We start from the raw sequence: 72,089 nt of genomic DNA on the forward strand, positions 1-72,089 counted from the left end.
ATAATTGTAATGGTTTTTGCATGATGTCTTGTTAAGAACCAAGAAATTAAAACGCCATGAGGTCAAACTACGGATATAGTCATAAAAGCTCTTATGTTTTCACTGTACAGTCGTTTCGATAAATGCTCATGCACACTGCTACTGTCATTGCCATGCGAGTGTGGGAATTATATGCATAATGCATTGTTTTGATTATGGATTTAAATCATATTTATATATAATCATTGCATTATTTAAACGCGTTAACCAATCACTTTAAAAAAATACGTACAATGCATGCTTGAGTGGGAATAATTGAAACATTAAGGACAAAGATCATTTGTGTATAGCCCCTGTTCCAATACTGCGCATTACACATATATTTAAAAGAGATTCAATAATGGTAAACCATTATATGTAATGCATTTGATTTGGTATTTTTGTCATAACCTCCAAAACTATATAAGTTAAATGTATGCATTTGGCATTGCTGGTTTTTATTGATATACGACACCAATGTTAGCTCATGACTGTAGCAAACATTTTTAAATTAGAGAACGATCCAGACAAAGCACAATGATGAAAGCAGCGTTTAGAACATTGCGGAATGGCTTATTGATTTAACTACGGCATTAGTCTTTCTATATGACTGTTCTCTTTATTATACTTGACCACTTAGTGCATGCGCATACATTTGTCAAGGTTATACAATGAATGACACACTTCAATTAATACAAAATTCTGTCCCTATAATCTGGTAACATGTATTGATATCCGGCAATTTATCTAGACGGTTGATTAATTATGGACATTTATCTGGTATACAATATCTTGTCAATATGGTATCGAACGTCTGCGTTTAATTTGATGTATTAATAACAAATGTCATAAACCCTAACAGTCGAACAATATAAGACCACAAAGATAACATAAGTAATTTAGGGGATCGAATGTGCACGAATCCAGATTGAACTCTCCAGTTTGTTATTTCAGTGTACAAGCGAACCCGAAATAACTTACTGCGACACAGTATAACGTAAAAATTCTACCACTACTTCTACTTCTTCTTCTTTTTTTACTACATCTGCTTATTCTGCTGCTGCTAATGCATGCTACTCTTAAGAACGCTTATGATTATATTCAGTGGTTTCTGTTCGCGAACGTTAATCAGTGTCGATAATGGATACTGTGTCAAAACATCAACACCATCGATGAATGTATTAAGAGGTTGAGAACATTAGACGGCGAATTCATCCACGACTCGAGTGCAAATAAATAACTGTGTAGCAGCCATATACTCATACATTCATATATTTGTACTACCATTTATCAAACTTAGCAATACATACATTTATAGATCGTTGCTTTGGTAAAGAGTATGAAGTATATATGCCACTACTCTTCAATAATAGTGTGGTTTCTATTGTTCCAGTTTATCGTTATCTTTATCTAGTTCTAATTTAAAATGGAACGTTTCGCGAACGTTATCTCACTATTCGACATCGTTGACAATTCTTATCTATACCGCATTTTGTTAGTATATCCAGAATAAATTGTTCAATTGAAAAAGTAAAATAATACAAGTAATGCGTCGCTTCTGATGTAAACTGTCTGTTATAAGTAAATAACCACGTTCTCATAAATAATAGAAATTTGGTTTGGTAAGTCTTTCGGTCCTAGGAACCCGGTTTCGCATCAAGAGAAACGTTTGCTGCATATTTTTTTCAAATTACAAAATGTTATAAGTTCAATAAATCAAAACATCCGTAAATGAGTGTTTTAAATACTATAACATTTTATTGATTTAGCCATTGCGTTTGAACAGTTAAATAACTATGGACCCTGTTATCTCGTAAGATATCTACATTCATTTGATGCATTAATCACAAACGTCATTACTCCTTCCATATCAGATCTTCAAGATAATATTTGTAATTAATGAATCGAATAACCAGTATACATTTTGCTGATTGATTGTATGCAATACTTGGGAATTCAGTAAGAAAAACGAAAAAGCAAAGGGGTCATTTAATGAAACACATATTAAATGCAATTTATGAAAGTCGTTTAATTATAAGTATCATATTAATTTAACAAATAGTCGTGGTTTACAAATATATAGCATAATGAAGAATGTGTTTGGTTATATAATACATTATATTATGCTTTGAACTGGAAGACGCAATTTCAATCAGAGTTACAGCCAATATCACGCTTGGGGTTGGAATAAACGTAACAAAATAAATCGAAAGGTATATGATATATATTTCAAATTTCCACCACAACATAGAAAGCATAACATTTTGACTTTGATTATTAAAACCTGCATATTTTTGTGCACACTATGTTATTGTGTATAAAAACATTTATATTTAAATAAGGTTAAAAAACACATTTATATTTAAACAAGGTTAGTAGGTGGAGATTTATTAAATGCCTTATTTACTTAATTGCCAACAGAATATTCTCAAACTAAAACAAGTGGGCCTTATGGATTCTTGAAGGCTCACCCTAGAAAGTGGGGCAAAGGGGTATAATATTTGATACATCTGGTTTAGGGCTACTTGTTAGTACGGGGAAATAAAGTGCACTCTATTAGGTTTCCTATCAATATTTAAAACTCTGCGCCTTGTCATTTAAGAGATTGTTTAAACAGTTATTTTGCTATATAAGCCTTTTTAAAATAATGTCATTCCAGGGGGTTGGTCAGTTTAGATCCCATAGACATGATTTGAACAAACTTTGAAGAGGACCACTTTCAAAGTTTTGAGCATTGTTTCACATAAGATTAAAAACAAATTACAATGTGTTTATATGAAACATGTGACTCCTTCAGCCTCTTCAGGGTTAAACACAAGGGCGTGAATTGAATGAACATTGTAGATGACCTCTAGATGATGCTACACTCCAAACATGAAATACATGGCTTTCCAGTTTCACACAAAAGATTTGTCTTTAAAGATTTCCTCGATAAAAAACTTGCGGCCGCCGGGGTGATCCAACTGTTGACGACAAGGGCATTTTTAAACGAATTCTGTATAGGAACTCTAGATTATGGTACTTATTACATATAAAGGCAAGGTTTATGTGAAATTGGAGAACCCCGGATCGGGGCCAGTTTTGAACCCAATGACATGATTTGAACAAACTTAATAGATCACCTATCATCGAGATGATACTACACGTGGAAGATGAAAGCCTTGGGTTTTACGTTTCCAAAAAGGATGATTGTTTAAGGTATTTCCTACATACGTTTAAGTTTAATCGGTACCCCAATGAACACAGCAGCATGATTTTAACATACTTCGTTGAGGGCCGCTATATGATACCTCATGCCAAATATAAAAGCCACAGGCGTCGTTGTTTCAAACAACGAGCTTTTCAAAGACTATCGTATACAAGTCTATGTAAACCCATAGGTATAATGTGTTCATACATGTAGAAGAAATGAATCTACAACATATTAAAGTATTCGGTGTTTCGTTATTAAACAAGAAGAGTTTTGAACAAACTTTGTAGAATACTGCATACCAAATATTTTACCTTAGGACGTTACGGTTTCGGACGAGAAGAGTTGTGAAGGTTATATTGTTAATACCCATTTTGGTATCTGTGACATTATTAATTATTGTACTAGAACGATTTTAACAATGTTCTAAGATAACCACCAAAGGTACATTTCTGTGAAGTTTTATATAAATGCGCCCATCGAACCGCTGGGAGAAGATGTCGTTTAAAGAAAAAGATGACGGACAGGAACAGAAGCGGGTGGACGACTTAAATCAGGGTGTCTTAATAGCTTAGCATGAGCACGTTAATAAAGTTATAAAAAACTCAAACAGTCATTTATTGAAAAAGTATTGCAAACTAAGAATGAAACAAAAACTACCTGAATAACATATGGTCATGCCAAATTAGGGAAGGCAAGATTACCTAAAACCAATAACACAAATAATTTAAACGATTGAAAAACAGCCAATTTTGTCTGTATGGATATACATAACGATACAGATTGCATAAGTGCATTGCGAGTTATTGGACCCCCACAAAAACATTATGCGCATATGAAACAAAAATAGAGATGGATATGTGTAAAATTTAGCAATGAGCCAAATGCAAATTATGAATTGGAAAACATCAGTTGTATAAAGGGACATTTGGAATCGTGCAGTCTTTTAAATATTATCAAAGTATGAAATACGTTTCCCTTCCCAAAATGACGCTTAATTGCTCAATGCATTAGAAACATGCTATTGTCATAGCGGATGTTTGGTTCGGGAGCAGAAACATAAGCATTATACGTTTTTTCCAATTTGCTTTCGTAAATCGAATGCAAGTATTTAAACTGATGTGCTTATGGTTACGATGATATTTGCTCGTAAAGTATCATCATCAATTCCCCGACGGCTGTACTAATGTTATGGAACTGTCGCAGCGAATAATAATTCCATAATGTTATGCATATTTTTGCAAAATGTTCCGGTGTATTCTAGTTTTCGGATTAAACGTCCATACATACTTATGTTTCGTCCCAAAGCTTCACGTAAGGGTTTTATGCAAATGCTCATACAAAGTAAAATTAACCGAAATACAAATAAATAAATATAAATATTGTTTCTTTAAAATGATGTTGAAATGGCTGTAGAAGGCGATCATTGGAGTCGTACAAATTGGAACTGTTGTTTTACCTTATGAACGAGTTATTGTTCGCATTAAAGCATTGAATAAAGAGCAATAATACGGTAAATCCTCAAGAGAGGGGTACTGTCGAGTTATACTCAGCTCAACTAGCGTGACTAGCTGGAGCACGTAAGGATCGTCAAAGCGATAGCGACACATCTCCCTTCGCGTACATTAAAATAGGTCATTTCGAGTTGCACAACCAAGTCGGTCACGTGATAGGGGTCTGAGTATCTCTTGAGAATACGGTCATGATATAACGAAGGACAGAATTCAACAGGACAGTCACAGTGTCATCACGAAACATGCATGATGGCAAATAAATCTGAAGGAAATCGGAGTTGTTTTATTCTTGCAAGCAGTGTATATAATCTGTAGAGGCATTAACCGATTTTTACAACATTATGTCTTCGAATAATGACAACACTATTAGCAAAAGTAACATTTTACATATTTCATCTTTTACAGCCAATAAACCCTTAAGAAGTATAATCTTCCATTTATAGAATTTACATTTATAGAAACATATGACACAACTTTGAAATTGTATTATATTGTGTTATTTTGTTATGTACTATGGGCCGGTGGCCTTGATTTACTAAATAAACTGTTCTATTCCGTGTTGGGTGAACGTCCTGAGGCATCACAGAAACGACACTGACCATCTCATGTAGTGTACATCTAATACTTGTACTAATATAACATAATAATGTTTAACTATCTAAACAAGTACGTTCATAGTCTGATCATTCAGCATAACAGAAAAGTTATCTTAAAAACATTGGTGCACAATCCAACTTTGTTTCAATTGCGTTCATTGTTTTTAATTTTATTTGTATTTATGATACTAATAACAATAAAAACAACAAAACAAATACAACTATACAAATAATAATAATACAAATAATACTAATACAAATACTAGTTGTACAAATAATAATAATAATACAAATAATAATAATAATAATAATAATAATAATAATAATAATGATAATAATGATAATAATAATAATAATAATAATAATAATAATAATAATAATAATAATAATAATTAAATAATAATAATAATAACAATAATAATAATTATAATAATAATAATAATAATAAAAATAATAATAATGTTGACCCGAATTGTCTTAAAACAACATACACATGACAAATAGTTCATAGTTTTCGAGTTCTTAATGAATATTTTTCTAGTATCGATTGGCAACTTCAGTGGAACTGTAAAGACGACCTGCCTCTGAATAAGATGCATAGTATTTGTTTTTTATTGAAGCTAATTATTAAATCAAAAGTTCAAAGCCATTATCGTGTTGTATACAACACTCTGACCTGTCAAATAAAGCGACCTCTGTATCGATCATTTCTGACATTAACGTTGGGATTGAAATCAAAGATTTTTTTTCAAACTAAAATCAATTTTGTTTTGTATTTTTTAAATAGTATCAAATATAATAGAATAACGTATGATATGTTTCTGCATATTTGAAAAATTACGCCCAATTCCCTTGACAAGTCATATATAAATGTATTGTAGAACAAATGTGAATCAATTAAAAAAAATATCAATTTATGCATGTTTGCCGCTCCATAAAACAGTATACCCAGCAGCACCAGCAGAAGCAGCAGCACCAGCACCACCAGCAGGAGCACCAGCAGCAGCACCAGCAGCAGCAACAGCACCAGCAGCAGCACCAGCACCAGCAGGAGCACCAGTACCACCAGCAGGAGCAGGAGCACCAGCATCAGCAGCAGCACCAGCAGGAGCACCAGCACCAGCAGCAGCACCAGCACCACCAGGAGCATCAGCGCCAGCACAAGCAGGAGCACCAGCAGCAGCACCAGAGGTAGCAGCACCAGCAGCAGCAGGAGCACCAGCAGCAGCAGCACCAGCAGCACCAGCAGCAGCACCACCAACGCCAGCACCAGTAGCAGCACCACCAGGAGCACCAGCAGGAGCAGCAGCAGCAAAGCCACCAGGAGCAGCAGCAGCAGCAGCAGAAGCAGCAGCAGCAGCACCACCACCACCACCATCACACGTCTCCGTTTTTGTAAATAAATACCCTTATATATGTTTGACATTTAAATTGTCGGACAAAAATAGAATTCGAATCTCATACATGAGTTCAGTAGTATAAATATCATAGTAAATTAGTATCTTCTTAATTTCCATTAAGTTTAATGCCCAGGATTGCGAGAGAATTTACATATTTTACTTGCATACATTACGGTTACCCTTAAATTTTATGTAGTGTAATTTTAATATTTAGGATTGCTCATTCGTTGGCGTTTAGTTATTTAACCAAGATTTTAAGTGGTTTTGGAAATTTATCTTTATATCTTGAGGAAATATAGACTTGTTATGCGTTTTCACAAAATTAAATCTTCAAAGCAAGTCGCAATATTTAGTTTACCAGGATCAGATTTGTTTTAATTTTATAAAAACTTATAAAAAATCGATACCTTGTGCTATTTAAAGAAATATTGACTAATTAATTTACAAAATACGAGTTTTTTTTAGAACGTACTATGCAAATACAAGAAATTCAATAAGTAAACACTAAACGTTAGGCTTACTTTGTTTTGAATTTATAAGAAATACATACACTTACCGCAATATAATGTGTAATTGTTAAAGTAATACACACTTATTACTGCTGACGGGCAATACTTTACTTTTTGTTCAATCAACGTTATGATCGGTTTGAGCCCCTTCGCCAGATTCCTAATTGATATTCGTGTATTATTTATCGATTCCAAACAAAATACTCATTTCGTTATATGAAAGCCATTATATTCAGATTATAACGCAACGTGATGAAATTTTATAACTGTGAATTTAGTTATAGATTGGCGGCTGTAGATATTATTATTCCTTATTTAACCCGATTTATCTTAAAAATTGTGAAAATTTACATAATAAAATTGCACCAGTTATTGGTCTATGTTGTACATTTGTTGTACGCTTTTTATTTTAATAGTGGCCTAAAAAACATTTAACAACATTAACAACAACAACAACAACAATAACACGAGATGTAAACCAGTTGAACGTTCTAACGTATAGTGTATGTAGCATTTCTTTTATTAACCCTTAAAGCGCTGGAGCTGAATTTTAAAGGCCTTTGCAAACAGTTTGGATCCAGATGAGACGCCACAGAACGTGGCGTCTCATCAGGATCCAAACTGTTTGCTATTCTGATAGTATTGTTTGAAAAAAATCGAAGAAAATGCTAATTTTAGAAATTCTGCAGACGACATTTTTGCAGACGACAAATTTCCCAGCATGCAATGGGTTAATGTAAGCATTATGCGTATGAAGTGCATGACTTTCTCTGATAGGCGTGGAAATCATTTGAGCACATATCACAAAATTAAAGTGAACATGAGCTTTGCTCGAGCAATATACGTATAATCATGTTTTACTCGAGAAAATTAAGTTCTTTGATTCGAAGAATCAATGGTTATTGTTTCAATATTAGAATTTCAAATTATTCTCTGTCTGACGCTTCTAAAACATCCGGCTAACAACGACAAATCTTTGAGATGATGTTAGGATTTTATTTTAATGAGCTTTGAACTCAACTTGACTGGTAACGGAAAGTTGAGTTAATTGAGAGAAAACGAAATAATTTATGCTTCAATAAACTAGGTTGTAAAATATTTAATTTGTTTTAGATGATAGTCATCACATTAAATTTACATGCTGTTGATGTTTGGTAATGACGCTTTTACATCAATATGTGCTTAATAGTTGTTTTCGTCTTAACGACTCATCTGAAACGTATGGGGAATGGTCGCATCACACGTTTAGTCTGGTGAAATATTTTTTCTATTAATGGTTTAAACCCTTCAAGCATGTAAACGAGCAGTGTATTTTAAGTTTATGATATTGCATACAATACGCAATGAACAGTAAGAGCTTGGGTAAGCCATGCGTCACCTTAAATGTAATGACTTAACATTGACAGACTCTATCTGGTAGTTTTGAGCGACACACATTCTAAAATGGGATAATATTAGCAGCATTTCATTTTGAAATCCTTCATCGCAACGCGAGATTAAGTTCAAGCTCAAGAGTAAGTTTGGAAACCTCCGCCAACCGACCCATAGAAGGAACGAGCGAATGAAAAAATCATTGTTACATATAGACACCGACACCTTTCTGTTATTTGGAGCTAAAGACACGTACCGTCCAACATGTTCTTAAATGACTATGTACCGATTGATTAAAAAAAAAGATTTCATTGATATGATGTTTCACTTGATTTCCTACAACTATGCAATCATGCACATATTTTGACTACATATGTTTGTGTGATAGAGACAGTGAGCATTAAGCTCGAAATCAATACAGACGTTACGCTGACAATGTAGACAAGTGCATTATCAGCAAATTGTCTGCAAGCATATAAGAAGATTGTATTACCTAGCTCGTTGTCCAGTCTAAGGTATGATAGAACAAGAGTTTTTAAACTTCATACTTAAAAACTATTTTTACTCAAAAATTAAAATAAATATTAAAAAGCCAGAAATTGTAGCGATTTAAATTTGATGTTGGGATTTCATTACAGGGTATAAGTTTGTGTTTTGATACAGGATATGGCGTACGGTAAAACTGTCTATGAATTTGAATAACATCCGTTTGTACAGTTGTTTTTAGCTTAAATATATCAAGCGTGTTAACAGTGAGTCAATTAGAATTGTGGTGACTTATGTTGCGGATGTTTTTTTTTCATAAATGTAAACCGAAACCCATCCATGTCTGTACGAGCTGTTTAGCCAGATTTTGAAATTTATTTATCAAAATTATATATTGATAGGAATTTATCTAAAGCTTAAATGCACAATACTTTGAGTAAAATGCAATAAAAGCATTGGGTTTCCGCATTATCATGAATCGCCCATACATATTTTAAATATGCATACGCGCGCGTTCTTTACATACATGTTTGAGTTGTTTGCCATACAATTTGACTGGTGTATATATTATCTATAGTATCGTTAATAAATTTAATTATGATAAGTACATTCGATAAGTTTTTTATTAAATGAACCAAAAAAAGTTGACTATCATGTTAATGGTCTAAGCATATTCATTATTTAGATTGGTATTACAGTTTATTTTAACGATTCACATTAATTTATATTTATTTAATTGAAGTTTTGAAAGAAGTCGTTTTGAAGCGGATGTAATTAGTTTTTCAGTTGTTTATGTACACCTACGGGCATCTATTTTAAGTTTTTATAATATCATGTATTGATGCATTGGTCCAATGACAAAGCTGGTGGCCAATACTTTTAAAGATCGTTTGCATTTGTTATCGAAATCTTTTGCTACGTTGTGAATGGCCAAAATACATGTTTAATCATACCCGGATGTCACGACTCAAGTGTTTTATTTTGTTTTATTTTGTATAAATGTTTGTAAACAAGTAAACAAGTTATAATCATGAAACCGATCAAACGTGTCATTAAAAACGGACCTACGCAACACTTGCGACGAGTATATATTGCCAGTCGTCAATTACACTCGACTACACTCTTTTCAGTAACTAAAATCAAAATGTTGGTAGTTTTGTATTGAATACTTATTAGTGAAAAATATAGTTCATTTGTTTATATTATTCTTTACGTTTACTTATTCGATTTGAAATTTCCGACTTATTAAACTTTTATTCAAGGTTAAAAACCTTTAGTTACAATCTCTGGATGAATAATTATAATTATATGTCGAAAGTCTTTGACGAGTAAATGTAATAAATTTAAAAATAAAACTGTATTGTTATAACAATAATAAAGAGAATGTGCATTAACATAATATTATTAGTTAAGATATTTGAAAATAAAAAGTTAAGATATTTGAAAATAAAACTATACATTTCAATTGACGGATTTTATTTCAGTTTCAAGATGTTTGTTCACGTTATCGTTGCATCCTGCATCGTGACCTGCGTGCTGGCTGGTTGTACTCCGAATCCGTGTCTAAACGAAGGAACTTGTGTCGATGTCCCCTCAAGTGAGGACGTTCGTTGTATATGTGCACCAGGATGGGACGGACCCGTCTGCTCGACTCGTAAGTCATTGACGTTCTTTCATGTAGCGTAATCGTTCGGTAATAATACACTCAGATCAGAGAATTTGATTTGAAAGAAGTTGTGTGACGTACAACTATGCTTTAATAATCGCATATAATGTGATACTTGCATGCACAGGTGATTAGCGTGTGGCTATGATATTAATTAGTGAAAACATCATTTTGAATGATAAATTATCATATTATAACAAAAAATCAACTTTTCTGAAAAAAAAAATCACTATCAAATATATATATAACAAGGTATCCAACCCGAAAACGGGGTGCATCGTTTTGAACAGTCATTACTTCATCAATTTTGCAGCGATTTTTAATATCTTGGTCTTATTCAACGCAGAAATGAATTTCCTTTCTAGAAATGTATATGTCTTGCAATATTTTTACAAATACTGGGTCAACTTTTAAGAAATAACACGATACACAACTCGCGTGTCCCAATTAAAAATCTTTTCAACTACAAGAGGTATTTATGTAGCTCAATTCATTATTAATGTAATGAAGGCTGAATTTGTGGACATGCTTCTCTAAGTTATCTTACTAACAGATTTCCGTTACCTCGGATGCTATATGAATCAGATGCAACGTGTCTTGCCTGTGAGGTACCCCGACTCAACGTCAAACTCGCCGTTGGAGTGTGCGTCTCGATGCAGGTCCTACAGATTTGCAGGCGTTGAGGTATGCAACTACCTAATAGTTTTAACATTTAATTAAAGTGTTGACAAATAGCAGGTCACCGACTTGCAGGTTGTTAAATGTGCATTGACGTATGATTCTTTCAAAGAGTATTTCGGTGACATTTGCCAATAATATCGATCGGTAATTCTATGCTATAGCTGGATCAACCTTTTTTTAGATGTGACAAACATTTGGCATATCAATTTAGACGGCATTTTGCAATCATTTAGGCAGGAAATTAACTGTTAACAATGGGGATAACTAAGTTGACACTGCAATCCTGACCGGATAATTTTTATTTTAAGGACGTTTACTAAAATCGATGACTTTTTCCTATGATATGCATATTTACTGAATTGCGATTTTGTTCTGGCAATTCGCACAGAAGAGAAAATACGATTTATTTAAGATTGGCTAGCACAGTAAAGAATTGTGTGCTGTTAACCTTAATTGTGTTCAACTATACAGCGAAAAGATTAAGTTATCAGTGTTTCGTCGTAGAATCGGCGTCAGTAGCTCAGTTAAAAAGAATCGAGGTTAATGGGGAGCAAAAATACGTTTTATATAATACTTAGAGACAATACACAATGCGTTCAACGTATGCGTTTGGAATAATAATTGTGCATTTGTTATGTAGAACAGCAACGAGTGCTTCTGTGGAAACGTGCAGCCAGTTGTGAGTAAGCCCGAGTCTGAATGTAATGCTGTGTGCCCCGGGGAAAGCACAAAGAAATGCGGAGGAGTCTGGAGGGTCAGTGTCTACAGCAACAGGGGTAATATTTTACATTATTGTTGTATCAAGTCCCGAATACTTATTTATTCAGGTCAACAAGGTTGTATAAAACTATGACCATGAAATGACAGTATTTTATCTTCTTTTCCAAGTGGTCGATGCCAATCGTAACAATTTATACCTTTGTTAATGTCCTTGGTTTAGATTCAAAAAGGGTATTTCTGAAGTGTGCTTGATAAATTCTGCAATGCGAACAGCATTTGAGGTGTAATTGTATCGGTAATGTAATTAAAGTGTCATTATCTGAGGAAGGTCGGCGTTACAAGAAATTGTTCGAAATAAACCTAACTGAAAATTTAATTATCAAGACAGTATGCATGCACCTTTCAAATTGATGTGAATGCTAGGGGTTTCGAAACAAACCCGTTACTTACAGCCTGTCTAACCTGTTTAAACGTTCTGAGCTCTGTCGATGTTATTACATTTATTTCGATCTTTAGAGATGTTAATATTTAAAATATATTTAAGACTCTGACCTTTACACTATGGAATTCGAATGGAAGATATGTTGATTAGATCATCACTACAACCGAACAATATAAACGTCGTTGCAAATCACAAGATTATTATATTATAATTTCTTATTAAATAATTATTACAATTATAAGTATAATTATTAGTGGTAGTATTTGAATTATTAGTGTCAGTATACTATATTATTATTATTGTTATTATTATATAGCTCCCATGTACCGCGGATGCTACGTGGATACGATACCCCGCGTCTTGCCTACTCAAAAGACTCCCAACTCGCCCACAAACACGCCTTTGGAATGTGCCTCTCGCTGCATTGGTTTCGCTTTTAGCGGCGTTGAGGTAATAAAGAATCGGTTCAATGATATGTATCCCTTATGGATGGATCACACTTTTGTAAGCAATAAACGAACGCTGATTCGATCATATGTCATTTCATTTTTGCATAACACATTCATATTATATAATTAAAAAGCTTTAAGCAGACAATCAAGCTGTATACAAGTAAAACTATAGCGTAATGCTTTAACTATAGCGTAATGCTTTAACTATAGCGTAATGCTTTAACAATAGCGTAATGCATTAACTATCGCGAAATGTTTTAACTATAGCGTAATGCTTTAAATATAGCGTAATTATTTAACTATAGCGTAATGCTTTAACTATAGCGTAATGCTTTAGCTATAGCGTAATGCTTTAACTATAGAGTAATGCTTTAAGTATAGCGTAATGCTTTAGCTATAACGTACTTCTTTACCTATAGCGTAATGCTTAAAAGAGGAATTTCTCGTGACAATTGTATACATATTCGTTGCTCTAATCACATCAATTTTGCTAATATACGCTTCATGCGTTTTCCTTGAGTTACGTACATACTGTGTATTCTTAGAATTCTTATTGAATTGTGTTCATAAAAAATACTTTATTTACGTTATTGTTAATTTTGTTTCTTAAAAATGGCTATATATATATATATATGTATATATATATATATATATATATATATATATATAGGCCAGCGGTGAGTGTTTCTGCGGCACAGTACTACCCACAGTGCTAAAGCCTGACTCCGAATGTAACTATGCGTGTCCTGGGAACAGCGCATTGAAATGTGGCGGGTGGTGGAGAATCAGCGTCTATAGCAATTAGGGTAACGAAGTGTTCTGTTTTTTAATATTCCTTTTTCCGGATGTATTCATGTAATTGGTCATCCACTTTATGGCCTTTACCAAAACACATAGTACCATTATGAAATCCATATTTTATCATATTTAAACCTAATGTGTATTTATTGTAAATTACAAGGATATAGTTGTGTAAACTTATTTAAATCTCTCACGATGTCTATCTATTCTGTATGTTAAGTCAGGTAAATGACCTTTTCACAGTTGCTGTAACACAATCGTGTGCAGACTAATACAGGCCTTGCTTATTTCTATTTCGCATAAAAATCAGAAAGAAGAAAAGTGATTGATGCAGTTTATGTATCAGTTCACGGCCTAGTTTGTTTACAAGTCATTATTTCTAATCTGAAACTTTGACTGTTAACGATGGTACTTTCATGATCAACAATACACGGGTTTCAATTATGTTATCAGCGTGTTTAAAGAGTCAATTATGTTGCTATAACCTTTCGTTTTTCTTATAAGTTTACAAAACAAAAGGTACCGATTTAAAAAGTTGATCGCTTCTTACATGGAAAATTCTGTATGTTTACCACAAAATATTAATACAAGTGTAACGTAAAACAGTAATAAAACTACTTATTAAAATACTATAACGCGTTCTCTTAGTGATTTAATTGTCTCATTCATTCTCATCAAGACAACACGAAATAATAAACCATTTTGATTCAAACGTCATTCAAAGTGAGACGCATGGGTATGTTAATGTTTGCATTTTACCGCCAGAGAAAAAAGAAACCCCGTTTTGATGCGATGCAAATTATCATTCATATTTACATTGATATTGACAAATGGATGAATGTTGAGGAACAGAATGCGCTTTTTATCATTTTGTTAAATACTGCATACCGATACAAAATTGTATAATTTCTATTTTACAGTGCCGAACAACGTTGCATGATACAAAGAGCCCGAAAAAAAGTCTGCGCTTTCTGAAAATGGATGCTGGCTTTTGTTTATAAATTAAAGAATATTTCTCATTATCCTTTTCAACTTCCTGATTACAGAGATAATTGTTGCAGTCTATTTTATTAAGACACTTCAACCATGTTGTTTAGAATGATTTAAAGGTTTACTTGGTAATTACATGTTGTCTTTGTCACAGTAACATGTGTTTAAAACCAGTTGTGCAATAAATGAATATTACTAGAAAATGCTAAAAAGACTAATACTTCAGGAAATAAATCTTTGCTTATGTATACTTTCAATAAAAGCATTCTTCTGCACAAAAATCGGTGTTTCATTATTTATCAGAATCAGACATATTTAATATTGTTTCGTTTTGCCGAAACCACGTGAGACCTTTCTGACATCGTTCCTAGGGTGATCAGACACAGCCTAGTCTGAAACGTAGTTGTCCACTCTAATTAGGGATAGATCCCTAAAGTTATTGCAACACATAACTATCAAGAGACTTTTAGATGAAAACGTCAATCCTGTCATGATAATGTCGAGCTACAATCCGGAGCATGTGACTATGTGTTTTTTGTTTCGAGATAAAAAAGCAATAAACATTGACACTCGCTTATTAAATACATTTAATTGGAAACTAAACCAGCAATTTTTTATTCGATATACAATACCCGCTGGAAAATTCGTCAATAATATAATTGGATGCAATGTAGTTTAAACTTGTTCACTGTTTGACATAAAAGTGTGTCTTTTCTGGTAAAAAGAAAGTTTGTTCAAAAATACTACGAAGTGAATTTCACAGTTTATGAGGTCATAGCTGAGGCTGTATTACTTTAATAGTGGGTGGGGTATATTAAAAACCAAAAGAGGGGTTTCGAGAATTTAATGTTTTTAAATTAAAAACGCAATCCCTGTGTAATATGCTTTTAACTTGTTTTTACTTATCATTTTGAACAATATGTATTACACGCACGAAATAATTTACAAAACTTCAAAAATACTATTTTAACAGATAACCATATTGACAATAGGGAACACACAAATACAAAAACACATATCAAAGAATAATGAATCAAACAAACATATTCCAACTTGTTAAACAATATAAGGAACACGTATACTGTCTGTATAAACTCTCCTGTTTCAAAATGTTCATATTTCATATTTCCATTGTTTGCATATTTTATATTGCAACGGCATTTGTTGAAATGCCGCTTTTTGTTCAAGTTTCCAGTAATAACATCGAAATAACAATGAATGGACGACGAGGGCTAAATTCTCTCGTTGAGGGAAAACAGGACTCAATGATCTCACCCTAAACCCCCCATCCACAAAGAGCACACTGTCTGACGTTAAGGCGCCTCGAGCGACCCAGGAGAAAGTACTATTCTGTCTTGGACTTACACTAACCTACTAATGGCAATCCAGAAAATCACCAGGCATTGCATCGTGAATGTTCAACTTGAAAATGGTGTCCATGTGCCTGTACATGATAAATCTGAACTATGCAGAGCTTTTTGAGAACACAAGGAAGGCGTCCACGATTATACTTAGAAATGTAAAGCACGGCCGTCTCATACACAATATTTTCACTTAAAGGTGAGCTTAAACATCCATCCTTCGTCAATCGTCGGTGCTCGTGCTTCAATAATTTATGTAAATTACATCTAATGAAAAACATATCATATATAATTTCTTTTTTTTTTAATTTTCAAAGCATCTTTAACTTCACAAGATTTCAGGAACGCAAGCTGACATACGAAAAGGGCGACAACAATGATGAAGGCAACAATACAAGCCCGTGCGAATGCTCGCACAGTTCCCTAACATCGAGTCAGTCAAGCGAATCGAGTATTCTCACTTGTACTACACAAATAATGGAAATTAATTCAAGGCATTATAGATAAGCATTCCAATTCAATACACTAGAAAAAATATTATATTATAGATATTATTTTCACTCGCCAGTGAACTTTCCACGTATTTTATAACAACTAATTTATTGATTATAGATACGGTTAAATGGTGAAGTTATAGCGACATCCCCGACACATACAACAGTCTTTCATTGCGACACAGTTGATTTAAACCACTAATTGCAGTGTTGAACGTATCAAATTCACATCTTTAAAAAAATAGCTGTCTCATGATCACTTAACGGTTTTCACTAAAGCTTAACGGCGCTCGCTAATCAAACTTGTACTAATATGGATCAGGCAGAACTATTTTGAACTATAACAAGTGGGTGTTAAAACAGATTTCAAGTCCTTTTGGATGCATAAAATTACGATGTTGCTGAGGTATTATTTTAGTTTTGATATATTTCATAAAGGTAGATTAAAAAAAAGATATAATTGGGTTTATAACAACAATGTTCTTGAAATCGTGAAGAATTTTAATTATCTAGGAATGGTCATGTCAAGCGGTGGCGCGTTTATTCAAGCCACAAATACTTCGTCTGCCAAAGCGCTTAGGGCGATGAACTCATTATTTACGATTACAAAATCATTGAATGTACCTGTTAAAATCATGTTTAATCTGTTTGATGCATATGTTGCCTCGACTCTTAATTATGGTAGCGAGGTGTGGGGATTTACTAAAGCTGAAAATATTGAGCGAGTCCAACGCAAATTCTGCTAATGGCTTTTAAATGTGAAAACTTCTACAAATTCAAATGCTTGGTAGATACCCGATGTATATATGTAGATATTTACGAGTAGTTAAATATTTCTTAAAATTGTTCAACGAAAAATCGTCCAACTGTATTTTAAACAATATTATTCGTAGACAATGTAAAGAAGCATGTGATCACCCACACACAAAGTCATGGGCATCAAACGTTCGAAAACTTTTGCAAGAGTCAGGTTTTAATGACGTATGGATATATCCAGAATCTGTTAATGTAATCAGCTTTATTGTACTGTTTCGCAATAGATTACATGATTTGTTTATTTCAAAATGGCGAACTGATGTTAATGACACGTCATCACTATTTCTTTACAAGGAATTGAAACCCATCTTTGTAAGATCCATTTACTTAGAAAAAATTGAAAATTCTAAATTTAGAAACATAATAGCAAAAATAAGACTATCTTCCCATGTTCTATATATAGAAACTGGTAGTCACCAAAACATTCCAATAAATGAAAGAATTTGTAAATTATGTACACTTAATGAAATTGAAGATTACGGATTTTTACATCTATTAAACTTTGTTAAAAATTAATAAAGAACCTTCTCTTACATATTACATTCTAACAAAATTCATATATTAGTAAAATGCATAAACACAATTGTTGTTATTTTGACGAATGAGTATTTATGTGTATTGATTACTATATTGTTATTGTGACGATGAGCTGTATATGCTTAAGTCGTAAATAAACTTTATGTTCTGTTCTGTAATTATTCTTTATATATTTTTAATATTTTATTGACAATGCATTTTTCTAAGAGTGAATTGTGTCTGTAAATAAAAAATGCAGCAAATTGTTTATATTTTTATTTTTTTAATTATATCAATATATATACCTACTAAATATTTTTAATTCGAACGTACATAAAACAACTATTTCAGAATTAAAACTTATGATTTTTTTTACCATGGTACTACTTCATAACATATCTTGTGTTGCATATATTTATTCCTAAAATATAATAATAATAATAATAATAATAATTATTATTATTATTATTATTATTATTATTATTATTATTATTATTATTATTATATAAACAATAATTATTTTTGTAATGTCTGTATTTTCAAGAATACTTCACACCGTCTGTATCAAGCCTACAGAGTTGTTAGCCGCCCTGACAGCAGTAATAGGCAATCGCAATTTGACTGTTTTCTGACCGAGTACGGACAAATAAATTGCGAGATGGAATGTACTACGTTAAAAGAAGATCACAATTTTTCGTACTGGTAATCTGGCTCATGCAAAACCGGAGAATTTAAAATGTGTGTACGTCAATATTAAACTACCGGTATATAACTTAGAATTTCATGGTGGAAAACAAAGGGAATGCAAATAATTACATAGCCTTAACTGGGTTTAACGTGAAAATATGTATCACCATTCAATAGAAGATGCAAATGCCAAACACTGTTGTAATTAAACAAAATTGTATTGAAAGTCAAGTAAAATGAGTCTGAAAACAAAATGTTGCACACAAAAAACAACTACCATTTGAAAATAGGCTGTTCCCATTTACTTGTATAATAAATCATGTAATTTACGTCACCGTGGCGTAGTGGATATGGTGCCCGTCGAGCGATCCGGAGGTAAGGGGCTTTATCCGCACTATGGGAGGGTTCTTTGGAGTCCCCGCATAGACACCAAGTACTGGTTCTAGTCCCAGGAAACGGACTTAAGGGTGTTTCAAAAAGCCTTATGTTGTCGATGCAATTGAGCTAGAATACATAGGTTTAAACTACATTTTGTAATTCATGAAATTTCACAATTTCAAATCACCAACATTCGACGTGTATGATTGTTCTAGTTCTGATAATGTTGATCGCCTTAAATAATTTAAATGAGTTGAAAATTAGGTTTAACATGCACTTATCTGTTTTGGCTGAAATAAAACACGACGGCGCGATAGTATTTTTTTCTAATAATGTTGCCGACAAAAGGCAATAGTTTTTCTGCTGCACATGCACATCCATTGCTTCAAATTGTGATTTTATCTTTTGCAATATTCTGTTCGTGCTAAAAATTGTTTGACAACAACTTCCAAATAAATAAGTAAAACACAACCACGTGCGTACTATATTTTCGGTTGTGTTTCACAAAAAACTGCGACCTGCATATACACTGGTTCCCAATTTCACGGAACTGTTTTTTCAAATATAAATCGCTACAGATCTGACACTTATATATTTTATCAACAATTTTGTTTCAATTTGTATTCGTATCATGTGTAAGATCGTATCTTAGGACATGCGCGTCTCCTCTGTTCTTGCTCAAACATATTGCATTGATACGCATGCGCAAATTTAGTTTGCGAGGGTCCGATTCTTGTCACAGAGCTTAAAGGTTGTGTGAAAGACTGACTAACACCAAACTTAAGGGTTGTGTAAAAGACTGACTAACACCAAACTTAAGGGTTGTGTGAAAGACTGACTTACACCAAACTTTAGGGTTTTGTGAAAGGCTGACTAACACCAAACTTAAGGGTTGTGTAAAAGACTGACTAACACCAAACTTAAGGGTTGTGTAAAAGACTGACTAACACCAAACTTAAGGGTTGTGTGAAAGACTTACTTACACCGAACTTTAGGGTTTTGTGAAAGGCTGACTAACACCAAACTTAAGGGTTGTGTGAAAGACTGACTAACACCAAACTTAAGGGTTGTGTGAAAGACTGATTAAGACCAAACTTAAGGGTTTTATAAAAGACTGACTTACACCAAACTTAAGGGTTTTGTGAAAGACTGACTTACACCAAACTTAAGGGTTGTGTGAAAGACTGACTTTCACCAAACTTAAGGGTTGTGTGAAAGACTGACTAACACCAAACTTAAAGGGGCCTTTTCACAGATTTTGGTATTTTTTAACTAATTCATTAAATGGTTTATATTGATAAATGTAAACATTGGATCGTAAAAGCTCCAGTAAAAATAAAAAAAAAGAAAAGAACATTGCCCGGAGCATGTTTCGAACCAGTGACCCCTGGAGTCCTGCCAGAGTCCTGAAGTAAAAACGCTTTAGCCCACTGAGCTATTCCGCCGAATACACATACTTGACGTATTTTATACCTTATAACGATAAAAACAGAACTCTCCAAATTATTCAATCGTTTCGCGTTGCAACGCTTTATAATGTTTAGGTTTTAAAATCGTCAAAAGATGCAAATAATGGCTATATTAGAGCATGGTAAATGTTCAGTATTACTGTTTCCTCACAAATATCATTACTAAAACGAAAATTTGCGAATTTGAAACAACTTTTTTTCAATTTTGCCAATTTACCAAAGCGTGAAAAGATCCCTTTAAGGGTTTTGTGAAAGACTGACTTGCACCAAACTTAAGGGTTGTGTGAAAGACTGACTTACACCAAACTTAAGGGTTGTGTGAAAGACTGACTAACACCAAACTTAAGGATTGTGTGAAAGACTGACTAACACCATAATTAAGGATTATGCGAATGAGAGAACATTTGGTCTCTACATTTAGTTGAACTACGATTGAGTGCTTTTTTAACGTGGGTAGCGCTCATTCGTAACGTCTCCTTTGAGTTCACATGACTGTACTAATCAGATCGTATGGGTAGCAATTAAGCTCATTACATTTCGAAATACCAGTGTTCACTTACAAATGTTAACTTATATTTTCAACGGTATGTTGCATTCGAGTCATACGTAGACTACGGAAAACGAAAGGATCGATCTAGCAAATCGAATATCTCAGTTTCTAATATTATAACCAATAGATAAACCAAATGGTTTCAATCCGTTTGTCAAATCTGCTCAACGGTCTCATGAGCATTAAGAAAACAATGTTAAGTAAGCTATATACAACAAACCAACAACCATTTTTTTAATAAATAATGCCCTAGACGGTTTACAAATATAAGCGATTAACCCATTTACCTACGCCTAGCGTCTAGAATAAAGGCCTTGGCGAACAGCGTAGACCCAGATGAGACGCCGCATAATGCGGCGTCTCATCAGGGTCAGCGCTGTTTGCTTTAAGGAATTTATGTAAGAAATATTCTAAATATAGAAATATATATACTAGACATCCCTAATTTTGGAAATAAATTGATCAAATTTAGAAGAATGGGAGAGTCCACTAGGCAAAATTGGGTTAAAATGCATGAACACCGCTTGATTTAACCGGCTGCAGTAGTTCTTTTTGTCAGGAAACTTTCGTCCACTATGGATCGGCATTTTGATTTGTTTACGTGTCTAAATCTTACACTATAAAGGCAAAGCAAACGTTACCCATATAAAAACAAGATTTTAAATCAAAATGCGGACACGTGTTTCCCAATTATTTAATGCTTTTCAATCTAAGGTCTGTGCAAAGATATAAGCTCTTGAAGGGACTTGTTTATATTTGTTTTTATTTTGGAAATTTTATTAAATAAATGTCGACGTAGCTCTAGGCAAAAATATTTATGGTTCGTGTGAATGGACTGTAATGATAACGCAGAACAATATATCATAGATATATAAGATGTTTATGTTCTGGCGGTCAAGTGGCAAATGCCTACATGTCCATAAATCACCATTATTATACAACAATAACAGTAATAGCATTTATAAAAACTAGGCAATATTGTAATGCAATGAATACAATAAATGCAGTTAATACAATACATACAATAAATACAATAAATACCTTACGTTGTATTTAATAAGAACAGAGATTATAACAATACAAAGGTTAAAAGTTTATAAATTGATTTATCACTAACCTGTAATGATAATGCAGAACAATATATCATAGATATATAAGATGTTTATGTTCTGGCGGTTAAGTGGCAAATGCGCGGTTACTTGCGCTTTCCACTTGACCAACGCCGCGAACCAATCATGCGTGTAATAGGTTTAGGTGATAAAAACTGGTTAGGATGTTAGCTGAACTGTAGTAACTGTTTGGAAAGAATTAAGGTTAACAGTAAAATAGATAGATATTGATTTCGTATTTTGAGATATTGTAAAGAAATAAGGATTCGTTAATTAACTCTTTGACATAAAATTGCTTACAGAACTGTAATAATTGGAATCATTTTGAATAATAAAACCACAGAGAAAACATATATAAATGTGTCTGCCTTGGGGTTTGAACCTGAAACGTCTAGAAGAAATTGATGAAAAGCAGTGAAAGGCTTTATTTGTACATGGATTTTAGCTTTTTGAAAACAATGTATTTTTTTTTCTAATCGATGACAATTTGTAGAAAATTGTCATTTTGCCTAAAAGTGAAAAAGACCATTTTATCAGATTAGTACTTTTCACAGGTCGCACAAATCAAATTATGTAAATTTCTAGAGCGTGGAACATAGAGATCTAGAACATAGATTTTGTCAACGATTTCAAACCATTCACTTATTTTGAATTTATACACGCGTGACTACACTTCTATTTTTCAATCGAGCATAACGGCGACCGCCCGTTGTGGTCGAGAGATTAAATAATAAGTGTAAGTAATTTCGAATGTATTCATCACTTCTCGTCGCCGTGTATGTGTGTACTAGTATATGAAGTTTGGTGAAGGTGTTCGTATTCAATAATTTAAGTGAGTTAATGTTTTTGTTTCACATACATTAATCTGCATGGGTTGTGCAAATCAAAAAGGTGTAACTGTTACTAGCGCCCACAAATTAAGCAAGTTGCCTTAACTTTAAATTGTGATATTTCCTCACTAAATATTTAAGTGTTTCTACCAAATATAAACCTCCAAATAAATAAGAAATAAAATGCTACCACATGCATGCAATACTTTTAGACATAAAAGTTGAAAACATGAAGCTTTTTCTAAACTTGAGCTTGATCAACCGAATTGATTTATTTAAAATAACAAGATCAATATATAAAATACTTGTATCATTCGTGTTGCTGCACGAACAAACCGATGGACATTTTAAGAAAATGAGATCACCAATATTTAAAATCAACCGTGTTGCTTTATTCGTATTCGTATCATACATAAGATCGAATCGCAGATATTGCCGTTGTACAGTAAAGATTCAATTAAGGTAATTAAGTTAATTAATTAATTAAATTTATTAAGCGTGTTGTTTGATAGTATAATTAAGGTGTTCTACTGGACACATTTTCTAAAGAAAGTCCGAGTTCATTAAAGGAATGCCGGGATATCACTGAACTACTGTTGAACTTAGTGAAAGTAGCTTTCATTGGGATTTACTCGCTACTTTATATCTCAATTAAATATAAATGTATTCATGAACTGTTTGAATTGCATTGCGACATGAAGACTGGGGTTGTGGTCGGCACAATTTATTGATAGTCTGATACTTACTATATTAACCCATTTTATTCCCAGTGGACTCTCCTATCCTTCTAAATTGGATCAATTTATTTCCAAAATTAGGGGTGTCAAGTATATTTATGTCTATATTTAGAATATTTCATAAAGAAATTCATTTAAGCAAACAGCGCAGACCCAGATGAGACGCCGCATTATGCGGCGTCTCATCTGGGTCTACACTGTTTGCAATGTCCTTTTTCAGGACGCTAGGAATAAATGGGTTAAGAAAAACGAAACAGAATGCTCTATAAGTCTGGCAAGAAATAACGCGAACAAGTGGCGGACATCAAAACTGGGTAAAGGGTGTGGGTCAATATCCGCATTGGTTAATTTGTTGCACTGTCGTAAGTAAATCAGAACTGTTGACTTTCAAAGGCTGCCGTATGGTTGTCGTTTGGATGAGATGCACAATGAAGTTGTTTTGCCTTTCTCTGCTATTATGTAACTTAAGCATGAACCTGCTAATTTTTAACGTTTTTAACGCATGACTTACACGCTTGAATTCATACTCGGTTCAGGTTTAGAAAGTATTTACCCAGATACAAGCAAATGATAAAATGGCATACATTATTGTGGTATTCTTGCTCATAAACCGAGTCCACTACGAAAACGGACCAAAGATTGGTCACGAAAGAGTTCAACTACTTCCCAGCTAAAGTCATTACTTTCTATTCAAATACAATCATAAAAAGAACACTCGTTTTAAAATCACAAAATAACGCACATGATTTTTGGTAGAATTTGTTTTACCACCAACAGATTATGATTTTCTTATTCTTGTATTGGACGTTAAGTACAAAATGATACGCGGTTGTGGATGCCTCAATAAAATAATGTCTTACACAAATAAAATGTGGTTTCAGATTAGCAGTTATCGCCCTAGTTGTTACAAGCCTCCAAGCCTTCCCTAGCTACAGGGACAATCTTCCCAACGGGTACAATGTGCCCCACCCTTGTGACAGCATAAGGAAATGGGATGGTGTCGGACATGAAAATCCTATGGGTGGGGGCGCCATAAATCCCTTCGGAGTGGACTTTAAAGTTAACAACGTGGTAAGGACATCGACAAAAAACAACATAACACATGGTGATGACAACTGATATTGTGTGCATAACATATATTTTAATGTAAATTAATTGCTTCGACACATTTTGCAGTTTTTACGACGACTACTCATATAACCGCTGCTGCTGCTTGTTCTTTAATATAGTACAACTACCAAAAAATAACTCATACTGCTTAAGAATAATAAACTTAATGAATGATTAGAACTAAAACCTTAAGCATTTATATGAAAATGGCCAATCTACGCCGCCATACATAAATTACAAAAATATGAGAACAACATTGTACATAGCATCTCCGCTTAACAGACATTTATCTACGAACTATAGTTTTGGAATATTTTACTTATATAACCATTTCGATTCAAGTTTATGTTATGTAGTATTTAAGTGTATTATACATGTTATAAAATTCTTAATGTAATGTGTTGGTAAGAATGTTCTCATATTCTTCCATGATAATATACTCACTGAAGCTGTGTGGAATTTGAAATATCGTAAACTTTTTCCAGATCTCACACCACTGACCTTTAAATGGAGAATATTGAAGTCCCTTTAGATTGTACATGTACATTATAAAACAAAGTTCTTGCACAGGTATAGAGTAAACAAGATAAACAAGGAAATGCATATAATTTTAGTCCGTTGTTCCATATAACGAAACCGTATATTCATATCCGCATTCAAATTTCGTAAGAATTCAATTTACGGCCTTACACAGTCTCCAACATATTATAACCAATTTTAACAACTTCCCAAAACCTTTTCGCAATTCATTATGTTAAACTAAAAATCCAGGGGCTTTGTTCGGCGTAGTCGTTTAAACACAAGATTTACCTTTGTGGACCTTTGTTAATGTATAATTCAAGATAGAGAAGTTTTCTGTGAAAAAATGAAACGCTTGCATTTGTTAAAAAACGTAAACTAAGCAGAATAGAAGAAGGTCCTTGTTATCTCGATATATATCAATTGACATAGTGTAAAACGTTTTGACGCTCGTTGTTTTGTAATGCAACATAACAGATGTTCACTGTTGGTTTATTCCCAATTTTAGTGCAGACATGTTCACATTTTTATGTCTGATACTGATATTAAAGCCTCTATACCGCTCAAAATCAACGAAAATTTCATAACGTATTTCGTAAAATAAAGTTAAACAATTAAAAATCAGTGCCCCTTATTGCAATTGCCGAAATTTCAACGCAAATAGATGTTTGTAGATACAGAATGCTCGTTTTTATTATTGTATTGCATATTTAATTCCATTTTAATTTCCCGCAACGATATATATTCATACGACACATGAACACTAGCATGGTACCATTTTAGTGTTCGTGTGTCTTATGAATAGATATATTCGCGGGAAATTTAAAAGGAATTATTTGTGCCATCAATAAATAAAAACGAGCATATTGTATCTACACAAATCTATGTTATCATACCACATCTAGCGTTGAAATTGTGGCTTTTGCTATATGGGACACTGTTTGTTAAGCTGTTAACTTTAATTTACGAAATACTTTACGAAATTTTCGTTGATTTTGAGCGTTATAGAGGATTAAAGTGTTAACGTTTAGGTATCGGCGTTGAGCTAAGAATAACTGGGCCATTATGCTTGTTATTAATCCTGTATTTGTGTTATGCTCCATAAAACCTTACAAAGTAAATTCAGACTCCAGTTATTGATGTTTACATTGGAAAATTTAAAAATGGTAAATAACTATTGATATTTACATCGAAATATGTGTGTGTTCAGTCACTTTAAACGCAAAACATTCCACCGCGCAGCATTTTAGGTTCACTAATTGGTCAGTATCTCTTTCCAGTGAAAAGGCTATTGCGATCCGGACAGGGCTATAAATACTCTCACATGTATGCTTTTTGCAGACAGGTTTTCAAAGTTAAGTTCCACAAATTTGAACCGTGAAAAAAATAGTGGAATGTATAGTTAGCCAAGAGCAAAATTATTTAAATTTCTCGAGCATATACTTTTGTCGTTCGTGTTTGCATGTCTTTATTTATCAATTATTTACTCAGATATATAAGTTGCATGGACCATATTTGCATGTCGTTATTTATATAATATGAAAGCAGATATAAAAATAGCATGAGCTAATATTTGCTGCAAAACACTGTGTATATCTAAATAAATTATGTTATATTATAGTTATACGGCGGACAATATAAACAAGTGGTACACATTAAGCATTTCCTTGTTTTTTTCATAAAATGATAATGCGTAAATGTGCGTTTTTAAATATATTTTGTTACAATTAACGCCAATTGATGTGCTTTTAAATACTTTTTATTCTCGTATATTGTTAGGTTTGGGACGCCGCATTTTGCCGGAAGGACTCGGATGGAGACGGACGGACGAACGGAGAAGAATTGGGGGACCCTAACTGTGTGTGGATGAAGGGGTCGGTCCCTCAGGTTACAACTGGGATCACTCATCCGGGTACGGTACAAACCAGTTAAAAACTGGTTTTACTGAATCTGTGTATATCCATTTTCTCATATATAATTTTATAGTGACGTTTAGAAATGTTAAGTAAATGTACTCATGCATTAATAGCTGTTATAACTATCCTTTAACAAATAATAATTTTTTACCCGTACAATATTGAAGGTTTACTTTATAAACACATGCATTATTAGATGTTATCGCCCGCTATCAGATTGAAATTATATGGTAAAGTTCTCCATGTTATCTGGTGATATAGGCCCGTAATCATATTAAATAATTCGTTTGAACTAATATGTTTCCATTGCTCATTTATGTTAAGTAAAGATGAAAACTCATTTTATTACTATGGTTAAAGCTGTATTCAAAGGGAACGAAACGGTCCATTAGTACTTATTATCCATTTTAGCTAATTAAACATCATAAAAAGAAACAATTCATACATAACGCTAAGACGCTATAACGTATTTCCTATGACATGCAGAATTGTACATATTTAAAGTTTCGAATAAAACGGCATTAATACTCTATATTTTGTAAATAATATTTTTGCCGATTATTGATGATGACATGTTTAAAATAAGTTTTTTTTCTCTTGTGTTGACTTTATAGGCGTATGTGATCCGATCGGTAGCAGCAAATGCGCTGGAAAGAATGCGTTTGTAAACTGCCTAAATACAGGAGAGATTGTGTGCCCCGATATACACCGAAATGGTATGTATTTGAGATAGACAAGATAATTATAAAACAAAACTGCTTCCAATCTGTTTTGGTAGTTGAGCTGTAATCTAATTAAACGCGTTCTCTTCATCCGCATATACATCAAAGGAAAGAAACATGAATGTGATAGTAAAACAGATAATGAGGTATAAAGTTTGTCTTACATAATTGCATGCGTACCACAGGCAAGTCTGTTGAACATTGTTATAAAGATGTTTTAGCAGCCTATTTTTATATCCAGTTTGTCACAATGAACGGTATTATTTCATGGCCAATTTCAGTATTTGAGAAGTCGGATTTCTTGCGATACTTTACCATTACCAATGCCTGATAACATAATTGTATGTTCGCATGTAAACAAACTTGCATACGTCTTACTTTTTTATGTGGATATTTTTTAAACCCGGACAATTAAGGTCATTTAATCGTTTGACGCAAAAGTCGGTATCCCGCCTTAGGGTCAATCCGCCTTATAATCAAGTAATTACTGTCACATAGGTAATCATTTTCCCTCACTTTTCCAAATGCTGCGAGGGGCTAAACTCGTTATCCATGGCCATCGTTTTAACAAAATCAATACCGTTTGAATTAACTAGAAAAATAGTTAAAAACTCATCATGTTTTGCAGATCTTTTTTGATTTTCTCTCGGGTACTTTAAAGGAGATAACTTTCATAATGAGCTTGAACATTTTCTTTGCTGTTCGACTTACAGAAACAAGAAGGCTCGCATACCGGTTCCCGGCAACAAATGTCCCGGCCCAGGAAACCACATACATGTGCATGAACATCGAACTTCCGGAGGACAAGGCCTACCACATGATTGCCTTTGAACCAATCATCGACAACATTGAAGTAATGCATCACATACTCGTCTATGGATGCCCAGGACTAAGTAAGTGTTTGCTCTGGTCACATTGATATTACGTTTCGAAATGTATTACATAGTTCCCTGACAGAGTTTGAACTGATTAAATCGGAAAACACATTTTCGATGGCTCATTTCTTGAGATTATAAATGATTTGTCATAATTAGGTTTTGATTTCTGAAACTGTACATATACATTTATTGACAAATGAACTTCTTATCGAAGTAAATGTTTTGAGAGTATCATTTTTTATCACATTGCTTTTATGCATAATTGCACGGTATCTGAACGTATTATTTATTGCAACACGTTGGAAAGAAAAGTTTCGTAGTGAATTAAACAGTGATTGCCTGTTTTACACTTACATCCTTGATTTTCTGAAGAAACACCACCTGGTCCGCTGAATCAAACGGAAATGTGTACGGCAATGAAGTCCCAATGCTCAGAATTGGTTGGCTTGTGGACAGTAGGTACCGGCGCGCACTGCTTACACGAGAACATGGGGTTCCAGGTCGGTGCCGGAGGACTCAAATATGCAATCATTGAGGTAAGCAATCGCAAGGTTTACAACAAAAGTCTCACGTGATTCTCAATTCTTATATATACTAATGGTTAAACATGCTGTGACTTGTGTGAATTATTCCGAGAAAGACAATAACGTGATATTAAGTGGTAATTCAGCAGACCCTGTTCTGCTATTTTGGTATAACGACAGACGCTATTACTCGTATAAAAAAGAACTGAATTTATATTGCAATAACAGTGAAGTAAATATTACAAATAAATTCATCGCACAAAATATTCTACGAATGTTGCACTACGTGTTTTTGTTTAAACAATATACACTTTAATTGAGTTGTTGTGTTTTACTGGACTAAAATGATAATTTTCAATTATTTGTTTGGGCATTACTTACTTTACTTTTTTTCGTTCGTATTTCCATTAATATTTTGTTGGTGGTTAAATCATAATCAACCTTATTCACTTTAAAAATTTATGTGGACTTAGCGATTATAAATGTCAATTATCTATTTTGAAAAATGTATTTGTCTCAAACAATTTAAAACTTGTTAACGGAATATACAAACGCGAAAAACTTATACAGCTATATGCACAAATGGCAATTTATGAGCTACAGAAATTTTTTAACTAGTCATAAAATATCTTAGTTTCTTTTTTGTATTTTAATTAATTGTAGTTGCACTGGAACAATCCAAAGCTAGTTTCAACCTACGCGGACAGTTCTGGAATGGCATTTTATCTAACCACAAATCTCCGCAAATACAACGCGGGAACGCTTATGATTGGTCAGACGTACTTACAGATCCCTCCCTTCGCCGTCGGTCACACTGAAGTTGGCTCCTGTCCAGGGGGCTGCACTCGTCAAATAATGACTAGCAAGATCCATGTCACCGATGTGAGCAATCACATGCACTTTTTAGGTAAACTTTACCAATGTTGTATTTTGAAGTTTATTAAGGGTCTAACAGCCACTTCATAGAGTACATCTATAGGGCAAACTTTCCGCTGTGACCTTTCAGGGAGAACTTTGATTTTGAGTCAAAGTGGGTTGAATATACCCCAGATATCCGGGTATTCGCCAAAGATATAGCTTTGATACAAATAGACCAGTGCACGGTTGCCTATGAGACCTTTTCAGTGCTGCGGCCGAGTTCTTTGCGCATATCTTTTATAGGTAATAGTGCCGTCTTGCCACATGATGACAATTGCTTTTGTATGGGGTTCTTAAAGCGGTGTTATGAATATGCGATAAAGTTCTACTTGGTGTTATCTGCGAATCGGTAAATTCCTAGAGGTGTCCACGACAGACAGTCCTCCGTTGTCTGTAGCAACTTGAATACCTGACGTTATTGCATACTTTAAGCGATAACTATATTTACGGGTGCAATAAGGCGGTGGAATTGGATCAGAAATACTCACAAACTAGGGTCACACGAATTTGCATAAAATAAGCTGGTCCATATACATATAAAAAGTAAGGCATCTACAGTGCATAATCGTTGGCGTCTGGTGCGGAGAGTGCAGAGGGCAAGGGCCACTTGTGACTGCCAGTAAATAAATGTTAACCCTTTGCATGCTGGGAAATTTGTCGTCTGCAAAAACGTCGTCTGCTGAATTACTAAAATTAGCATTTTCTTTGATTTTTTTTCAAAGAAATACTATCAGAATAGCAAACAGTTTGGATCATGATGAGACGCCACGTTCTGTGGCGTCTCATCTGGATCCAAACTGTTTGCAAAGGCCTTCAAAATTTGGTTCCAGCACTGAAAGGGTTAATATAATGTGCAAAATTACCCAGTAGCATGCACACAATAAATAAACATTCATTAACAATTAGGTCTGCAGAACATGGTTACACAAAACTAAACCGTATCTTCTGATAAGTATATATTTGCATGATTAACGTTTAGTCTAGATCATTACAAAATTAGAGGGTAAACAGTGAGATATCAATATCTAACTTGGCTCGGCGCGCTTGCGTGATCATGACATTTCTTCTTCTCTTCAGTTCATTATGATGTAACTAAATTCTTCAGTTCATTATAATGTAACTAAATTATGTTGTTTTCCGCACCACGTTTTTGATGTTGAGTATATTAACAAGCAAGAAATCTTGATGGTCAACATGTGTTATGTGTCCTTGCAGGGAAGTCAATGATTACAGAGTTGATACGGAACGGCACCAGAGTCCAGTATCTGGCAAAGGACGATGTCTTCGACTACAACGTACCAACAGTCCACAGGTAAATATGAGTCGCGTTCTGTAAGAACTGGGCATAATGCATGTGCGAAAATTGTCATCCCAGATTAGCCTGTGCAGTACGCACAGGCTAATCAGGGACGACACTTTCCGCCTAAACTTGATTTTCTGTACGGAGGGACTTCCTTGAAAATAAAAATACCATAAAAGCGGAAAGTGTCGTCCCTGATTAGCCTGTGCGGACTGCACAGGCTAATCTGGGATAACACTTTACGCACATGTATTAAGCCCACTTGTCCCAGAACACGACTCATATAATTAAAACAAGATTTATGTTCGATGTGTACATGTATCTTATTTCGTTTACATGACTACTATTGCGTAGTTCGTTCGACTTATAACGCCATGCGTAGTTCCAAGTGATGACCCAATAAAATGATTCACAACTAAGTTAGTAAATAAGTTGACTCCATTTTAAGATTGTTTATATAATCGAATAATAATGTTTTAATAAGCTCAATACAAGGTCATATAACACAATTCGGAAGTTTGTAATAATATTTTCAAATTTATGAACCATTGATCTAAATGTTCCAACAAAACTAACCTCCAAATCTAGCCGAAATGCAGTATACAAAGTGAAGCCTTGTTTATATACCAACAATGTGCCATATGGTTGTCAATGGTTGTGTTACCACAACAAATATATGTTGCTTAAGGCCATACGAATATTACAACTTCAACAAATATATGTTGCTCAGGGACATAACAAATGTTTTTTAATGAACTCTGTTGATTTTATACTCCAGTTAATAGTGTTACACAAATTATCGATAGATACATGTTTTGATAATACAATATTGGACTTCATCTACACATTGATTTATACGGTGGACACGAGTTGCTAAGTCGAGGCCACGAGAGAGAAAAAAGAGGAGTGTAAAACTAAATGAAAGAGAAGTGCAATAAAAACGAGCGGTGCAGTAAATAATGTTAGTAGGTCGATGCCTCGAGTTACTAAGTCGAGGCCACGAGATAGAATAACGAGGAGTGCAATGTAAAAAAACAGGAGCGGATGTCACCTCTATGCCACCGAATTTTTTACAAATAAGCACAATTTATGTATAGATATGAATCGAATCAATCATGTTGACCTTCTTAATAGAAAAGTCATATGTTGAAATTGCATTTAATCCAGCTACGATACATAATCAAGCAATAAACAAAACCCTAGCTTCTAAAAACCATACATAAACGAAACTGATCACTGCTATGTACAATTGATAATTCGAGAAACATACATTGACAAAGTCGATTGTTTCTACATACGATATATACTAAATTTAACATGAACTTTAATATTTAAACCGATTACGCCACACTACATGCATATATTGAGTATAGTCTGAATTACCTGCCCCTGACACTTTGTAAAGTATTAGTACGACGGGAACCAGAATAATATTGAGTATAGTGTTACTAGGCTGCGTTTTAAACCGATTAAACCACACTACATGCACTTATCGAGTATTGTCTTTCTAAGCTGCTTTTAAAACCGATTACGCCACACTACATGAACATATTGAGTATTGTGTTACTAAGCTGCGTTTAAAACCGATTACGCCACACTACATGCACATATTGAGTATAGAGTTACTTAGCTGCGTTTAAAACTGGTTACATTACACTACATGCACATACTGAGTATAGTGTTACTATGCTGCGTTTTAAACCGATTACGCAACCCTTTATGCACATGTTGAGTATTGTGTTACTAAGCTGCGTTTAAAACCGATAACACTACACTAAATGTACATATTGAGTATAGTGCTACTAAGCTGCGTTTTAAACCAATTACGCCACACTACATGCACAAGTTGAGGATAGTGTTACTAAGCTGCGTTAAAAGAGGGCATTAAGACTAAAATTGTGTAAGCACAAGCAGAGCAAGTTGAGAGGCGCATCCGGCGCTCCCCTCTTTTTTAAAATGTCGGGTTTTACAATTATGAGTACACCTCAAACACAATAAAAGAAATGATTATATATGCTGTTTTTTTCGGGCGCTCCGCAAGCAAACTTTAACAAATGTATAATACAAAACGCACTCCGAACATAAACTAGTCCTATCGCTACCGGGTCTACACTTGGAGAAAGAGGAGCGCATTGTGCGCTTTCCCGAGATATCACTAAGTCGGATCTTATGAATAAGTCCTTTGTACCATACCATATACAATGCTTTTTAAATGTTGTTCTTACATCTTTACCTTCATCAAAAGCTTTAAAAAAAGGAGTGATATATCGAGAGTAATTGGTTGACAATGAATTCGTTCGATTTGAAATCTGACTGACATGGGTTACAAAGTCGGAAGCCCTTACAGTATTAAAGATATATTTGTAAAGAATTCTTTCACCACATCTTGAGGATCTGACCTTTTGTGAATTCGCTTCTTTCTTTTACTCTGTGGAACCCTGCCATGTTTGATGGAAAATGTGAAAGATTTGAAGTGGACCTGCAATATCAGCTGCAATATGTTTTTCAATTATTTGATCCGGTTCTGAGACCTTACCAGTTTTCATAACTTTTATAGACTCTAGAACCAATATGGCGGGAAATGATTAAATCGTCTTAGATGACGCAGTTTGACTCTTCGGAATTTAAGAAGTACACATATGGACTGGGTATAGTAAAAAATGTTTGCTTTATCAAGACGTGACTCATCTATCATTATCATTCCATTTTGAATTAAGAGAGGCACCTTGTTATTTGGATTTTATTTTTGTTATTGATTTGAAAAATAATAATTGTCTAGAAATAAGAAAATAAGTATTGATTTTCACGTATTAGTTTATCAAAAATATCAAACTTGACATTTTTTTGCTGATCCGACCAGATTAATTACAAACGAACGTTTTGGGCGATCAAACGTCGGTCTGAGTTGGCAGCCTTGGCTTTCCTGTATGCTCGTTTGCGGGGTCCTATTACCTTTCGTTTGTAATCATGTAGCCCTGAAGCAGCAGCTGTTCTTATTGTAATAATTTTGGATGAAGTGGTAGTGTTGCAAAATGAGATATGTTGAAGTGTTAAATTTGAGCTATATATCTCAATATTTTTATCGCAACAATTGTTCCAATTAACGTTTTAATAACAACGTAAATTAGTTCTTTGATGCATCAAGCGTTATCACACCCATATATAAAAAGCTGCCGGATTGTCCACTGCTACAACAGCAGAAATTTAACATACTAATTATTCTTTCTTACACAAACTAGTTGTTTTCCATACAAATTGTAATACTTTGCATATGAATAAAGTACGTTTGTCGGTTACATTTTGATAATGTTTGGTTATATATCACTTACCAACTTTGGTAAATTTTAACCATTTCGTGTACGTTTTTCAAAACACTAGGTTTGTGTTGGTCTTGGTACGGGCACGTTATGCATATAACTCGAAAGCCACATATCATATCATCGCTTAGTAAAACATACTTCTCAGTATGATTGCATACATGTTGATCAAATCATGTTTGACTCGCAAATAAATATAAATTAACTTTATTTAGTGTTAAAATCTCTTAAAATAGTGTTATGGTCATTAACTACAGACGCGGTTAACCAAAATTGTGGGATATTTCTTACTACTCAGAATTTGTTTTAATTCAACATAATACATACAATGTATACATGTATATGATCTTACAACAAAGTGATTAAACAAAGCAATTCTGTTCAGACATGTTATACAAGATATTCTAATATATATACTTTTTTTGGTTTCCTTAAGATTAAAAAAATAATAATGAAAAAACTGGGTTTATATTTGTTTTTCTTTGCTTGTTTGTGATAGGTGTTTTTTTTAAAGGAGAAAAGAGAAGAACAATAAAAGAATAGTTATGAAAAATGATGAGTTGTAAAAAGTGGGAAGAAAGCATAATAGACTTGTGTGTTTTGTTGCATATTCACAATGATCTTATAAGATTGAAAAAAATATACAAAAATATTTTAGAAAAATAAACTAACATTAGAGTGAAAATGTATAAACATTATGAGAATTTAATCCGATTCCATTTTTGTTCAAGGATTTGTAATGTGTCATTACTGAGGGCTATTTCTTTCTCAATCTGGATTTTTAATTTAAGAATATGGACAAAACAATTAAAATTTGGTACTTGTTTATTGTATTTCATGTGAAAGATAAAATATTTCATCAATATAAGAATAAAATTCACAATTGTATTACAGTCTATTGATTTCAATGAGTAAATTTCGAAACTTACATTTAAGAGAGATAGTTTAACGTTTAGTTGCTGTTGTTCAAAAAAAGATACTAATTGATTCCAAATAGGCTGGATGTGTTTGCACTCCCAAAAAAGATTTTCTTTAGTTTCGATGTTTTCAGCGCAGAAGTCACACAGATTCGAGTTAGATAATTTGCATTTAAAGAGATATTTATTTGTAGCTATAATTCTATGGATGTATTTATATTGAAAATGTCTCAGTGTTCTTTCAATAGTTGCTTTATATGGCATGGTTAATATGTGTTTCCAATTAAGTTCATGTTCTCCGAAAAGGACTTGCCATTTATTTTGGGTTTTGGAGTTTTCTGTAGGGATTTTAATGTGTAATGTGTAAAATATTTTATTCGTTTTGTTTTTTCTTCCAAGTATGTTTTCTAGGAATGTTGTTTGAGTACATGGTGTCTTATATGTATTGATTTCAGATTTAATATGTATGGGTATACTTTTGATTAGTGTGTAGTACTTCAGAAAATTATTTGACGGTATTCCGTATATGTAGCATATATCATCAAACGAGTAGAAATCCTTAATTCTGTAGTCATATAATTGGTCGCGTATTTAATGCTTCGTTAAAACCAATCTTTATAGAAAAACGTCTTATTGTTTCAAGTTATGTCTTAATTGTTCCATAAAATAATTTTACTGCTGGTTTTGGTTTCTATGTTATGAGTGACATGCTGATAGAACATCAGACAGAAATATGTTTTCGTTTGCAATTTCATGTAAGATAGTATTGCTGATGTTACATTCAAAGAGTAAGAAGTAAGACTCTTCGGAATTTAAGAAGTACACATATGGACTGGGTATAGTAAAAAATGTTTGCTTTATCAAGACGTGACTCATCTATCATTATCATTCCATTTTGAATTAAGAGAGGCACCTTGTTATTTGGATTTTATTTTTGTTATTGATTTGAAAAATAATAATTGTCTAGAAATAAGAAAATAAGTATTGATTTTCACGTATTAGTTTATCAAAAATATCAAACTTGACATTTTTTTGCTGATCCGACCAGATTAATTACAAACGAACGTTTTGGGCGATCAAACGTCGGTCTGAGTTGGCAGCCTTGGCTTTCCTGTATGCTCGTTTGCGGGGTCCTATTACCTTTCGTTTGTAATCATGTAGCCCTGAAGCAGCAGCTGTTCTTATTGTAATAATTTTGGATGAAGTGGTAGTGTTGCAAAATGAGATATGTTGAAGTGTTAAATTTGAGCTATATATCTCAATATTTTTATCGCAACAATTGTTCCAATTAACGTTTTAATAACAACGTAAATTAGTTCTTTGATGCATCAAGCGTTATCACACCCATATATAAAAAGCTGCCGGATTGTCCACTGCTACAACAGCAGAAATTTAACATACTAATTATTCTTTCTTACACAAACTAGTTGTTTTCCATACAAATTGTAATACTTTGCATATGAATAAAGTACGTTTGTCGGTTACATTTTGATAATGTTTGGTTATATATCACTTACCAACTTTGGTAAATTTTAACCATTTCGTGTACGTTTTTCAAAACACTAGGTTTGTGTTGGTCTTGGTACGGGCACGTTATGCATATAACTCGAAAGCCACATATCATATCATCGCTTAGTAAAACATACTTCTCAGTATGATTGCATACATTTTGATCAAATCATGTTTGACTCGCAAATAAATATAAATTAACTTTATTTAGTGTTAAAATCTCTTAAAATAGTGTTATGGTCATTAACTACAGACGCGGTTAACCAAAATTGTGGGATATTTCTTACTACTCAGAATTTGTTTTAATTCAACATAATACATACAATGTATACATGTATATGATCTTACAACAAAGTGATTAAACAAAGCAATTCTGTTCAGACATGTTATACAAGATATTCTAATATATATACTTTTTTTGGTTTCCTTAAGATTAAAAAAATAATAATGAAAAAACTGGGTTTATATTTTTTTTTTCTTTGCTTGTTTGTGATAGGTGTTTTTTTTAAAGGAGAAAAGAGAAGAACAATAAAAGAATAGTTATGAAAAATGATGAGTTGTAAAAAGTGGGAAGAAAGCATAATAGACTTGTGTGTTTTGTTGCATATTCACAATGATCTTATAAGATTGAAAAAAATATACAAAAATATTTTAGAAAAATAAACTAACATTAGAGTGAAAATGTATAAACATTATGAGAATTTAATCCGATTCCATTTTTGTTCAAGGATTTGTAATGTGTCATTACTGAGGGCTATTTCTTTCTCAATCTGGATTTTTAATTTAAGAATATGGACAAAACAATTAAAATTTGGTACTTGTTTATTGTATTTCATGTGAAAGATAAAATATTTCATCAATATAAGAATAAAATTCACAATTGTATTACAGTCTATTGATTTCAATGAGTAAATTTCGAAACTTACATTTAAGAGAGATAGTTTAACGTTTAGTTGCTGTTGTTCAAAAAAAGATACTAATTGATTCCAAATAGGCTGGATGTGTTTGCACTCCCAAAAAAGATTTTCTTTAGTTTCGATGTTTTCAGCGCAGAAGTCACACAGATTCGAGTTAGATAATTTGCATTTAAAGAGATATTTATTTGTAGCTATAATTCTATGGATGTATTTATATTGAAAATGTCTCAGTGTTCTTTCAATAGTTGCTTTATATGGCATGGTTAATATGTGTTTCCAATTAAGTTCATGTTCTCCGAAAAGGACTTGCCATTTATTTTGGGTTTTGGAGTTTTCTGTAGGGATTTTAATGTGTAATGTGTAAAATATTTTATTCGTTTTGTTTTTTCTTCCAAGTATGTTTTCTAGGAATGTTGTTTGAGTACATGGTGTCTTATATGTATTGATTTCAGATTTAATATGTATGGGTATACTTTTGATTAGTGTGTAGTACTTCAGAAAATTATTTGACGGTATTCCGTATATGTAGCATATATCATCAAACGAGTAGAAATCCTTAATTCTGTAGTCATATAATTGGTCGCGTATTTAATGCTTCGTTAAAACCAATCTTTATAGAAAAACGTCTTATTGTTTCAAGTTATGTCTTAATTGTTCCATAAAATAATTTTACTGCTGGTTTTGGTTTCTATGTTATGAGTGACATGCTGATAGAACATCAGACAGAAATATGTTTTCGTTTGCAATTTCATGTAAGATAGTATTGCTGATGTTACATTCAAAGAGTAAGAAGTAAGACTCTTCGGAATTTAAGAAGTACACATATGGACTGGGTATAGTAAAAAATGTTTGCTTTATCAAGACGTGACTCATCTATCATTATCATTCCATTTTGAATTAAGAGAGGCACCTTGTTATTTGGATTTTATTTTTGTTATTGATTTAAAAAATAATAATTGTCTAGAAATAAGAAAATAAGTATTGATTTTCACGTATTAGTTTATCAAAAATATCAAACTTGACATTTATTTGCTGATCCGACCAGATAATTACAAACGAACGCTTTGGGCGATCAAACGTCGGTCTGAGTTGGCAGCCTTGGCTTTCCTGTATGCTCGTTTGCGGGGTCCTATTACCTTTCGTTTGTAATCATGTAGCCCTGAAGCAGCAGCTGTTCTTATTGTAATAATTTTGGATGAAGTGGTAGTGTTGCAGAATGAGATATGTTGAAGTGTTAAATTTGAGCTATATATCTCAATATTTTTATCGCAACAATTGTTCCAATTAACGTTTTAATAACAACTTAAATTAGTTCTTTGATGCATCAAGCGTTATCACACCCATATATAAAAAGCTGCCGGATTGTCCACTGCTACAACAGCAGAAATTTAACATACTAATTATTCTTTCTTACACAAACTAGTTGTTTTCCATACAAATTGTAATACTTTGCATATGAATAAAGTACGTTTGTCGGTTACATTTTGACAATGTTTGGTTATATATCACTTACCAACTTTGGTAAATTTTAACCATTTCGTTTACGTTTTTCAAAACACTAGGTTTGTGTTGGTCTTGGTACGGGCACGTTATGCATATAACTCGAAAGCCACATATCATATCATCGCTTAGTAAAACATACTTCTCAGTATGATTGCATACATTTTGATCAAATCATGTTTGACTCGCAAATAAATATAAATTAACTTTATTTAGTGTTAAAATCTCTTAAAATAGTGTTATGGTCATTAACTACAGACGCGGTTAACCAAAATTGTGGGATATTTCTTACTACTCAGAATTTGTTTTAATTCAATATAATACATACAATGTATACATGTATATGATCTTACAACAAAGTGATTAAACAAAGCAATTCTGTTCAGACATGTTATACAAGATATTCTAATATATATACTTTTTTTGGTTTCCTTAAGATTAAAAAAATAATAATGAAAAAACTGGGTTTATATTTTTTTTTCTTTGGTTGTTTGTGATAGGTGTTTTTTTTAAAGGAGAAAAGAGAAGAACAATAAAAAAATAGTTATGAAAAATGATGAGTTGTAAAAAGTGGGAAGAAAGCATAATAGACTTGTGTGTTTTGTTGCATATTCACAATGATCTTATAAGATTGAAAAAAATATACAAAAATATTTTAGAAAAATAAACTAACATTAGAGTGAAAATGTATAAACATTATGAGAATTTAATCCGATTCCATTTTTGTTCAGGGATTTGTAATGTGTCATTACTGAGGGCTATTTCTTTCTCAATCTGGATTTTTAATTTAAGAATATGGACAAAACAATTAAAATTTGGTACTTGTTTATTGTATTTCATGTGAAAGATAAAATATTTCATCAATATAAGAATAAAATTCACAATATTAGTACAGTCTATTGATTTCAATGAGTAAATTTCGAAACTTACATTTAAGAAAGATAGTTTAACATTTAGTTGCTGTTGTTCAAGAAAAGATACTAATTGATTCCAAATAGGCTGGATGTGTTTGCACTCCCAAAAAAGATTTTCTTTAGTTTCGATGTTTTCAGCGCAGAAGTCACACAGATTCGAGTTAGATAATTTGCATTTAAAGAGATATTTATCTGTAGCTATAATTCTATGGATGTATTTATATTGAAAATGTCTCAGTGTTCTTTCAATAGTTGCTTTATATGGCATGGTTAATACGTGTTTCCAATTAAGTTCATGTTCTCCGAAAAGGACTTGCCATTTATTTTGGGTTTTGGAGTTTTCTGTAGGGATTTTAATGTGTAATGTGTAAAATATTTTATTCGTTTTGTTTTTTCTTCCAAGTATGTTTTCTACGAATGTTGTTTGAGTACATGGTGTATTATATGTATTGATTTCAGATTTAATATGTATGGGTATACTTTTGATTAGTGTGTAGTACTTCAGAAAATTATTTGACGGTATTCCGTATATGTAGCATATATCATCAAACGAGTAGAAATCCTTAATTCTGTAGTCATATAATTGGTCGCGTATTTAATGCTTCGTTAAAACCAATCTTTATAGAAAAACGTCTTATTGTTTCAAGTTATGTCTTAATTGTTCCATAAAATAATTTTACTGCTGGTTTTGGTTTCTATGTTATGAGTGACATGCTGATAGAACATCAGACAGAAATATGTTTTCGTTTGCAATTTCATGTAAGATAGTATTGCTGATGTTACATTCAAAGAGTAAGAAGTCACCATATTTTTTAGGATTTTCTGATAGAATAATTTCCATTTACTCGTATTGGTATTATCTAGGTATCTTTTTACCCAGCTGCATTTGATTGCATTCAAGAATGAGTCAATGTTCGTTAATAGGATACCTCCATTTTCTACAGATTGAATTAACTGAGTTCGTTTTATTTTATCAGACTAACCGTGCCATATGAAATTAAATATTGCTGATTTTATATCGTTAATAACATCATTTGGTGGATTTGGGAGAACTGTTAATACATAAATTAATTTAGGAAGTGCAAATGTTTTCAGTACTGTGTTTTTCCGATTAGTGTAAGTTGATGGTGATGCCATGATTTTAAGCAGTTTTTAAAATTCTGTAATTTAGGTAATATGTTTTTAAGAACTGTATCCTTTTTATTATTTGTGAAAGTAATTCCTAACGTTGTGGCCTCATCAGATGTCCAATAAAATTTTATTTTATTTTATATTGGACATAACTTTGTTTTAATTTACCTACTCGTAGCACAGTTCATTTACTTTTGTTTAGTTTAAGACCCGATGCCATTCCGTAAAGGGTTAGCGCCTCTATAAGGTTATGGAAAGAATCGTAATTGTCGTTTTAAAAATAAATTGCATCGTCAGCAAATAGGGACTGTTTGATTTTTTCGTCAGGTTCTAGTGATATGCCTTTTATGTGTTTATTTGATTGTATGTGCTGTGATAGATACTCAATGCAAATAATAAATTGCGATGATGAGAGTTGACATCCTTGTCGAACCCCTCGTTCGATGTTAAAACTGTTTGAAAAGAAGCCATTGTTAATGATTTTACTGTTAATATCGGTATAGAAGAGTTTGACCCATTGAATGAGACTTTCTCCAAAGTTCATATTCTCTAAGCAAGAGAACATAAATGAATGATCAAGCGAATCGAATGCCTTTTCAAAGTCTGCAAAGAATATTAGACCAGGATTATTTGAATTGTTGAAATAGTTTATGCATTCTTGGATAAGACGAACGTTTTCACCAATGTAACGTCCTTTTATGAAACCAGATTGAGATATTGAAATGATTGATGGTAATTTTTTTTATACTCTGTTTGCTATACTTTTAGTTGCAATTTTATAATCATTGTTTAGTAAACTAATTGGGCGCCAGTTCGATAAGGATTCTAAGTTTTTTTCCAGGTTTTGAAATGAGTTATATTATACCTTGTTTTTGAAGCGTAGTTAAGTTTTCATTATATGAATAGTTTAGTGAATTAATTAAATGTGTTTCGATATCATTCCAAAATATTTTATAAAACTCAATGGTGATGCCATCAGATCCTGGACTTTTGTTATTTTGCATTTCTTTTAGTGCTAATCCACATTCATATTCATTTAGTAATCCGCCACACAATAGTTTTTCTTCTTGATTTAAAGCGTGATGTGTATTTTTAAAAAGGGTGTTATTTTCAATATCTTTTCGTTTATAGAGGGTTTCGAAAAATAAACGTTGTTCTTCTAGTATTTGAGTTCTGTTTGTTATATCTTTGCCATTGACTACTAATGTGTGTATAGTTTTTTGTTCACTTCTACGTTTTTCAATGTTTACGAAGTATTTTGTATTTTTTTCATTGTGTTCAACATGCTGTGCACGCGCTCTTAGTATTATTCCATTGAGATGTGTATGATGGATTCCATCTAATATTTGTTTTTTTAATGTTATTTCATTTTCAATTTCGGTGGTATCATTTGTGTTTGTTTGATGCAATTGTTTTTCAAGTGTTTCAATGGTTTTGATGGTTTCAGTTTCAAGTTTGTGTGTTTCTTTTTGTTTAAATGATGTGTATCTATTTGTTGCGTTACGTATATTTCCTTTAATTACTTCCCATAAGGTGTTTGTGTTTGCATCTTTATTATTATGAACTGTATTTAATATTTCCTGTTTTATTTGTGCTTGATATTGTGTATCTAATAAGATGCTGTTATTAATTTTAAAGTATCCTGGGCCTCTTTCAGGTTGTATTTCGTGTAGTTTAAGTTCAACTAGAGAGTGGTCAGTCATAAATCCTGGTTTTATGTTACATGTGTCAATAATGTTGCGAAGTGACTCGGATATTAAAAATTAGTCTAATCTACAGAATATTGTTGGTTTTGCGTTTGAGTGCCAGTTATACTTGCTCTCGTTTGGATATTCTGTACGCCTGATGTCTATCATATTGTAGTTTTCAATTATGTTATTTAACATGTTTCTATTTTTACGATGAGTTTAAAGGTTTCCATTCTTTTTATCTAATACTGGGTTGAGAACCGTATTGAAATCGCCACTGACTATAATGTTTTTATCTTGGTTATTAATTATAAAGGATTGCAATGTTTCGTAAAATGTGGAATCATCTATGTAAGGGCCGTAAACGTTGATTAATGTTAATTGTATTTCGTGTATTTTGATATTTATACTCGCTTGTCTGCCAATTTTTATATGTGTGTGCGAGCTTGTGTGCGTGTTTGTGTATCGTTTGTATGTGCGTGGGTGCGTGTGTGTGCGTGCACGTATGCGTGTGTGCGTGCTTGTGTGTGTGTGTGTGTGTGCGCCCGCACGAGCGTGCGCACGAGCACGCGCGTATGTGTATGTGTGCGTGTTCTGGTTGTGTAAAACGCGTGTGTGCGGGTGCGCGTGTGTATGTGTGTGTGTGTGTCTGCGGTTGAGTGCGCGCGTATGTTCATGTGTGTTTGTAAGCGTGTATGTGAGTGCATGTGTATACATGCATGTGTTTTAAACGTCTCACTGTCTTATTATTTTGCACTGTGTGTACCTGTATCTCGTAAAAAAACGTTGTAATAATTTATAAGCTTAGGTTACAATAATGACTATAACATGACTATTACAATGACAAAATATGTATCCTTATACAAACATTGTTGTGCTATTATTTGTCAAGAGGTTTACGACAGTTCAAAAGAACCTATGCACCTACTGTATTTGAAAATCATCTATTGAGTATATATGTACATCTTCATTTATTGTTAAACACAATTAATGCAATCAGTACACGTTTTAATAAACTGCTGTCTACGAAAAGTTTACAGTATCAACATTACAAGATATGTGCTTAGATCAAAAGACATATACAAGAGTACATTCGTATGTCCGTCGCATTGTCGATCTGAAATATACGAAAACGAAACCTACTTAGATCGACTGACGGATATTCACACGTTTTTGTTTGATAAGCAAATGTTTTTTAAGCATTTTGTACCTATGGAATGTAACTCTAGTATTCTCAATTTTACTGTATCTGGCATGCAGTTAATCTAGTTCCGAAAACAAAATGAACTAGAAATACCACCAGATGTGTTTTTTCTCACATAACAAAATTATGAGCGTCTTACTCTCAATAAATATTTTATTTTTTATTAACACAAATGATTACAAAAATGTGATGCCCTGTTTGGAAAGAACTTAATTGACAACATAAGTGAAGTGGAGTTGTAGAGCAAATACAATATACTGACAATTACTTAAATTATATAATACACATATTTTCTGTATTTTCTATAACACATATATTCTACGCACCGAATGCTACATACATAAATATAGATATAGATAAATATCCTTAATCCTATTACAGTTCATGAGCGACATTAAAAAAGCGCACTTCCATACACTGGAAATACACAAAATAATTGAAATAGTGATATGAGAAACAAAAAGTGTATATAAAACTCCGTAGATTGTATGGTAACTTATAATAGTAATAATATAACAATAAGACCTACAAAATTGTGTGGGGATGGTTCGGCGCGCGTATGTTTGTGCGTGCGTGTGTGTGCGCGCGTGTTGCGCGCGCAAGTTATGTGCGTGTGTTGTGCATGTACGTGTAGGGGGGTGTGCGCGGGTTCGTGCATGTGTGTTTATGCGCGTGTGTGTTAATGTATGTGCGTGTGTATGTGTGCGCGTGTGTGTGTATGTGTGCGTGTGTACGTGCGCGCGTGTGCGCGAGCGTGCATGCGTGTGTGTGCGTGTTCGTATGCGTGTGTGTGCGAGCGCGCGCGTAACTGTGCGTGTGCGTGCGGTGGTTGTGTAAACGCGTGCGTGCGTGTGTGTGTGCGTGCGCGTGTGTTAGTGTGTCTGCGGTTGAGTGCGATTTTCTGTAACACATATATTCTAAGCAACGCCCGCTACATATGTAGATATAGATAAATATCCTTAAATATGTCACAGTTCATGAAAACATTAATGCAAGTAAACCATACACACACAATTAAGTCTGAATCGTTTTTTATAATAAACATAAATACAATGAAAAGTATGAAGTCAATATATACAAGTATTGATGTTTTTCGCGCCTAATAAGTAAGGGTATATTTGCATAGTAGTGATCGGCTGCAATTAAACACGTTGTTTCTGGTAACGATAATGTACACACGTGTTTTTCATTTGCAACAACAGTTACGTTGAGCCGGTCGTGATACATCCGGGAGACGAGTTGAAGACGACCTGCGTGTACCAGTCTAAATCACGTGACGCGACCACGTGGTTTGGCGAAGGAACGCAAGAAGAAATGTGTTTTTCCTTCCTCTTCTACTACCCGAAGGAAAACATGGCATCAAAGTGTACGTGATCTAACCGTATGTTTTGGCACAAAAATGACCACAGTGCAAACTTAAATTGGTTCTGGGCAACGATATAATTTCATTTTAACATTTTCCGTAAACTTACTTTTAACAGCGATTTATTTGCAATTGATTTCAAAGTGGAAGCCGTTGTGAGCAATCTGCTTAATAACAAACAGATGAAAGTAAATTCCAGTTCATGACAACAAATAGTGTTTTTTACGAATGTTTTATCGTTGAGTCATAGCTGTAATACATTTTATGTCCATCCTTTTTACCGACGTGCTTCCCTTTCAGCGTGCTATTCGTGGAAGACTTTGGACTATTGCGAATTTCGACTAAATCCCGTGAAGCGAGGCTGCAACTTCACGGAGCTCTTGGACCCGACGTAAGTTGTAAATTGTACTTCCTCAAAACAACCTCGCTATGACCGGTTATTCTCTGAAAAACAAACAGATTATCCGGTCCCGTTTCCTCCCATCTCTGTACGTTTAATGTTTGAAATCTGTCGGTATGCTGAAATCTCCGAATTCCGTGCAGCTGTATCCGTACATTTTCACCTCTTTAAACCGAAAAGTGTAGAAATTGTATTGCCGTTTTTTGTCAGGTAAACTATATGACGATAATGCCCCGGAAATAACAGTTCTGTTGACGTATAAATAAGTGATTGTTTTTCTACAGTTCAAATTATTACATATATGTATATCTATCCATATATGTACTGCATAAATTAATGCTTTCGTTGCTATTATCACCACTTACTACTTTGAAGACTTCAGTGTGTATATATTTCATGCATAGTTTTCATATAATTAAACGAGTTTATTTGCATGTTTTTTTTATTTCTATAATCTGATTAAAACACATTTTATTTAACGCCTGTTTTTTTGTTTAGAAAGATATAGTCTCTAATGACTGTGCAGTGCAGATTTTCAGCGTGCATTTATTGCATGTATAGTATAATGTAGTAGAAAGTTATTTTATCTGTATTATTTTGTTTATCTATAAATTGTTAGTAGTTTATAAATGATGGCATGTCTGTTTTTGTTTCATTGACAGACACCCTAAAACAGCTGCACTAGCTCAAATGATAGTAAAGAAGTGTACACCTTTTGTATGCCGCCAGGAGTGCCTCGAATTCCGGAAAGAGCTTCAGAAAGACCCCTGTTTCCACAGCGAAGTTCAAGGCCTCTACCGATCGTGGGGTTTGTTGAATCCACAAATTAAATCGCAGATGACCAACTTTTTCGCCGCACTTGATTCGTGCGACTGGGAAATGTGGCAAGCGGGCTACGGGCCTTTCGGTGGGGGACACACTTCCGGTGTCGCCGTGTCGGTCGCGACGGCAATGACTTCCGTACTCGTTCCGCTGGTCTCCGCGATGTATTTGTAGACGTAATTTATGTTGAAATCATTTGTAGAACGATGTAGACAAAATTGAGCAATTAAATGTTCGCGCTGTTCTATATAATATATGATAAAATACAAAATGACATGCTGCTACAATTTATGAAATAATATTAACATTTCTGTGGCGGAATAAAAGACGTTACAATAATAATCTTGCTGGCTTTATACATATAAAAGAATGCAACAATGCATACATCCTAATAGCCTGTATTACCGTATTGGTCGTATTTTGTCCCACTTACCTGCTTGTTTGATACTTCGGATATGATAAAGTCCAACAAGAAAGATACATAGACGGGTTTTTCTATTGATTCTATAATCGCTTTGTATTTTCAGTCGAAAGAAATGGAATTTAACACATATTTTGATGCGTTAAAATGCAAGCAGAAAGTGAAATATGTTTTATTGTAATTATGATAATTATTGATAACCAGAGATGATTTTGTTTTCATATGTACGTTTTGTTACATGTATTTATGTCTACTAGTTCAAATTTCTTACTCAAACTATGGGGGTTATACTATTGTTTACAAAATACAAAGGTTATAACATGAAAAAATCCTTGTATGCTATAGAGTTGTGTTTTCCCTGTGTAATTTCACAAGGTATAGCGGCAATTATGCACAATTGTACATTTCATATAGGGCCTACTCATGCTTAACGGCATTTTTCTACCCTCTTAGAATTCAAACTGCCAGATATTCTCAGAGTAACAATTCATGAAATGAACGTTATTGCTTACTTTGCTATGACGCTGATTAAGACGATGAATACCAGTTGATATGTATATATCGCTGTTTAATTGATTAAAAAAACATAATGTAATTAATAAATAAGTAAATAAATATATAAATAAATAAATGCATATCTATGGGGACAGTGGTCTAGTGGTAGGATGCTGGTTTAGGGATCGGAAGGTCCCTGGTTCGTATACCGCTCGGGGCACTGAATTTTTCTGAGCAAAAAATAAGTCAATGTGCTGCGGCTGCCTTGTGCGTAATTTTTAAACGGACGACTTAAATCCCAGTGATCGGGGGGTTATGAATACATTATCGAATCAGACTATAAACCGCACCTTTGACCTTGATATATATATATATATATATATATATATATATATATGTATCCTATTTTCTGTATGTTGTTGGAAAATTTAAATGTGTTCTATAATATCAGGTTTAGCATGTTATCGATTAAAAACGTTTGACTCTAAAATTATATTCGTTGGTTGTATGGCTGTGATAATAAAGATGGCGCTATAAGCCACCTGAATGGAATCTAAACTAGCATTACATTTGAAGCGATGTTTTCTACCGTATTCTTGACAAATACATGTTTATATATCAGTATTGCAAACGATATATAAGAACAAAAGGGTACAGCTTAAACGTATCGCTAACCGATTAACTAGAATTAGATATAACTCCACATTTCTTATGATGCCTTTGTGTGCTATACCGTAAATTTATAGGCGAATAGTATTCCAAACGTTTTTTGTCTACAACCTATCCCACATCCGTTTATGGTTGAAAAAAGGTGGTGAATTATGATCATAGGACAAGTGCATGGAATCACATAAGAAAACTTTTCAACGTCATAAACGTCTCCCAAATTTAATTGAAGTATGCTCTAAAACACCTTTCGGACTAATAACCTGGGACAGAATTTTGGATTAGATTTAAGGATGATGAATATTTGTTATTATAGTGTCGCAGTTCTAGCTAGAAAGTGGATTCATGTCCGATCAATATGTCTGCCTTTGTTATTATAGTGTCGCAGTTCGAGCTAGATAGTGGATTCATGTCCGATCAATATGTCTGCCTTTGAAGATAGTGGATTCATGTCCGATCAATATGTCTGCCTTTGTTATTATAGTGTCGCAGTTCTAGCTAGATAGTGGATTCATGTCCGATCAATATTCGATACATGTTAACAATCTGTAGCTTTTAAATTACTTCTAAGCTCTATTGAACTTGAATGCTACCTCCCCGCCAAAAACATAAGCTGATTTAACAATTATATAACTTCAACGTCGAAACGATGTCGGCATTTAATCAGCCGATATCGGCATTTCATCACCTTCGGTAAAGACATCATCTAGGCGACATCGGGTCGATATTGGCCGATCTTCAGGGAACGGACGGACGGACAAAGACAAATCCATCCCTAATATAGAGAACAAAAACAAACGCATATATGTACTATTGTACTCTACGTAACTTTGACACCATGTTAAACCTTATATGTGCATTTTATGTGCATTTATATAGATTTCGTATGCATTACACTCATGACTCAAACTACAACAACACGCTATAGAAAAATGCTACTTTATTTAGCAAAGTGTAGGTATTTGTTAATATTGATGAGGATTCAAAAAATAGAAAATATTACATTCTGCTTTTATTTTGTGTTTCATTGTAACAAACTGAATCTGACTTATGCCTTCGTTTCTAACGTTACTCGTGGGTGACATTTTGTTTATCAAAACATTTATAACAGTTCTCTTCTACATACAACGTCAACCAAATTGATGTTATGTTACTTTTAACTTAAAGTGTAGTAATAACGGAATATACACACCATGTAAATGTCAACTAAATTCATAGGCATTATGCATACGTGAATTTAACGAAGAGTGACGATACAATTTAATTATGAAGCCCTGATAAAGGACAAGCATTCAGAAAAGCTACTCATTTCGTTTTCTATGAAGATTTCTGATGCAATTTAAAACGCTATTTAATATCCTTTCCATTGTAATAATCCATTAATAGCATGATATTTCACAAACATATACAATCAAGATCCTTACCAGGGAATTTAGATTGCTATTGAGAAAATTGATGCAATAACATGCCAATCGAAACACGAGAGGATAATTGAGTCGATCTTTTCAGGAAACCAACATTTTGTCTTTTAATGTATGCTTGGACATCGTTTGTTGTACGCCGCACAGCAGTGTGCTAGTATATATGGGATGCAATGTGTGTTTCTGCCTAGAATTTTGTTTTTAAGTTTTATGTACATTTTTTCTTTCAAACTTTATGTCGAATTTAAATTAAAATAACTAATAATTGTAATGTTTTGCCTGATTTGTTGTTAAGAACCAGATCTTATTTAAATAGTTGCTCCCGTGTGGGTCAATACAAGTTCATGACAGGTTAAGGCACTTACTATTATTATATTATGATATTGGTCGACTGTATGAAGTGAATTGGCAATTGCGATCCGATTGAAGCAAAACAAATGCAAAATAAATTGCTGCAGACCGGCTTTTTAGAAAAAGATGTCTCCATAACAACCCAAATGAATTAAGTTCTCTTAAAGTGATATTTAAACCTCAAATGCATGTCGCTAAAACACAATTTGATAATTTAAGACATAATAATTGTTTATGTTGTCTTGTCAAAAAAACATTTTTCGCATTTTTTTTTTTTTTTTTGGGGGGGGGGGCGTGGATTTCTATGTCTGTATAGTGCATTGGTTACAAATAGCTCCGTTGTCAATAACAATTATTTTTCAAGGTCAAACACAAGTGCCATATGGTCGAAATCAATCTTGTTGTGTAATCATTCAAATCGTCAGCCACCTAAATTTATTCACTCGCTCAGCCTTATTATTTCATGCTTTCGGTGGTTTATAGAGAAATATCATTGAATTAAAACGGATAATTTACTGTTTCAAACAGTGAAAACTAACAGTGAAACTTATCGATAATGTTGATTGTTTTACCGAAACTATTAGCGGCAAAAATACAAATATAATCATTTGTAAGCATAAAATAAAACAAAAATGTGTTGGATTCGTTTGAAAATGTATTTTAATTGACTCGTGATCATAGAAAATATATATATGTTTATGAGCACTCGTGAATTTGAATATATATTCCAATAAATCCAACAAATAGCCTCTATTTCAATTAGATTTAGAACAATATGGAATGGCCTATTGATTTAATTATGCCATAAGCCTTTCCATCCCAATGATTCGGCGGGAAAATAACTTTTTTCCTTCTATATGTCTGGTTTCTTTTTATTATAAGTGCCCACTTAATGAATACGCGTAAATTTGTCAACTTTATACAATGAATGGCAAACTTCAATAAATACAAAAGTCTGTAAATAAACCCATTTAATGATGTAACATGCATTTATATCCGACAATTTATCTAGACAGTTGATTAACGGTATACGGTATCGAACGTCTTCGTTTAACTTGATGCATTAATTACAAATGAGATATCTCACATTGATACGTTTTGTATTATGCATTTCTTCATTTCAGTATGTTTGCACAGTTGGCTTTAGTATGTTTCCAAATATAAGACATAAATCCATAAAGTAAGTAAGTAAGTAAGTAAGTATGTTAGAAGGAATCAAGTTAGTTGTGTTTTTTAATGTAACATGCTTATATAATATACATAGTTTACCAGCTGCATACACTATTGTCAAAGTTAAAATTTACCTATACGTCACTTTAGCAAATTGAAATCAATGTACGTTAATCACAATGATACACACATTATTCACATACGGAACAGTGTTACAAAACAATTGACAAACATATGAAAACAGAAGGTTTATAGAGAAGTCAAGTAACTGGTAATTCTTGCCCACTTGCATTTTAGTTTGATCAGTTTATTTCTTCATTAATATCGACGTCGATTGTGTTTTAAGAACATTTCTAGTTAATAATGTATTTAATGGGGCAGCACGAACAAAATCTTTTTTTTTCCGTTTTTAGTACTTTATTCATTACATAATATATGCACATACAATCATGAATAATTACATATATATATATATATATATATATATATATATATATATATATATATATATATATATATATATATGGAATACATGAAAATAAAATTGGTAATGAAAATGAGAAAGGTGGTATGTTTTTAACAATAAGGCCAGCATTTTTATTTTATTTGTTTTACGGGAAATTTTTCAAAAACATTGAGTCGGGGGGGGGATAAATAAAAATAAAAATAAAAGCATGACAAGTGAGCAGTCTACCAAAAAAATAAAAACTGTCTAAACCGATAAAAAAATGTATTTTTGAAAATTTAAAATTCAGCCAATTTAACCTTATGTATACTTGCATTTACCTTCACGTGTTTTATAAATATCTCATTACACTGTTGTAGAAGCTTTTTATGATAATAGTAAACATATTTTTATATATATGTATAGGTAAAAGCACCTTTCGCATGTATTATACTATATTGCTTCAAAGAGAATATTAAACACGCCAGGTGTGTAGTGTATTATAGTGATCGTTGATCTTTTGTTGATTGTATATCATATGTATGTTTATAACAAATATAGCATGCATTTGACTTAAATAAAAAAGACTTGAACACTTTTTACATTGTTTAATAGCTTTAAATAACAACCAACTTTGTAACTTTCATCCATGGGTGGAAGATGCACACTAAAACATACTTTTTAATATACAACACACTTGCTTTATATCATGATAATTTGTATCAATCATGAGGGAAAAAAAAAGAGCCACGTTACAGGAAATTGGACCTTAGGGCGATTGCGACCATTTTGGCTCCAAAAGAACAGTCTGATCAGGATCCAAAATGTTCAACATAATTGTCAAAAAAAGTCCAAGAAAATCGTAGACATTCAAGGCTTAAAAAATATGAAAAATAGCTTTTCGGCGAAGACAATAATCGCAAAAAAGAAGCATATTGCACAATCGCATAAACAATGGTTTATTGTTATTTTATGAAACGATTAATTCTCAATTTGTAGTGGTATAATGTGTTGCTTTCCTTTCCAGCTTTGTGTAGCTATTTTAAATAGTGCCTCATCACGGCAAATATTCGTTTAAAGGTAGTTTAGAACTTACGTTTTATAGCGCAATACATTATCAGCGATCTGTTCTAAAGAGGATATTTATGTCTAATTTATATGACGCCAAGCATTATACATCCCATCACGGTTTTATGAGCAATTTAAAATGATATATCATTCGACCTTTAAGTGTCATCAATAAAAGTGTCACTTTTATCTTGAAGTATCATCAACAGCTTTCTCACTTAGCCGATACCCCTCTGCTGCGAGCGAATTGTTAATAGAGGCGTAACATAATGTACATTGAACATTAATGTTTCCTGACACCAATCGGATAAGGTTCAATAAGGACCTGGGATGCCATAACAACAATTTTTATTTCACTTTACGAATTTAAGTGTAAACGCTCTGGTGCTGACAAATGAGTAATTTGCTAATGTGAACCCTCCCCCCCCCCACACACACACAGTTTTTATCTAGAGGGTTGAGTGTTAAGTATAGTATGCGTTTAACCTTAAAGGGACTGTCAACCACGAATGACGATAAAAGAAAAGTTCTAAAATACTGTATTGTTTACAATTATTAGTTTATATTTATTAAAATATCACGACTGGTAGATGACATTATTTGAAAAAAGTTCATATTTTCAGTATATTTGGTATTAACATTACGCGATGTGAAATCGAAAGTACATCGCGAAAAAAGGTGACATAACGATATACACACTATAAATAACGCTAGTAGATTGATCATTTTCTATATAAGATATATACAATTCTCAACGCATGCACAATGGCATTCCTGGGTTTACCACGTGACGATGGTGATCAATCTACTGGCAGTATTTATAGTTAACTGGTAGTTACCTGGTAGACATACCCAGTAAAATTTATCACCAAATATACTGAAAATATGAAAACTTAACAACTTTTTTCAAGTGATGTTATATACCAGTCGTGATATTTTAATCAATAAAAACTTATAATTGTAATCAAATAAGGTATTTTACAACTTTTCTTTTCTACGTCGTCGTGGTTGACAGTCCCTTTAACGTATGGTATACAATTGTTAAATGCTTAACACTCGGTTTACATCGTTGCATAGAGAATGCCGCATTCCTATCCCTTGATACAGAATTAAATATTTATCAAATTTGGTTAGATAGTTTGACATTTTCTCATTTGATTTGATATTACTATAGAACATAATCTGGTCTTGACAGCTATGCCGAAAAAACACAATTGTTGTTGTGTAACGTTATTTTCCTATTGAACACAATAAATATTTATCAGATATATGCTTTATTGGTAGAGAATGGACATACTTATTCGTGAATTCACACGATGCTTTGTCCGAATACGAAACTGGGTTTCCTCAGTTACCGTTAAAGAGGGATCGTCCACCATGTCAAAGTCATGACTGGGTTTATTCATGCAAGGCAAGTCTCTCTGGATCACACTGACTCCGAAAGTTTTACCTCGGACAGTGAGGCGAAGAGAGTTACAGGAGCTCGTGCAATCCGAAGCTAGCCCCAAAGGTCGTGCACTATGTGCGCCTTTTATATGGATTTTTAAATTCTAAACAAAAATAAGCAATATCGCAATCCGGCTTATATGCCACTTTAAGGCGCATCAAAATAGCATAAAAATCGCAAACTCATGAAATAAAATAATTTTTAAGAACGCATGGACTCCGGGGATTAATGTTGCGCTAGGGTTAAAATGTTCTCAGATAACATATCCTGGTCAAACTTTAGCAAGATGTACTTGAAGTTCCGTCCGTCCGCTTCCTTGTCTGGTCTTTCTCATCTAAAACAGACCAGAATGTGCACATGGAAAATCTCATTTATTTGCCAAGCAATAAAATTTACTATTTACAATACACTACAACATGTAATTGTACAGTAAAAACTATCAATATAAGTATATCTCGGACACATACAATCCAAAGCTGTCAAACACGAAGGTCATGATGACCCTAAGGCGCACACCTGAGTTTAAAGTACAACAACTGCCCAAGACTTAACCTTGCGATATAGATTTTAACCGCAAGTGACCCAATTCCAAAATATTATTGTGGCTTATAGAGTTGTTATATGTTCTTTCCTAAGATTTGACCGAGTGGAAAAGTTTTGAAACAGCATTTGACAGGAATAGCGTTTGCTCTAAGTATTATAAACACAAACCCAATACATGTGAAATGATTTAGAAAATTGAGAGCATAATAATGAGTAATTTCATTTGTCCATTATAGAATGGCATAACAAAAGTAACATGTTCTATCTTTTTAACCCACAGTGTTTCTTGTCAACAGACAACAGACTAGACCTATCACTAAAGTGAAACAAAAATAACCTAAACTACCAAAAAATACATATCAACTAACATATTATATTATGGCTATAAACTGAAAACAAACTGTATTTCATTTGAAATATGCCATTAAAGATCAAATCATGTTATTTAATGATATACAAGACGCCTACTCGGCTAGCGAACATCTGAGCTCAACCAAACGCAAACATAAATACATTTTCCCTCTTAAAAACGTCGAAAAGAAATTACCATAATTTATTCAAATTGTACTATTTAAATTGGTAATAAATTGGTGTTTATCTACATATTTGGTTTTCAAAAAGAACTTCTGTATAATTTCATTTACATTTACACGAAATTAGCGAACTCATATTATCGTCGCTTATATAAATATATATATTTTTATGCTAAGATATTTTTCAGCAAGGCTTACTTCAAGTCGTTTGTCTTTTACCAATTAGCAAATGTGTCGTTCTGCTGCTAAGAAATTATCCACATGGGCTTCCTTTAAATAATTGGTTGTTGACTAATATATGCATATAGCGTGCAGATGCAAAAAAAATCAATAAGATTCTACCTGCTTCAAATAATTGGTTATTACCAAATGCATAAATACATCATTTTGATGCTTAAAAATAAAATCCGATTTCAAAAGCGACACAGCTGGATCATCATCATCATCATCATCATCATCATCATCATCATCATCATCATCATCATCATCATCATCATCATCATCTTCATCATCATCATCATAATCATCATCATCAGCAGCATCAGCAGCATCAACATCATCATCATCATCATCATCATCATCATCATTAGTGGTTGTGTCGTCAGCCTTCTGTTCAGGTTGACCTGGATAGGAATCCCAATGGGAGCTGTAATATTTTACTATTTATGTATTCGTAATTAGTCTTTTGTTCACATGTTTTAAACATCATGTAAAAACTTCAAAATAAATACAAATTTATACAAATTTATAAACAAGCCTATTTTGTTCCCACGCATATTAGACGTGGAGACACTGCGATAATCAATTTTTTGGTAAAATCATATTATCCAAAATCATGCAATTAAAATGTCATTGAAAACGTCTTAAAAGTAGTGATAGAAATCGGCCTTGCTATTTAACGAACTAAATGAAATTGTGGTTGAAAACAGGTCACGAAATTAGTGACATGAATCGCCTAAGCTTTTAAACGAACTTCAATTAAAATCAATTATGTTTACGTTTTATGTTAAACCTGTTTCGACTTCAGTTGGAAATCAACATTTAACATGTTCATAGAGTAGCAAATATTGGGTCAATGAATGAGTCATGGTATGATCGGGTTTTAATTTTAAGGAACAAATACGTTAATTGCTCATCACTTAAATAACAATCGTTTACAATACAAAATTTAAATGTAATTCTTACAAGAAAAATAGTATTCAGTCATTGTCATTCATCAGTACTGACGTACGTTTACGTGCTGCTGCTGTTATATACAAATTATGCTAGTTAAATATCCTGTAAGGATTCTGATGATTGAACGAAAATTTGACAATTAAAGGGAATTTCTCTGTTACCTGACAAATGGCACGCAATAATTTACTAACCATTTTGTCTTCTTCTACTGTCATCGATTCTTTTCATTCAAGCATACAATATCTTTGAATGAAATTTCAATCATTCAAACAAAAAGATCTAACATTATTGTTGCAACAAAACCGAGTCACGCGTCATCATTTCTACCCATGTATAAATATATTTCATGTGAATGCCTCATTGAGAATGATAGGTAAAACATGAATATAACTTATTAAAGAAGCTGCAAAAAACCGCTCTTTATACGAACGATTAATATAGTAATAAGCCGAGTCTGGGGCGAAATGTGTATGGTTTAATGTTTTCCGGCTCGCTGATAAATTATTGCCATTGGGTCAGAAAAAAAGAATTATTTTTTTAAACTGAAAATTGTTAGTTTCTACGCCGTTTATATACTTATATTCAAATAAGAGTCGAATGACTGTCTCAGATTTTTCTTTTTGTCATTATATTTCAATAAATACGATAAATGCAGACACTTACCTGTTTTAAAAGCAGAAACGCTGGTGGCAGGCATTAGTGTTTGGTGATCGTGACACATACCACGTTAAAGCACTTTAAAAGAAAAATTGTGTTGTTACTCTACTACAGCATTCGGTGTGGGGATTCAGACTTCACTGCACACCAACGGTGCGCGGACTTACCTTCAGTGCGAGGACTTAAGCTCTAGTCCTCAGTTTTTTTATTCATTTAGCAGCTAGGGGCGGGGTTATCAACTAATGCCGAGTGCCTGTGAGTTTGTCTTGAATGCTCTGAGATTTTATGAGTACATACAAACAGCTCAGAGCGGTATCGGGTATATTCGAACGCCTGAGCTATTTTAGTTAAAATCAATTGTATAACGCTTTGATCTGCTTATTACTAGTTTGTTTTTGATGTAATATGTAAAATAAGTAAGCGTTCTTTTTTCCTACTCATTGAATAAATTAAATTTGGACGTGAAATAAGACTGTGTCGGGTAGACTGAACCACTCATGTGGTATTTAGGGATGCCAAACAATATTTATTTATATATTAGTTTTATTTCATGTTTGAATGGGACTTCATATTAATTAAGTACATTTTCATTGAGTTTTAGTGTCAGGATAAAGATAACATGGTTTGAAATTTACATTTTCATTGAGTTTTAGCGTCAGGATAAAGATAACATGGTTTGAAATTTACATTTTCATTGAGTTTTAGCGTCAGGATAAAGATAACATGGTTTGAAATTACTCAACACATTAAAAATGTTGTTGTTTAACTACGAACAATAAATCTTGAATGAATAAATTATGTTTTTATTTAGTAGACACTTGCATGATACAAAAGTAAACATTTTAATTATTCATAATTTTTATTTGAATTACGATATTCCGTATTTTGTTTCATTACCCTAACCATCATTTTCTGCTTGTGGAATGTCCAGCTACTCTTGCTATTTGTAAAAATCTATTTTTAGAGAAAACAGAGTTCTTACCAGATAGAGCAGATGCTTCCTATGAAAATTGATATTGGCAAAGGACTGGATTTTTTTATACAGCTTATTTAATTGAGTAGGAAAACAGTATAAAAAGATTGTACGAAAATACCAGACAGTACAAATATACCCGACAATTCGTGAGCGTCTACAAAGTTAGTTGAAAATTGATTTTACGGAGCTTTTATTCTGAATATATTTTGCTTATTTTTTGTAAAAATAACACATATTAAAATCATACATATTTATATAAATTGTTTATCATTCATAATGTTCTAGTCCATGTAGGCCTACGTGTGATAATATTATATATATATTTTGTGTAATAAAACAGTGCATACAAGTATAGAACTAATTTATTTTTAGCTCGACTATTATATATGAAATATATATAGTGGAGCTATCCTACTCACTCCGGCGTCGGCGTGAGCGTGAGCGTGAGCGTTAGCGTTAGCGTTAGCGTGAGCGTGCAAATTTTAAAGTGTTCGTACCACCCACAAAATATTTCCAATGTCCCTTGACATATTGCTTTACTATTAAGCATACTTGTTTACCAACATGACCCCAACCTATAAACAAGAGCAGACAAGAATTTTGTAAGAATTATGATATATCAAATATTTCCTATGTTCTTTGACATATTGCTTTCATATTTTGCATTCTTCTTTACCAACATGACCCAATCTATAAACAAGAGCAGACAACTGTATCAAGCATTTTGACAGAAGTATGGCCCCTTTTATACGTAGATAATTGAATATTTTGTTAAGTTTTGTGTTTTGGTCCATTTTACTCCTAAAGTATCATGGCTATTGCTTTTTAGACTTAAGGAAACTCGCTAACTATCGCGCCAGGAGACTGTACAGGGCAAGTTGCATAACTCCGGTTGGCTTTTTAACGGAATTATGGCCCTTTTGTAACTTTGAATATTTGGTTAAATTTTGTGTTTAGATCCACTTTACTTCTAAAGTATCAAGGCTATTGCTTTCAAACTTCAAACACTTTCTTATTATTATGAGGGTACTGTACATGTACCTGGCAAGTTGAATTTGACCTTGACCTTTGAATGACCTTTACTCTCAATTTCAAATTAATAAATTTTGCTTCTATCGCCATAACTTCTTTATTTATGATCAGATGTGATTCATACTTTGACAAAACAACACTTACCTGAAATTGTGGTATACCACATTGGACTCCACCCAAGCCACCCCCCCCCCCCAAAAAAAAATTATTTTCCTTTTTTTCATAATTTTGAAAGATAATCTAATAATTGACCACAACCCCACATTATACCTCCTCTCCACCCCACCCCCACCCGACTTTATTTGTTGAAACATGGTGAAAAGACACAAATATTTATTTATTTCATTTTTCAAGGACCGTCCAACCATCCAACCCAAGCTATTGCTATCAAACTTGAAATAAAATCTTATTAGTTTGTTTTATGTTTTTAAATTACAAAAGTTCAATAGATTGTGGAAAATATACCTGAACTCAAAATCGTCTATAACGTACAACTTTAACACATAAGTGATCAATATGTTTCAATTAACATCCTCGTCCACTTAGAATATGACTATATTACCTTGACCTTATTGAATATGAACAATTTCCCCATGATGGCTTACGTTATATCGTCAAGCACTCGAATAGTCAAGCGCGCTGTCTTCTGACAGCTCTTGCGTTATATTGTGTTAAGCTAATTGTTATAAACAATAGTTACTAAAAAATAAGGATTCGACACACAGTTCTTTATGTTGTGCATGTGAGGACTTCGAATACATTTCTTGCTTAACATGTTCTCTCATTTTTTTCTCTGAATTTCTACATCAAATATATTATATAGTTTCTAACAAAATGAGGACTCAACACATAATTCTATATATTGTGAATGTGAGGAGTTCAAATACAATGTATAATTTCTTATGTTTCATGGTTTAATTATCTTCTTGATAACTTCATACACAGATTTGTTAATTTAAGTTGTGATACAGCATTTCTAGTTTTCTTGTGATGCAGGAGAGTTTTTTTCCCCATGCATTCAGTGATATTGTCTGTGAGAGGGATGACGAAAGTCTTTATAACTATAGCGTAGGACCTTATCCGTGGAGAAAAAAAACTTTTTTTATAGGCTGCAGGCCTGGATCATTTTCGAATAATTTGAATTTAACTACAGTATGTGAATGGTATTATTCTCCTAAAAGGTAACACAACTCATGAATCAAATAGTAGATTTCCATAATAACACGTGTTTGTTGTTGTTCCCTATGGGTGTGTCTTCAAGTAATATATGAGTTAAGGAGTAAGAAATAAGAAGTTATCCAATTAGGTCAAATGTATACATTTATTTTACTAAAACGGCACTTGTTTTGACAAGTATGGGTCTAAGTGCTCTAACAAACCAATTTCATCAGAAGATGACATTTCAATATGTAATTGCGGTTATGAACTAAACTATTTGCCATATTTTCAATAGAATGAAAGGAGTCGGATATTTACATATTGTCTTGCTGCTGATTATAAACAGAACTCGTAGTTACATGTAAGTTTTAGGAACTAATTTTCAATACTGTCCACTGAGAAATGTGGATGAATTTTCTTGCTCAAAGAAAAAATGTCATTATAAAGCGATCCAGGGCTCGAACCTTAAACCTTAAACCTCATGACCAACTACTGAAGACTTTACCACTGTTGGTTATCAGTCAAAGCGGTTTTAATGGCTCACCACTCCAAAATTTATATATACATTTTGTAAAAAAATTGTCAATGTAACAGTCAGTTTTATGCATAACTGTTGATATACAAACTGAAGGTTCAGTTTTTGATCCCCAAAATTATGGCACGTAAAAAATATATTGTGACAGGTAATTTACTCCCACAACATATCTAAGTAGTGAAGTGTTTCAGCCAGTTGCTTAAAAAAATTGAAAGGAGTTTGCAGGTGAAGGAAATACAAGTAGATTCTGTGTTACTGGCGATACCTTTAATAAGACTGTAAATAACTTGAGCAGTTGTGCATCTATCACTTCCATACTTTGTAGACAGGTACCGTACTATATCACATCAGGAAAATGCCTATAGTTTGTAAGGTTATAAAAACACATGTTGAAAAAAAAGCTTCCAGACCCAGCATTTGATGATGGATGTTCATTGAAATGAATACATTCTACAAGTGACATTGCGAAAAAAAAATCAGCTAAGGAGCGGTAAATTTTTAATGGAACATGGTATCTTTCAGAAGTATTGAGTTTGTATTATTTAGTTCCATTTAAGGTTAAGGGCAATAGCTTTATCCACTTCATAGCAGGGTCTGTATTCATGTAAATTTCTTTTTTAATGTGGAAATGATTTTATGAACTTGATGTATTTATGCCCCTGAAGGTGGTCATATACACACACATCTAGTGATCACAATGTCCGTCTGTCTGTCTGTCATAACTAATCTATGTCGCTTCAGATGTAACTTTCATATTTGGTATGCATTTGCATATGGACAAGGCCTTTCCATACGCACACACAGTTTGACCCCTTAGACCTTGACTTTGAACTTAGTATCAGCGTTTAGGTTTCGAAATCTGCGTTTATTTGCTTATTGAGATGTGTAAAATGTCTGATGACAGCTGTTTTGTACTTTGCAGATGATGCTGAGGTGTAGTTCAGTCATTAGGGAGAGAACTTGACATAACCATTTCCTGTATCATTTCCTGGCTGATGATAAAGGTGTGTATTTGAATTTTTTATGTTGATGTTAGTTATGTGTGTAGAAAATAAGAAAATACCATAATTCATCATTTGTGCCACCATCATTAGTTGTGGAGACTCAGACTTTTATAGTGCACACCAATGGTATGAGGACTTACCGTCAGTGCGAGGACTTAAACTCTAAACCTCAAAATGTTTGCATTTATGTAAGTTTTGTTGACCTAGCAGTGCTTTGCACAGGATATTTTTCAGACGCCCCGGGGCCATTAGGAGTGGGATAGGGAGGGCAACTTCCTGCATACGCTAACTGTTTTACAGTAACTTATGACGCTATTTGGTCTGCATAGTTTTTGCGCGTTTTGGTTAATTAAGACCAAGAAACAATACGAAATACATGAAGCAATGTTCATAGAAGTAATTCTTGTCGCGTTAACATTTAAATTCTGAAGCAAGTTTCGTATTAAAATGTAACTATTCTAATTTGAGAATTCAACAAAACATTTATACATGTAGTTGTGTATAATTCAACAATACATGTAATTTGTTAAAAGGCTTTACGAGTTGAATAAATGATTTGACAACATTATGCATGAAATGCACTATTTCCACGAGGATGTATTGAAGGCCTTCAAGTACTGTTGCTCTTGGTAAGCGTGCGCTCTCATTGGCTAATATTGATTTTCCAATACAACAACGCTCCGCCTTTAGATGGGCTTAAGTTGGGTAAACAATTGACAGATGATTGTAAATCGGCTCTCAAAATATTCACAAAGTCTTTTAATTTTGCTTTGATCTAAAAAATGGCTAGTTTCAATTACTAGACAAAAAACTAGTACACTAATCGATAAATTTCAAGCGCACTGCAGACTCTGATTTCCAAATTCAAGCACCTCGGCGAGGGACCGTTAAATGGCTTGTGGAAAGCATTGCCTAGTCCAACAACAAAAACATGCATTGTCCTCAAGTTGACTGCTACCCATGGTACTCATACACAAACACATTGTGTTATAAGGTCAATATCTTTGAACCCAAATTGGTTTTGGATTATCATGAGGCATAGTTAGATCCAAAAACAAGCACATATGGTGCTGTGTACGAAACTGCTTTGGGCCTTAGGACCTAATAAGGTGACATATCTTGTTATACACAAAACTGTTATAATAAGAAGGCACCTAAACTATGTATAATTATTTTATTAAAGGTCAATCGAACACTGTGTCTCTGAAGATGGATTTCATAAAATTAGAATAAAAACAAGTCATGCAAGAGAGCAATAAGTTCACACATTACCTTTTACAGGGTTTATTTGTTTTGCTGAAGTCCTCACAATGCTGTTTCACGTTTAATTTTTTTTAAATATTTATATTTGCAGTTAGATGTTACCTTCATTTGAAAATTAAGATAAAAGGTAACTTTGGAAAAAGTAAAGGTAGGAAAAGTGACTACTAATGTTTTTATGCCCCAGAAGGAGGGCTTATAGTGATCGCACTGTCCGTCCGTCTGTCGGTCTGTCTGTCCGTCACACTTTGCGTTTAGGTTTCGAAAAATGCTCACAACTTCTATGTCCCTTGAGAAATAACCTTTATATTTGCTATGCATGTGTATATGGACAAGGCCTTTCCATACGCACAAAAATGTTTACCCCTGTAACCTTGACCTTGAACTTAGGGTCCGCGTTAAGGTTTCGAAATCTGCGTTTAGGTTTCGAAAAATGCTCATAACTTCCATGTCCCTTCAGATATAACCTTTATATTAAGTATGCATGTGTATATGGACAAGGCCTTTCCATACACACAAAACATTTTACTGTACTTTCACAGTCTTTGTGAAGGATTTTCTTCAAACTTAAAACAAATATTGACCTCAGCAAGGCTATGCGCAGAACCCATGCTTTAGTTATGCCAGCTAAAGGTTCAAGTCATAGGTACATGTCACATGACAGACCGTCTCATATGATGTTCTTACATTATTATGCCCCCGTTCGAAGAAGTGGGGGTATATTGTTTTGCACATGTCGATCGGTCGGTCCGTCCACCAGATGGTTTCCGGATGATAAATCAAGAACGCTTAGGCCTAGGATCATGAAAGTTCATAGGTACAATGATCATGACTGGCAGATGGCCCCTATTGAATTTCAGGTCACTAGGTCAAAGGTCAAAGTCGCAGTGACTCAAAATAGTAAAATGGTTTCCGGATGATAATTCAAGAATGCTTAGGCCTATGATCATGAAACTTCACAGGTACATTGATCATGATTGGCGGATGACCCCTATGGATTTTCAGGTCACTAGGTCAAAGGTCAAGGTCACAGTGACTCGAAACAGTAAAATGGTTTCCGGATGATAACTCAAGAATGCTTACGCCTAGGATCATGAAAGTTCATAGGTACATTGATCATGACTGGCAGATGACCCATATTAATTTTCAGGTCACTAGGTCAAAGGACAAGGTCACAATGATTCGAAACAGTAAAATGGTTTCCTGATGATAACTCAAGAATAATTAGGCCTATGATCATGAAACTTTATAGGTACACTACAACTGACAGCCCATATGGGGGGCATGCATGTTTTACAAACAGCCCTTGTTAAAATACTGTTTTATTTATTTTTAGTTTCTTTGCCAAAAAAGTCACTTTTCTTTCTGAGGATTCATACGATCCTGTGTCCTGGTGGCGTGGGTTTTTTCGTCACTCCTGTGACAAACCTCTAGTTATGACAAAGGGGTCTGAATGACATCGTTGTTCATTGCTTGTTTCAAATCTAATCTTCAGTCACATAAAATTATAAGCAGTGCAGTAAGTGATAAATTCACTGTTATCATACAGGATTAATGAAACATAGAGAAATTGAAATTTCATAAACATAACATTGACATGTTAATAAGTTTGAACTTGCCATTCATTAACCTTCATAATGGTCTAGCGTCTTACTTTCCAAACATACAAACAGAAAAAATGTGTTACTCTCCTGCACTTCAATAGGATAATTCTGTTAAACAAAGCTAAAAACTTCTTTTTACCAGGTTCCAACAAAAAGATTACAAGAGTTTAATGATGAAGACTGGAAGGAACAAAGTTCAAGCAGTCAAACAGCTGAAAGATTCAGCTAGAGTTCAGAGGTTAGATTACTTTAGTCAGTAATAACCTACACATTGAAAGTCATAGACCTTTGCTGGCTGACACTGATTCTTAGTTGGGTTGTCAATTTGTATGTAGAATTGAATAAATGTAGTGAGTATTTTGTGTCTGTTTTGTAGTTAAGATTCCCCCTTTAATCTACAGCATTTCTTTGAAAGAGAATTTAAAGGTTATTTATGCGAAGGTGTTAATTATGCGTCCCCCGCCCTTCACACCAAAGTGGAGACACGGACATATTTGTTTGTGCCTTCCGTTTGTCTGGAGGAACGTAACAAATCGTGTCAGTTTCATTATTTCAAAGTTGATAAGCCAAATCTTAAATAACTATAAGTTGAAACACGTATTTATCCAACATCTGAAGATGTGTTGCGTCCAAAAGCCATGTCGCTATGTTAAAGGTCAAGCATACACAAATTGAGTCTGGAGCATAACTTCAAAATAAATGATTCAAATCTAAAATAACATGACAAACATATAACCCAACAGCAGACGATGTGCCGACCCGTATATTCAAGGTCTAGGTCACAGTTAGGGTTCAGATATCAATAATAATGTCCATGCCATAATTTCAAGGTTTAGTATCCAAATCTGGAATAACTGTACATACAAATACATGTAACCTCACATCAGACTGTGTGTTGCGTGCATGAGCTATGCCCTATGTTAAAGGTTAAGGTTACAATAAGTATTCAAAGATCAAACATACACAAACTGTGTCCTGCCAATTACACTGAGAGCCTGTCTTCTCTTTCCATGACCACTATTAGTACCCTAAAGACCATAGGCGAGGATGCGCACAATAAAGTGTATGTACATTGAATTTTACCATGATTTCGCAAATGTTTGCAAGTTTCATAATGGCAGATCATATTTGCTTTTGCACAAAAAACTTAACGCTGACACCTAAAATCATCAAAGTATGTGTAGGTTCTATGCAACACATTCAACCCGTTAACTGTGTTTTATGAACATACATTGTTCCTCAATTAGGTTGACTTTTCTTGACATGTGTAAAAAAAGATAAATAGTTCAAGTCCTCACATTGGTTTCAGTGTGTAGATAAAGATACAGTGCTGAAGTTCTCAAAAGATAAGTTATTAAGAAATTCACCCACACACATGCACAAACATTACAAGTTCTGAAGAGCAACAAATGGAAAACGATGATTTTGCAGAAGATTCATATGATGATGATGATGATGATGATGATGATGAGACGATGATGATGATGATGATGATGATGATGATGATGAATGATGATGATGATGATGATGATGATGATGATGATGATGATGATGATGATGATGATGATGATGATGATGATGATGATGAAGATGATGATGATGATGATGATGATGATGATGATGATGATGATGATGATGATGATGATGATGATGATGATGATGGTGGTGGTGGTGGTGGTGGTGATGATGATGATGATGATGATGATGATGATGATGATGATGATGATGATGATGATGGTGATGACGATGATGATGATGATGATGATGATGATGATGATGATGATGATGATGATGATGATGATGATGATGATGATGATGATGATGATGATGATGATGATGATGATGATGATGATGATGATGATGATGATGATGATGATTATGATGATGATGATGATGATGATGATGATGATGATGATGATGATGATGATGATGATGATGATGATGATGATGATGATGATGATGATGATGATGATGATGATGATGATGATGATGGTGGTGGTGATGATGCCGATTACATCCCATCAGAGGAAATTGACAGTGATTGTGAACGCACAGTATATCCAGAACAAGACACTGCGACCATATACATTAAGGAAAGTTTAAATGTCATACAAGGAGATGGAGACAACGATTATGTTGAAATAAGAAAATCCAGTATGCAAGTAGTGAATGTACAGAAAGAAGCCAAACACCTCAAAGAAGAGTAATATGTGTAATTTTAATTAATGATTTGGCAATGCTTTGCAAGTACTCTAATATGTTTACAGCCAAAATGAGAACCTCAAGGTGCTTAAAAAAGAGAAAATTAACATTTTTGATAAAAAGCTGTCAGCTTTAGTCTCATGTTTGTTTACATTTTGTGTATGTTTTTGTGAGTAGTATACATTCGTTATCTTAATAGTGTTTAACAACTAATCCTCCATGGTGCAGTGGCAGAGTACTCGCCTGCAGATCTGGATGGCTTGGGTTGGAATCCTGTTACTGGCTTTGTTTTTTTTCTCTTGAATGTTGAAATTCAATAAATGTTCTGATTACACACTTTGAAAGCAAAACAACCACAACGTTTTTATGTTGAAATTGGTGATCAATCTTATTGCATTGTTATATTATATTATTTATTCGACATGTAGTGTTATTTCTTATCCTTAAATATTCATATTGACTAACCGGTCCAGCATCTTTGTCATAGAAATGTGTACTTATACAAGGTAATTGATAATTCTAATATTTTTGTTATTATATTGCAAGTTTTCAATCAGGAGTGTTTAGCACAAAAATCTTATCTGTTGTAATTAATACTATTTGTGATTTGAAACCAAACTGAGCATCGATTAGCTAATTTTTTTCAATGGCCCATTTTTAACATATTGTTGGTAACTTGTAAAATGGTTAATTTATGTATACTTTGATCTTTCTTTGGTTAAGAATAAGGCCTTTTTAGCGCAAATGCCTCGAAGTGACAGGATGAGTTCCTAGGATCAGTCATTATGGTGCGTCGTCAAACTTTATGCTGTGAACACAAGATGCCAAAATGTTTAGCTCTGTTTTAGCAAAGCTGGGTCAGAAGATTAATATTTATATCTTAGTAAAAACGTATTAACACTGTAGTTGTCAAATTTTGATTGTATCTTCACCAAACCTACTGTAGTTGTCAATTGAGATTGTATCTTTATCAAACCTTGTCAGAATGTGTTGACTAGGTAGCTGTTTGATACATAAATATGTCAATTTTGCATGATGTTGCTTGACGTTTTAAAAAATTGCCCATTGCTTATATCACGTAACACAACAGTGATTGTTATGTGAGCGATATAGGGCAATTTTGGCCCTCATGCTTATGATTTATGACTAAGTAAATCTTTCTGTTGTTGTAAACGAACTGAAGTGTTAAATTTATTCGAATGAAAATTGCTGACTGCAGTTAATATAAGTGCATATGCCATCTTTTATAGAAACGATTTTTGCTTAATATGTTAGGGATCTGTTTATTGTTTTGATTAGATAGCTGTTTGATACATAAATCTTTAAATTTTGCAATATGTTGCTTGAAGTTAAAAAAGTTGCCCCTTGTTAATATCATGTAACACTACCATATATTAGTTTAAAGGGTAATGATGCTTTTTTATATAAAATCAGTTACTTTATATATGAAAAGGTGAGCTTTTAGGATCAGTCTCAGTTTGGCGTCAATCATCAATCTTTACCTTGTGAACTCAATTTTTAGCCCAATTTTAGCAGCACAGAGTCAGGACGTTAATATTGTCAAAATTGGACAAGTTCGATATTGGACCATTTTGAACTAGGTCACGAGGGCCAATTAAGGGAAAACATTATGAACACTTTATAAATCACTGTTTTGATTGGATCTTTATGAAACTTTGTCAGAATGTTTGTTTCAATAATATGTAGCTCAAGGTTAATAATGGGTCATTTCTGGGCAAATATTAGGTCACCAGGGAACATTTCTGGAAAACGTTGTGAATACTCCAGAAATCACTGTTTCGATTGTATCTATACCACATTTTGTCTGAATTTTCCGTCTTAGTTATATGAAGGACAAGATGGGTTATAGGCTTTAAAAAACTAGGTCGTGCATCAAAACAAAGTTAAATGAGTGATTAGTGATTGTCATGTAAGCAATATAGGTCAATCTATGCCCTCTTGTTTCATTAAGTGCAACTTAAACACAGATTGACCAGTTTTTCTGGTAGTTTGTGTTTCTACAATGCCGTTGAATAACGATGTAAGTCTGTTGTCGATATTGTTGATGCATGATTTACGTTATGTGTATAAAATATTGTCATTCGAGCAAGATTTTTCTAATATTTAATGCTTTGGTTACAAAAGAACTTATCAATAACAACTGCGAGCTTTTCTTATCAAATTGACATACTTGGCTTTGTTTATATTTATATCAAATTCCATCCAAACTAAGCTATCTTTAATTTAGACCTCTGTTCATTTACTTTATGACAAACACGTTTACTATTGTTCTTTCTTTGTACTTAAGAATAGTTATGAAAATAAAAATCAGAAAATATTTGTGACTTTGTGAGTTATTGTGTTGGTTAAAGGAGGTGGATTATGAATTCCGATGTGTCAACAGTTGTGAGCGAACTTGAATATGTATAACCACCTATATATATAAAACTAATTTCCCACATTAAGAAAGCGTCGATAAAACGACGATAGAAGCTCGGAGGTATTTTTCAATATAACTAATACCAAATACAAACGATTTATAAGCAACATGTCTTTACTGTCAGTATTTAAAAAGGCCATGTACGCAGTCGGAAAATGATCACCTGTTAGATTATTACAAAAATTGTTTGATAGCAATTTTATGAGTATAGTGCGAATATATTGACTTCAATTAAATTGTCAAAATACGTTGAAAGAGTATGTTCATGCCGTTTTCAATAATTATTCTTGCAGAATGTGATAGTTTATTTTTTCTATTCATGTTTTCAATCGCCCTACAATTGACGTCTTTGAGCGAGGATGGAACGAGTGGTCTGCTGTAGAGTCTCTAAATGTCCTGCAGAATCACAGTTTATTGCGCAGAAAGGTCATGACCCTATCGAATGTTGCGCTTTGTATAGTGCGTGCCCAATAACCCTTCGTTTTTAACTAACACTAACTATCAAAAACAAACATAAAACTAAAGATATGAAAATATGTAAGTATGTTGCAAGCAATCCATTATCAGAGTCATTATTTTAATCAATATGATGCAATAGTTCATTAATAATGTTAATTTATTTAGCTTTGTGACACTTCTTCGTCTTGCATAGGGCGGCTTTAAGTGTTGAATCGCTGAAGATTATGTATTCCAAAACCATGTTAAGTATCTTGCAAAGAAACTCAATATTCCCACGATTACTAGCTTTACATACGTTATGCTGCAAAAACATGTTTTTGTAACTTAAGGTATCGATAATCATCTCTTAATTGCTGATTGCAAAGAAATGGCTTTTGGCAAATAACAAAAAAAACATATTTCATATTCGAATACACACTCACACACACACGCGCGCGCGCGCGCGCGCGCGCACACGCACAAACGCATTCACACACAACACACAATGTGTTTAGACGGTTCATGAAAAAAATTGATATAAAATTCAAAACATCACTGCATACTTTTTTGTCGATAATGCCAAAAAAAGGCTATTTTTTGTTTAATTTTACTTCAATATTCACTTGTTTTAGAAAGTTCTGCAGTTTTGTCCATAATTCTTGAATGTGAGCGCATTCCCAAAATAAGTGTTCAATTGTTTCAATATCTGATTGGAAAAACTCGCACATACTACACTCGTTTAGTCCGCATTTTGTTAAAAAATTATTTGTTGGTATTATTCGAGATAAGAATTTATATTGGAAGTTTCGCAGATATGTATCAATATTTGACTTAAAGGAATTATATATATAATTCTCTAGTCGGTATTTTCGTTTAGATTCAATTGTTTTTTTCCATTTCATTTCAGTACTGTTGTGATTTTTGATGAATACTATAAAGTGTTTTGTTCGTTTTTTTGGTAATCTCTATTATATTACAAAAAGTTTTTTTTGGGCAATGTTAATGTATTCATCCCTTGTGTGTGTAATATTGTTTCATATTCGTTTGGAATCGCGGATAATAGTGAATATTAATTTAAAAATTCTTGTGTATTGATGTTATAAAAGTATTGCATTGCATCAAATGTTTAATATGTATTTCTTTGATAATTGTATAAATGTCCAATTGTTTTTACACCCTTGTTATACCAGTTTACTAGAAAGATGGATTTGCTTTTGATTTTTATATCTGTGTTATTCCATAAAACATGATGACATACAGGGATACTTCTTTGTGAACTATTATATTGGTTTTTGATGTTTTGCCATGCGGTTAGCATATCTTTCAAGAATAAATTGTCTTTACTTACGTTTTTTATTATAGCTTCATCTAAGTTACATTCAAATATAAGACTTGTTCCAAAGTTTTTCAGTTTTTCGTGCAGCAGGAGTTTCCATTTGCCATGATTAGTTTTATCGATGAATCATTTAACCCAGCCCGCTTTTATGGCGTTCAAAAAACAATGAATGTCTGTAAGCTTTAGTCCTCCATTTTAATAAGGTTGGGTCAATCGCTTTCTTTTAATTGTGTCGGGCTTATCATCCCAAATAAATTTAAACATAGCTGTTGTTAATCCATCTTATACTTCCTTTGTTGGATTAGGGAAAACTGAAAATGGATATACTAATTTTGGTAATGCAAAAGTGTTTATAACAG

The 72,089-nt window shown here is 33.3% G+C and overlaps 1 protein-coding gene and 1 long non-coding RNA gene across 2 annotated transcripts; both read left to right on the plus strand.

Annotated features, from left to right (window-relative positions):
* The first annotated feature begins 11,373 nt into the window (after positions 1 to 11,373).
* Positions 11,374 to 13,821, plus strand: LOC127837459 (uncharacterized). The gene is made up of 4 exons (XR_008029297.1): positions 11,374 to 11,434; positions 12,072 to 12,207; positions 12,910 to 13,043; positions 13,716 to 13,821. It is a non-coding gene; the product is annotated as an uncharacterized LOC127837459 (long non-coding RNA).
* A 5,239-nt stretch (positions 13,822 to 19,060) lies between these two features.
* Positions 19,061 to 46,141, plus strand: LOC127839490 (DBH-like monooxygenase protein 2). The gene is made up of 9 exons (XM_052367884.1): positions 19,061 to 19,143; positions 24,665 to 24,854; positions 27,192 to 27,324; positions 27,943 to 28,044; positions 28,764 to 28,943; positions 29,301 to 29,464; positions 30,116 to 30,359; positions 31,586 to 31,682; positions 45,970 to 46,141. Exons 1-9 carry the CDS (start codon positions 19,061 to 19,063, stop codon positions 46,139 to 46,141), a joined length of 1,365 nt encoding a protein of 454 aa, XP_052223844.1.
* The last annotated feature ends 25,948 nt before the right edge of the window (positions 46,142 to 72,089 follow it).

The sequence above is a fragment of the Dreissena polymorpha genome, chromosome 7 (genome assembly GCF_020536995.1).
Source record: "Dreissena polymorpha isolate Duluth1 chromosome 7, UMN_Dpol_1.0, whole genome shotgun sequence".
NCBI lineage: Eukaryota > Metazoa > Mollusca > Bivalvia > Myida > Dreissenidae > Dreissena > Dreissena polymorpha.

Excerpts from the sequence above, each read along its gene's own strand:
- LOC127839490 (XM_052367884.1), top strand. The coding sequence starts at position 19,061 with ATGGTGCCCGTCGAGCGATCCGGAGGTAAGGGGCTTTATCCGCACTAT. Across the intron at positions 28,944-29,300 it reads CTATGGATGCCCAGGACTAA|AAACACCACCTGGTCCGCTG; the intron begins GTAAGTGTTTGC and ends GATTTTCTGAAG. Across the intron at positions 29,465-30,115 it reads TCAAATATGCAATCATTGAG|TTGCACTGGAACAATCCAAA; the intron begins GTAAGCAATCGC and ends AATTAATTGTAG.